Source organism: Stylophora pistillata, chromosome 7 (genome assembly GCF_964205215.1).
Source record: "Stylophora pistillata chromosome 7, jaStyPist1.2, whole genome shotgun sequence".
Classification (NCBI taxonomy): domain Eukaryota; kingdom Metazoa; phylum Cnidaria; class Anthozoa; order Scleractinia; family Pocilloporidae; genus Stylophora; species Stylophora pistillata.
In genome coordinates, this window is record NC_142525.1 from 12,576,963 (window position 1) to 12,637,315 (window position 60,353).

A 60,353-nucleotide genomic window follows, 5' to 3' on the forward strand; every position below is an offset into this window, starting at 1 on the left:
TGCTGGCAGTGGCCTAAGATATGAGGATTTAAATAATTTGTACCAATGATTTGGACGGAAAGGTCTTGTGTGTATTTTGACGAGACGGCCATTGTCCAGTCGCTCATCGCTTCCAAGGGTCACAAACACGACGAGAATAGTCTCCGCAATTTTGAAACACTTCGAAGAGATTTCCAAGGATTCTGCGGCATAGTTAATTAAGGTATGTTCTCAACTGACTTTCAGGTCAAAAGCAGTTTCTACAAAAACGTCAAAGATAATGACCGCCCGTGTTTACACATTCGTCCTCGACAAAACTGCGTGTTCGAAAGTTCGCGCATGCTCAAATAGCGATCTTGGCGAGTTCCTATTCTGATGACGTGTGAGAAAATAGAAAGTCCCCCCTCAGATTTCTCGTATTTCCTTCGGTAAAGTTCCTTAAAATTTGGCAGAGATGTTATACCCTTTTAGCTTTCCTTGCTGTGAATTTATCAGAAAAATTTGTAAGGTAAGTTTTTCGCTCAGCCAAAAAAACAACAAAAATGTTAAAAGCGAAAAAACTACCTTGACAACCCCTATTTTTTTCGATTTTAAAAATTTCGTCTTGTCAGACTCTACCCGATCGGAGAATAATAGAAAATTTTACCGAAGGTAATTGAAGAAAATTGAAATCAAAGTCAAACAGACGTCAAAATATGGCGATATTTGAGTAGTTTTAATTTGGGACTAAAAGCCTTGACTTCAGAGGTGACTGTTGTACAGCAAATTTAGGCCCTTGTTTTTTATGTTTCAGTAGCTTTGATTTGAAAAATAGCAAAAATAACGAGAATATTAACTTTCGATTGATGTCACTGGAGCGCGCTTCGTGATCTTTCATAACCCTATTGAGCCACCTTAAGTTCAAAGCTTGAATCGGATCCTATCCCATTACTAAAGTTACTTCATTTTTCCACAACAAGAGGGAAGCCAGAAATTAACACCATGAAAGATGTACATTTTGATTAATAAAAATTAAATGCTGAAACTTCTTATTCATTATGCAAGGAATATTTCATCATATTTTGCTGTTTTAGACTTTTTTTTCCCTTTAAGCAGAGGCAGAGCTGCTTGAACTTGGGCTTTCTATATCGCACATCTGGAGTTATCTTTAGGAGACTGCCCTATTGCCATTGTTACTGTCGTTACGCAATTTTGTCATTTCCAATCATGAATGAGTCTACTTGTTTTTATTTTTGCCTGCTAGAGTGTAACGAATGTTGTTATGGTACTAGACAATAATCAAAATAATAGGAGTAGGTTCCTACAATGCCAAAGGTTGAAATTGAAGGGCTTTTCAATGATTTTGGCAAGTTTTAGATAAATTGAAGGACCTCTTTTGGAAAGGTTTGCATAAGAAATTTTAAAATTATTTAACATTATTTCTCAGCTTTTCTATTAAAGTACTGCAATTTTTTACTTGAAAATTGCTAAAGAAAAAGCATTGCAAAAATCAAGCTCTAGTCCTAAAATTCAAGTACTTTCAAGACCTTGAATTTGTTATTTTTGAATTCAAGCATCTTCAAAGACTTTCAAGGCTTTTATGAACTATGAGTACGTAATGTACTTGCCTTTAACTGCAAGGAGAAGGGAATTTTTTACCTATTATTGATATAGAGTCAAAGTTTGTTGCAAAATGTTCGCCCAAGGGGAGTTTTCACAAATCAGTTGATTGAAGCAGTATTACTTTTCAATAGTTCATGTTGTTTTTAATAGAAAAATCTCTGAATATTGAATATCGCTGATGGCCACAACAAGAGAAGTAGTACTATTTACAGTTTTAGTATATTCAATTAGAGGGATTTGACTTTCATTAGATACCAAGAATCAATACACATATTTTGACCTTTTTGTGGGTTAAAAATACATGTCATACAAAAAACTGAAAACCTCATTGAAAACCCTGTGCATTCATTATTATTTCTAACAAGATTTTCAAGAAATGATTTGCTATTAACTGAATCAGACATTGTTCCTTCACTGTAATCACTTATAGGATGTAAACTTACTTAATTTAATTCAGATGGTTCTTATTATCTCCCTATTTTTTCCCATGCTACCATAACTATTTTGAATAAGTCAGCCGGTATATTTCGATGATTTTTATTAATATTCAAGATTTATTTATTTAACACATGATAAATATCATTGGTTTGAATTTCTGTGAATTCCCATCCCAGTCATCAACTATGGAAGAGAAACAAATACAAAGAGTTAGGTGTGAATTTTGAGTGAAACTCAATTTAAGATGACAGGCATGGGTAATAGGAGGATGAAACACTCTTCAACTAATAAAGGCCATCTAGATGGATGATTTGACTTCCAAGAGATAAGAAGGAACTCTAGGCCAATAATCATAAATAAGGTAAACCCAGAAATTGCAGTGATTATGACCATGGCAAGGAAGAGAATTAAAAAAGAAGGATAGGACGTTATAAACTAAATTAAGTGCCAGAAATCAACTAAGTTGTAAGAGAAAGGGTTGACAACTTGGCATTTAGTATTCTGGTTATTTTTATTTTTCTGGAGGAAAGGTGGGGCATGTTACTTTAAGATTCCACAATAAGATTTAAATCATTCACACCTACCACCCCTGTTCATTCACAGCTTCATTGTTACAATGTAAACATCCAACACTTGCCATTAGACAATTGTACTGGGGAAAAAAAGAGGAAAAAGTGGGAGTATGTCTTTCTAATGACAGAAAGACATACTCCCACTACAACTAACCCTATTTCAGAAATGTTGGCTGAAATAATTTTTATTATAGCAATACCAAACAACTCAGCAAGTCAACCAGACTCGTTCTCAGCGAGCCAACTAGACTTATTCTCAGCAAGCCAACCAGAATTATTCTCAGCGAGCCAACCAGACTTATTCTCAGCGAATTTATCTCAGGTGTATCCTTCGGAAAGCCCGAATACTTTGTGAGGACTGTATTCATAGGATATATGATCTAAAAGTACATGATCATGTCTTTCTTAAAATGAATTTTTTCGTCGTAAACTATCTTTTATCTCAGGGATCTCATCAAAATAAACGCAAATCAAAATGACAAATCTAACTCGCTATGAAAAAATGTTGTGACATGTTTATGTTTAGGAAACTTTTCTTGATTATTAACAGAGATGAGATTGCTCCAGTAAGGATATTTCTAGAAAGAGAGGTTTGATTTATAAAATGATTGTTTGTGAATTTTTAAGAAACAGATAACGAGGTTAATAATTATGCACTTAGCAGCTGCCATCCTGGGGGTCGACCCTGGGGTCATACGGGGGAAGAGACTTTTGTCGCCAATTTTTGTTCTAGGACGGGGGCATTGAAGTGCATTTGCACTTCCGAGACGAGACACATGGGAAAACACCCACTGGATTTTTACCATTGCCGCCGTCTTGAGCATAAAAGATCCTTATCATGGGGACTGGTTATTACCATTGATATCTACAGATGTAAAAAAACTACCACTACTACTAATACTTTTTCCAGTTAGTCGCCGGCAAAAAGCCACATAGGATGTTTTTAACTTTGAGCCCTGTATAGCCCCGTATAGTAAACACAAGCTGAAGTAAGTTTTTGTTTGTGGCAAAGAACATTCTTTTGGAGCATTACATTGTTTGAGTTTGTAGAGCATACTTCTTTGTCCCCAGGGGAGGGGCATTGGTAGCTTTATGTTGAACAATGTTATTGTTGGTTAGGGGGTTTAGGAAATGCCTTTACACAAATGCCCAGGGGTTCCCCGGGGTCACCCTCTCACCCCCCCCCCCCCGGGACGGCCGCTGGTAAGTGCATAATTACCATGATGAATAAAGCAAAATTTTTTGTTATCAGTTGCATATAATTATAGCTCGTTGATTTCTTTGCCTCTGGAAAATGTTGTCAAATAATACCATCTGGCCCTATTACAGTCGACTAATACATATTGGAAAACTTTATATCATTTATTCTCATCACATTTGCAAAGAAAACTTTTTGACAAGTATTAAAAGAAAAGTAAAGGCTACAAGACATTACATGATAATTTTTGCACTTATTAATAACTTCATCTACACTTTAACTAGGTTTTTCGTTTCCTTCTTGCGAGATTCATTATTTTTCTTCTTTCTTCTCTTTCGGGTCTTCTTTTTCTTCGTTTCTGGTTCTTTGAGGATAGTAAGAAGAAATTGTTGTCGTCAGTTGTTTATAGGTTTTTGCTAATGGTCATGCGGGATTGGCCTGAATTTCCCATTTTGGAATGCTTTGAGCAAATTAGAAACTGGAGAAATTCACCAGCCATGAAACTTAACGAATTTTGTTTGTTCAATCTTACCCTCACTTAAAGTCTTCCTCTCCTCATTGTCATGTCTTTGCTCTCCCAAGTCCTTGTCATCTTTAAAGTTAAAGAGAGAGGCCTTGATTTTTTTTCTTTTCGCAGTTTGCAGTTAAATTTATATTATGCATGAGTCTATAAAAATATAACTTTATAAAGGTGATTTCTTTTTACTTTATTTAAAGTTTGCTATCTTTAGAAGTACAGAAACAAATAGGTTTACGGCTTCACTTTTTCATTTTTAATTTTTTTAAAATTCTGTAAAGAAAATTCTCTACTTACCAGGAATAGTGGAATCAAGGGATTTATCAGTAGCAAACTTGCCATAGAAAGACACCTGAAATCAACCAGAGTTTTGAAAGATAACTAAAATTAATAAGATCAATTTCTAAAAAGAAAAAAAAAACTAAGGAACCAAATGATCTGTTTTGATTTTTCTCACCTCATCATATTTTCCAAATATTTCATTTGCTTCATCTTTTTTCTGTGAAGTAAAATAGACATAAACCATTTTTTTTTTAATTTAGCTGTTACTACATGGCCTTTTCAAGATCCTTTTTGCATGTTACTTACCCTTGTTATCAGGCACAGTTTTTCTGATTGGACGAGATTATCAGTGGGTAGTTTTGTATCAGAAAAAAAAAACAGATTCAAGTTGATGTAATGTAAATTAATCTTGGGAAGTCTCTTGACCCACCCAGTCATACACCTCCTGTAAATAAATTGATGAGAAAGAATGTAAGCATGTTGATGCTTAATTATTAAAGGCCATGCATTATAGCTGTATAGAGTGCAGGCATATCTATTTATCAGAGCAGGTTTATGTATATATATTTATAATTAAGCCTCCGAGGAAGACCAAGATGTTCGAAACTTCGAGCTAAGAAACCAACAAAGCTACATTGGAGTTGGCCTCTTGACCATCACTTTTCTGCTTATATATATTTAACAATTATTCCACGAGCGCGCGTTGGATATGAGATGACAGATAGCCAACGAGGCACATAGCCTCGGAGAACCTTAATCCGGAAACACTCCCCAGCAGGTTCTTGGGTGAGACATTTTTTTCTCATGGCTGATACCTGATATCAAAGTATTGGTATTTTTTATGTCTTTGATATATTGTCAAAAGTCAATCACCCAAGGTATGCAGCATTATACAGCTTACCACAAATTAAATTTCTTATTCAAAGATCTTCCTTAATAATTTGGTTGCAATTGTTCAAGACATTAAATTCTCCTTTTTTTTATTTTGGCGACATAAGTTATGACCACCACATGAAGAAAAAAATCCAAAAACACATGAAAACCAAGAGTAGGGAGGTTTTTCTGAACAATCATTGACCATGAAGTTAATTTGCATTCCTTTTTTGCAGAAATTTGAACTGCAACAATTATACTAGCCACGCAACTCCCTTTCCACCATGGTCATGTTTCACCAGTTATTGCAGCACATGAAACTTATAGAACATGATTTTGCACATCGGGGATTTATATTATTTGTTAGTACTTTGATGAAAGGTATCCAGCAACAATAACTATTTTGGTTTAATTTGTAGTTTAAAGAATTTACTTACTCTTTTCGCTTTCTCTAGTAATGAGGAACCTTCTGCTCTTTCGATCCCTTGGATGCTTGTCCCCGACCTTTCTGCTACTTGACTTTTTAAATGAAATGTTTACAAATTTTGTTAACCTTTTAACAATAGTTGACTATCATGAGTTGAATCAGCTCTAAGAATTTTGTTGATCCAATTTGATACAAGAACAGTTCCAGAATTTTTAGCTAAAATTAATTTTGTGGAAAAAATTCATTAATGAAGGAAATCTTTCTTATGGGTTTCTTTATGCCTTCTTGTGCATTTTATGCTATTGTTTTACAAAGAAATGTGATATTTACTTTAGATTTCATTTTATCATGGTATGGCCCAACTCTATGCATGAAAGATGACGACATCTTTGCCTCGTTTATATGATACATGAAAAGGCAGTATTTGTACATGAAATTTATCCTTTTCTCAATATTTTCACTAATGTGACTAATCTCTGCATCCAAACATTTATAACTAATTGAAAAAATAGATATTCTTCAATGGTTTACTCACCAATCTCTTGTAGAAGTAGATGAGAAATGTTCACATAAGTGACAAATTGTATGTTCCACTTGATCATCACTTACATCTTTCAGGGATTCTCCTGGGTGTAACACAATGTCTGATGCCGATTGTAAAACTATAAGTTTAAAAACTGGGTAACCAGTTCAATATTAATTCAATATGTAAAACCAAACATTGTTAACAGCTATTGGGACAATTTTAGGAAACACATTTCTAAGGCAGCAATTTTTCATAATTTTCAAGTAAAAAACATTGGCATATCTTGATCTTGAACAATTGATAGATTTAAACTAAAAAATATATATATTATGATTCATTTTCGATTCTATGCAAGATAAGTGATTCGGTTTTTTTTGGCAATTATCTAATAACATGCGATAGGAATCTGGCGCTCATTTTCTGGTCTGAATCGATTCAGCCACGTTGAACAATAATTTGCTATAAATTTCAGCTCGAACAGTAAGATTCAGGATAAAATGACGGAAAACTATGCAAAAAAGTTACGAATACGAAATGAAATTGAAAATCAATTCTGTCTTTTTGTTTTTTTACAGGTTCACAAGAAGCCTTCGGGTAATTTCAAGAACGTGTCTCCATGTATATGTCAATAAAAATAAACATTATGTTGCTTGAACTTTCTGAGTTTTATTCACTCTAAGATCTAAATCGTCTGGTCTGAGATATAAAAGCTTGGTTATAAGAGTGACTATATCGCAATGGGAGTTTAGTTTTACTTTTGATTGGTTGGGGGTGACGCAAGTTTCAGGTACTAATTACGGAGCGAGGTTAAGTAGAGCCAATGTCATCGTGGATTACCTTCGACGTTCACTCAAAATAATTCCGTCGTAATTAACTAGTTAACTCCCATGAATGACCAAAACAGAGTTCCTCCTTACAATATTCTTATATTATCAAGCAGACGAGTAATGAGAATAAAGAAAAATATCAGCTAGGGGATCATTAGTTGATCCAATACCAAAATCATAAGAATTGTATGGCAGATAGTTAGGAGAATTGCTAATTAGATCTTGGGAGTAAAAGGGTCAGCCAAAACTTCCTTACACTGGTGATGACTGAATTCTTGAAGGACTAAAATATTGCACCTGTGACTCGCAAAATATAAAAATTACACCTTATAAAAAGTCCTTTGAGGAGAACGCAGTTTTTCAAATGAAGAATGAGAAATTTATATTTAAATGAATCATATCATATGGTTAAGTTAAACACAAGCGGCCGGCTGAGAAAACAAAGTCAAAGCCAAGAAATTGATCTCATTCATGGATATCAATCATCAGTGCCACTAGCATTTAGCTAAGACTAAAGAATAAAGATATAGATAAACAGGACTGGAAAAATTCAGGAATGAAAGCTGCGATAAAACTTTTTTACATACTTTAGTACAAATTCTGAACATTAAACATATCTATCGAAATTATCAGACCGTGTAAAAGGGTAAATATTTCTCTCTTAACATCTAAACTTGAGTGGTAGATATGAGCCTGGGAATATTCTTTATGGCATTCATATACTTGAGGCCACAATTTTTTCCCTGGATTTTATTGTCTCAAAGCGGCTGAAACAATTATTGATGAGAAGTAACTGATATGACGAACTGTTGAAAAAGTTCTATTGATTTTTAAATTAACAGAACTTTTTCATGTTAAGAAACATGAGTCAAACGTAAGCTGAATCTTCCTTCCTCGCATGAGGTACAGGATTTATACTTTTGGAAATACGAGATTCGTGCGTTGCTCTATTTAAGGAGATAGGTTGCCACGAAAATAGGGAAAATAGCAGACTTTCGTGCTTTTCCAAATGCAAGTTGGTAATCATTCTTTAAGAAATAAAGTTTATTCATCTGACGAGTAAATGTTTGCAATCTTGCACCTGTGACAATTATAAAACAAAAACAACTGAAGAAAGTGACAATTTATTGATCTCTTACAAAAAATGTCCACAGCTAGCAAAACCGTCGCAACTCTTATTCGTCAAATCTTTCAGGAGAGACATCGCTTTAAAGATGATTACTCGATTCATCGTTTTCACCGTTCTTCTCTCCAACATTGCTATTGCCGCAGTATTGGGTAAGCAAGTCTCATCACTCGGGCTTTCAGCAGTAGCGAAAAATGCTTCTTCACCAAGTGAATGAGATGCAGCAAGAGTCAGTCATGAGGTCTTAATGACATGTATCATTTTCACTTTCCAGACCAGGAGCCCCCAGTTTTCACATATTGCCCAAAAGATATCAACATAGATGATATCACAAATACAGTAATCAGAGTTAATTGGGATCGTCCATTAGCCAAAGACAACTCTGGAGCACCTTCCAGTATACAGTGCAACAGAGTATCTGGAGAGGAATACTCTGTACCTGGTTCGTATCAAGTATTTTGCGAGGCCAAAGATCAGGCTGGCAATAAAGCGGAATGTACCTTTCAATTAGTTCTAAAAAGTAAGTACACAGGGGTCCTTTTGTTGATAAAGCGCCTCTTTAGACTAAAAGGTATTTTACAGGACATTTTGAGTGAAGATTTTGAAACTTCCCCGGCCGTAGCAGCACAATGGAATGGACTACAGGACAGTTCATGGAAACCATTACGGTGACGAGTCAAAGTATCGTAAACGTTAAGTGATGTATTAGAACTTTTTAAGATGCTTTTTAACAGTCCCTGGCCACATGTTGTATTTTAAGTCCAAGGAGTGATAGCTACTGGGCGTCTCAAATAAAAAAAGACAGTCCCGGAGAAGCATAGTCTAGTTGTTAGACTCCCTGGTGTAACAACCGTAAGTCTTCTCTAAATAAATGGCTGTTTAAATAATAACAAACACTTTGTCAACTACAACAGACAGCGTGGCATCCAAAAGCGATGACCACGCGCATGCGCAAATCGAACCACTGGAACCGTTGGAATGGAATGGACATTACAACTGGGAGAGGCTTATAAGTGAGAGGGCTTTTTTATAGGGGTAGCTTATTAGATTGCACGCAGTCATTTTGTTTTTTCGGGGACTAAAGACGTAAGGAGAGAGAACAAGAAAGTCTTTTAAAAGTTATTATAAATTCATCTACAAAAACATATCTGGAAAGATATACAGAGCATTTAAGGGTTAAAAATATTCCACACAGCGCTTTAAAATAACACGTGTTCATTTTATCTTTCCAATCACATTTGCGATTTCTGCCCCGCTAAAATCAGTGTTTAACTCATGTTTGCCTCCTGAGCCTCTTACGCGTCACACAGCTGATCGTAACAAGTTATTGGATAGTTTTGCTCCCAGCCAAGGAATTACAGTGCTGTAATCCATCTGCTTCTTCTCGGACAGCTGCGGGGTTAGATCAATGAGAAATATCTCGGCTTCTCTGCCGTTTTCGCCATATGGTGAAAACACGAGAGGGCTGAGGTAGCCATGCTCGACGTGCAGTGACGCTTTTTCTCGTTCTCATTGCTCGAGGGAGCCTTGCCAAGTTTCTGGTTCAAGTGGATCTTTCCGTGATTTTTAAAGTGAATGCAAACCGGGAAATGAAGCTTGTAATTTATTTTTTCTACAGAAAAACAATGTCCCTTGTACAAGCCTCCTAAGAATGGTGTTCTGGCCTGTTTGTATTTCGGCTCGGACCCTGCTTGTGCTCCAATGTGCCAAAAAAATTTCGACTTCGCCTTCCGTCCACCTTGGATGTACCTGTGTTCTGGTGGAAAATGGCACAATTTGGGACCTGGGAATTACGGACCTTGGCCTGACTGTTCTGGTATTGTTATGCTTTCGAATAATAGTTTATTTTATAGGTTCTTGTGCTGGTAACAATGAGCAACTTTAGTTTCCTATGCAGCCCTAAGATGAAACATTGATCCTCTGATCAAATGATTTCCTATTTAACTTTAGCAGCTAAACAGATCAGATCCCGGCAGTACGATGACATCCCAAAACATAAAACCAAAAAAAAAAATTGGAACAGGAATTAGAAATTATAGCATGACCTAAAACACTACTACATCTTCATTAACCTCACAGATCAGTCAAGAAAAGTATTGTCTTTCACTTTGAAACAAAAGCTAAATACTTTTTAGATAAAAGTGATGGGAGGTCAGTTTTGTTTTCAACGGATTCATACTGAAATTATTAATAATTCTTAGCCTAGCGATGTTTTTATTCTGTTGAATGGTTCGGTGAATTGTTTTCATACGGCTCTTCTCTTTCATATATTTGAATAAGGTAATTGATAACTGAATGGTTGAATAAATGAATGAGTGAAGAACTTCGATTGCATTTTGCCGCAGGGCCGTCTGACGGGAGTAAAATGCTCTTTCCTGAGCATTACTTTGATGGTGACCAAAAAGATCCTGTCGTTCAAATAAGAATGAACCTCATTTCTTTAATGAAGATGTTTGGCTTTTGCAACTTTGGGTCTGCAAACTGCGTGGCTGATAAAGTTGAAGTGTACTTTTGAACCTCTAAAGGTGAATTTATTGCAGATAGATACCGACTAGGCAAAAAGTATAGATAGCGATAAGCTTTAAAATGCGACTTGATGTACTCGCTGAATAAAGGTTACAAATACATACATTGGTACGTACAGTTTTTTAAGGGTGAACGGGGAGGGGCAGGGTGAGGGAAAACGAGGAACGAAAATAATTTCCTTAAACTGTCCTGTATTCCATTCCACTGCACTGCCACTGTAACTCGCTACAGCTGGGGAAGTTTACAAATCTTTACTCGAAATTTCATTTTATAAAACTATAGTTTAAAACGTTAAAAACGTATAAAACGTATAAAACGTTGTTTGCTCACTCGAGCTTTTGAGCTCAAAAATTCTAACTCTAAACCATTTTTTTAAAAAAACATTGAGTTTTTTTTTTTATTATTCAACTCTACACCAAAAATCTAATGCTGACTGTTTCATTCGACCAAATACCAAAAATCTTGCGAATTACTTAAATCTCTGTTTCGTCAACATTCTCTACACGAATATGATTTACATCCAGCATTTCGGCTGATTGTTTCCTCAGAAATTCAGCGGCTTTAGCTTCTAAACATGCGCGATATCCCTCTCTATGATAAGCAGCAAACAATTCTGGCGTGTAGAATTGATTCGAAGTAGAATGCTGCGGAAAAACCACCCACAATCATCTAAAACCACCTACAACCACCTTCAGAATACTATTGGGTGACAATTTGTGACAATGTAAATGCACATCGGAAATGCGAAATGACTGAAAGAAGGAATGACCTAAAACCACCTACAACCATCTAAAACCACCTACAATCACCCACAACCACCACCTACAACCACCTTCAGAATACTATGGTGTGACAATTTGTGACAATTTAAATGCAAACCGGAAATGTTGTCCAGCCCCATGATGGTGTAATGGTCTTTTTGTTTTGCTGTCTAAAAATGAGTTAAAGGTGTTGGCAGGCCAAATACGTATCATAGTCTCGCGGCGCTGTGATACATGACCTTATTAATGGTTTTGATATAAAAACATCAATAAGTAAAAGGTGTTGACAGGCCAAATACGACTCATAGCCTGTGGCAAGGAAGGGAATTAAAGAAAAAGGAGAGGAAGTTAGGAACTAAATTAAGTGCCAGCAATCAACTAACTTGTAAGAGAAAGGGCTGACAACTTGGCATTTAGTATTCTGGTTATTTATTTTTTTGGGGGGGAGGAAAGGTGGGGCATGTTACTTTAAAATTCCACAATAAGCTTTAAATCATTCACACCTACCACCTCTATTCATTCACAGCTTCATTGTTACAATGTAAAGATCCATCACTTGACATTAGACAGTTGTACTGGGGAGAAAAAGAGGAAAAAACAAGTGGGAGTATGTCTTTCTAATGACAGAAAGACATACTCCTACCACAACTAACCCTATTTCAGAAATTTTGGCTGAAGTACTTTTTTATCATAGCAATACCAAACATCTCAGTGAGTCAACCAGACTCGTTCTCAGCGAGCCAATTAGACTTATTCTCAGCGAGCCAACCAGAATTATTCTCAGCGAGCCAACCAAACTTATTCTCAGCGAGCCAACCAGACTTATTCTCAGCGAGCCAACCAGACTTATTCTCGGCGAACCAACCAGACTTATTCCCAGCAAGCCAACCAGACTTATTCCCAGCGAGCCAACCAGACTTATTCCCAGCGAGCCAACCAGAATTATTCTCAGCGAGCCAACCAGACTTATGCTCAGCGAGTCAACCAGAATTATTCTCAGCGAGTCAATCAGACTTCTTCTCAATGAGCCAGACTTACAAAGTCCAGTATCCTCAGCAAATCAAAGCCCAGTATCCTCAGCGAGTCAAAGACCAGTATCCTCAGCGAGTCAAAGACCAGTATCCTCAGCGAGTCAAAGACCAGTATCCTCAGCGAGTCAAAGACCAGTATCCTCAGCGAGTCAAAGACCAGCATCCTCAGCCAGTCAAAGACCAGTATCCTAAGCGAGTCAAAGACCAGTATCCTCAGCGAGTCAAAGACCAGCATCCTCAGCGAGTCAAAGACCAGTATCCTAAGCGAGTCAAAGACCAGTATCCTCAGCGAGTCAAAGACCAGTATCCTAAGCGAGTCAAAGACCAGTATCCTCAGCGAGTCAAAGACCAGTATCCTCAGCGAGTCAAAGACCAGTATCCTCAGCGAGTCAAAGACCAGTATCCTCAGCGAGTCAAAGACCAGTATCCTCAGCGAGTCAAAGACCAGTATCCTAAGCGAGTCAAAGACCAGTATCCTAAGCGAGTCAAAGACCAGTATCCTAAGCGAGTCAAAGACCAGTATCCTAAGCGAGTCAAAGACCAGTATCCTCAGCGAGTCAAAGACCAGTATCCTCAGCGAGTCAAAGACCAGTATCCTCAGCGAGTCAAAGACCAGTATCCTCAGCGAGTCAAAGACCAGTATCCTCAGCGAGTCAAAGACCAGTATCCTCAGCGAGTCAAAGACAAGTATCCTCAGCGAGTCAAAGACCAGTATCCTCAGCGAGTCAAAGACCAGTATCCTCAGCGAGTCAAAGACCAGTATCCTAAGCGAGTCAAAGACCAGTATCCTAAGCGAGTCAAAGACCAGTATCCTAAGCGAGTCAAAGACCAGTATCCTCAGCGAGTCAAAGACCAGTATCCTCAGCGAGTCAAAGACCAGTATCCTCAGCGAGTCAAAGACCAGTATCCTAAGCGAGTCAAAGACCAGTATCCTAAGCGAGTCAAAGACCAGTATCCTAAGCGAGTCAAAGACCAGTATCCTAAGCGAGTCAAAGACCAGTATCCTCAGCGAGTCAAAGACCAGTATCCTCAGCGAGTCAAAGACCAGTATCCTCAGCGAGTCAAAGACCAGTATCCTCAGCGAGTCAAAGACCAGTATCCTCAGCGAGTCAAAGACCAGTATCCTCAGCGAGTCAAAGACCAGTATCCTCAGCGAGTCAAAGACCAGTATCCTAAGCGAGTCAAAGACCAGTATCCTAAGCGAGTCAAAGACCAGTATCCTAAGCGAGTCAAAGACCAGTATCCTAAGCGAGTCAAAGACCAGTATCCTCAGCGAGTCAAAGACCAGTATCCTAAGCGAGTCAAAATCCAGTATCCTCAGCGAGTCAAAGACCAGTATCCTAAGCGAGTCAAAGACCAATGTCCTCTGCGAGTCAAAGACCAGTATGCTCAGCAAGTCTAAGAGCAGTATCCTAAACAAGCTAAAATGAAAGCATTTGATTTGGGGCCAGTCAAGGTATATGGATCCCCTACAAGTGATAGCTTTAGATTTGCAGCAAATTTAATTCCAATAAACGCTATGAGTCTTAGTATTTAAAGCAAGTTGAACTATAGATACAAAATAAGGGACAATCATAATAACCTTTGGAATAAAGCTCCAGGGGAATTGTCCGAATTTCTGCAAAAGAACAAATATGTTAGCCAAGTCACTGGTACCACTAAATAAGGAAAAAATCTATATGAGAGTGAAAAGAAACCATTGAGTGCTGTATAATTTTTTAAATATCAACCTGAACTTTAATCAAGTGGAAACTATTTCAAGAAGTTGATTCTGTTTGCTTTACTTGCCTTTCATAAAAAAATAGCTGTTGATAATGGGTGCATAAATACTCCTTTTCTGAGTTTTAACCTTGATTTCAATGTTTCCGATCAGCGGAGAGAGTGATCTCAGGATAAACAATGTTCTTCCTATTTTAAAATTTATAAATGAGCTCTTAACAAATTTCCATGGTTGTGATAATTCCACTATCTAATTGACTTGGCAATTACCTGGTTTTTGAAAGTAGTACATTTTTTACTAAGCCAAGTTATCTCCTAACTCTCCTAGGCTGGATATTCAAGCTCTTTTCCTTTATAACTTGGCTATGCAATATGGTTAAATTACCACAGATTGCTAAAATCTCTGTGCCTTTTCTCCTGAGCGAATAAATACAAAATGGAAAGTACAGAAACATATCTGCCTTCTAAGTTGTTTCAATTCTTCATAATGCATGAGATAAATGAATGAAAATCCATCAAAATCATAACCTCCACACATCATGGCTAATGTGGCATTACATTTCTATGTTTCTTTCCTTTTACTTCATCTGGTAATTTGTCTTTCAAGTGGCTCTAACCAAATGATAAAGTTCAGTGGTTGAGATCCTGAACTTGCATCCATTGTTTGGACCTCACAATGAATTACAATAATTTATAAACAATATTTGGCAAATGAAAAGGTCAACTTTTGGTTTCACCGTCGAACAGCATACGTAGATCACTGTACTTAATTCTCACCTTGATAAAAAATAAGGGGCCACCCTTACACTCGTTTTTCAAGTGAATAACCTTTTTCACAGGGACAAAACAAGCCCTACTGACTAAGATTTACCTAATATTATGGAAATAACAAGAAAAGGCCTTGAACCAGTTAGGAGCTTTCTTTTTAAATTGTTTATTGCATAAGAAATGTGGTGAAAAATAATACCGCAAACAATGCATAACGATAGTTGCTTGGTCACGCCAGTTACTTTTTAAAATTAGTTTTAATTTTTAATCCAAGAAAAAGGTAATCTTCGGAACGAACAAACATGACAGAGTTAAAAATCGATCTTTTGATGTACTTGGTTAAAGTAGTTGATTAGCCTCTCCGTGTCCTAGAAAAACTTCGGCGTTTTATCTGGGCCAGACTCCAAATCAAAGTAAATTAAGAACGTATCCTCGTTTGCAAGCGAACTCAGTTCAAGGTCAGATCATGGGTCATCTTTACTTTCGGAACGTAGTGACACATTTCACAGGGAACTTCATAAAGAAAAATTTTCGAAATCCTTATAGGAGCTGCGTTCGACTTTGATCCATCTCAAACCTCCAGTAAACAAGCCTGATTGTAAATAGTTATTGAATAATGAAACGCTGGGGCCAAATTTATTCAAACATGGAATTGTTTCGCGTAACTCCGCTCAAAACCCCTTTGGCTATTGGACAGGAGGGTAATCAAAACCTTTGCTTGGAATGTATGATACTGTAATAAGAATACGTAGCACTAGTTTACTTGTAACATAAGTTGAACTGTGAACTTATAAAATTCAGCTGAATTTAGTCACGTACTTACCCGACTCTCGACTATTGCCTTGTAAACAACGTAGCAACCGGTATCATTTCAAAAGCATAGATGGGTCATCATGTAACAAAAATTGATTGTTTATGCGATGTATTCCACTACATACCCGTTAAGCAACTTCTAAAAGGACTGCCATTCTCGACACACGCGTACCATTGTGGCTGTAGCTGCTGGTTTCTTCTCAAAGCCATAACTAAGTGTCACATCAAGTTGGAACACGCTGTGCTTGATAAAAATTAAAAAAACATTGAAGGGAGAAAAAGATAAGGCTGAAGGCGTGCACGAAGCCGGTAAATCTAAGATGCAAAATTACGACCTTGATGGCAAAGTAAAAATTTGAATGACATTGCGGTTGATTCGTTTTAAGACAAAGGCTCTATTCTCTTACTTTTAACCTCAAGGACCTTTTCCGGCGTGGGATAGTTCAATCTCGAGCCTAGGGGCATCTTGGCGTTTGTCAGCGGTATGACCTCAGGGAGAATGGGTCACCATAAGCGCCCAGTCTCAAATAAGCGCCCACCCTGAAAGCCCAAAAATTAAGGTTACCTCGAGTACCTCCTACCTTCGCGGATATCCTTCGGGAGAAAATTCGTACGCGCGCTAGTTTAAAGAAAACCCTAACAAACTATGCATCAAAACAAAGGTTAATAAATGCAATTTACGATAAAAATATAATTTCAAAGACTAGAAAAAACTAACGATAAAAACCGACGTTTCGGTGTCATCATGACGCCATTGTCAAGGGGAAATAAAAATGAAGTTTGTGGCAAGGTGTAGCACTAAATTAGCATAAATATGTTACGAGCTAATTAAACAAATACTTTTGCGCGAGTTGAATCGCTTTGCACGTTCAGAGTGGGTTTTAAGTCTCTGATGAAAAGCATTTCGTTCACCAAACAATCGAACTTGTTACTACACTTTTTTAGAATGCTAAAACGTTTCAGTGGGTCTTTCGGGACTTCGCTGTGCCGTTCGTGGTAGTGTTTATATATTGAAGATGCCTTTCGTTTATGTCCATCCACGCGTGTGTGTAAGTGTCCGCTTGTATAGCCCACATAACCCGCATCACACAGGTCACATTGAAATTGATAAACGACGCGTTGTTGGTTGACAATCTGTGGCTTGATTTCTCGTACTGTAAGATCTTGGCCAACTTTGCGGCTAACAAATACTGGCTGGACAGTTGTCTGCACCTTCATGCTAAGATTCTTGAGCTCTTTCTTAACATAATTTGCTGATTCCTGATCTTTGAAAGGTATGACCATACGAACAATGGATATTGGTTCTTTGGGCGTCTGCCCACACAGAAATTATATATTTATGCTAATTTAGTGCTACACCTTGCCACAAACTTCATTTTTATTTCTCCCTGACAATGGCGTCATGATGACACCGAAACGTCGGTTTTTATCGTTAGTTTTTGCTAGTCTTTGCATTTCTAAATCTTTATTGATAAAAATATAATTTCGGCGTTTTTTTCATTTAGGAAGTGTCAGGAGCCGGAAAAGCGTGAACCGACCGAGTGTTCTTCTATTGAATTTATCGGGTATCGGATCCCGCGGCACGAGAAGAATGGCTGCCTAGTCTCATTCACAAGGCATCAATCAACAAAAGTGTGTCAGGCTTTTCCGATATTCTGATTGGTTGTCTGAATATTCACATCTAAAGTTAGAGTAGCGAAAAATATGCGAAGCGTTTTGCGTAAATTGACACCAGGCAAAAAATAGTTAAAAAGATCAAAATTTCCTGACACACTTTTGTTCGGCATCATCCCGGGAATGTTTTGGCGAAATTTCACGAAAATCGGTCAAATCTATATACCCTATAAACTCGTTCAAAGTGGATGTATTCCTCTCAAAATCAAATGCGAGATTTTAGCTCCCATGATCCCAAAGGTTTGTAAACAGCTTGCGCCACACCAGGAGATTATCTCGCCTCCTGAAACCGCAAACCAATGAGAAAGACGAGACCTGGCGTCAATGACAATGGATCAAGATTTTCCTGGGAAAAGTATCGTGGAGCAGTCTTTTTTTTTTTTTATCTCACCCTGTTGATCGTTTAGTAATGGACAAAGTCGGCGAAGAGAAAACCCGCGGCAGAAAGGGTAAATCTGTCGCATTCTTCTTTTTCTCCATCGGTTTCGTCAGATTCCAACGAAGAATCTTGTTTACAACCTTCTGTGGTGTTGACTTTATTTTTTCAGCTCTTTGCCCCAAGGATAACCGAATGCTGTCGATCTTCAGTGGATGCTAAGCTTGTGGACGGCTCCTGGCCAAACCAAGAACCTTTGTCGCTTTGTTTTGTTTGTTTTGTTTTGTTCTTTTGACAAAATGCTGCCATTTCTCTCTTCTTTGGACCTTTTTTTTCTTTTTCTTTACCCAAGGACTCTTCTCTAATTTTGAGTTTTGTGTTATATCCACGAGAATAGACTTTCCACGAGCAGATTACTTCCACGTGTGAAATTTGTCAAGGGCGCGATGTAATATTCCCCCGAATATTCGAATATTCCCCCGGGGGGTTCGCCCATTTACGAGATTATGACACCTTCCTGATTTATTAACTTTTATTCGAAAACTGACGTTTTTTTAAATAAGTCGGACGCTTTTTGAGATTTTTAATTTTTTTCTTTTGCAAACGCTAGTTAAAAAGTGTAACTTCAATCTAGTCCAAAAGAAAAATAAACGATTTTTTCGGCCTCTGAAGGTAGGAAGTAACCTTAAATAAGCGCGCTTAATAATGATAAATAATAATGATAATAATAATAATAATAACAATAATAATAATGGTCTTTATTGATTCAAAACAGAAAAGTACATTCCTAATGTTACAAGCAATTTGAGTTAAAAGAGTTACAAGGTTAATAATTCCACAAAATTAAATTTACCACCTGATTACAGTTAAAAATTGTCATATAGGTTATGTCTAAAAATGAAACGACCAACGAATGTATTTTTAAAACGTTTACTTTTGATGCTTGTTCTGGTGCCAGACCTAGTCCGTAAATTGTAGCTGCAGGCCTTTACAAGCGGAATAAAAAGCGACAGGGTGATTGGCGGCCTTAGAAACCTTTTTAAAAATACTACTGCTTCTGTAAAATTGATCGTAAATTGTGATTTCTTGTAATAAAATTCCTTTTCCAACAACGATCGAAAAAAGCATTGCACTGGGGTGAGGTCGGAGTCTGATGCTCCATATGGGCATACGCGAAATTGGGAAGTACTAAGGAATCGAAAAGAAAGTCTATTTCTACCTGCTTATACCCCTCTTTACGTAGACATCTAAGGACATAGAGGCATTTAACATGTGTATTGAACCTACAGTCACTCTGAAAGGTGACACCTAGAATGCTCACATAAGTACAACTAGGGATCCGAATACAGGAGGGTACAATTCATGATTGCCTTTCAAGGACTGTAAGCTCCTTACATTTGCTAGGGTTACAGAACATAATAATATAATAATAATATAGATCAATTTCTATAGCGCATTTCCATGTAAATGCTCTAATGCGCTTTACAACACTGTGCGGGGGACTTTTCCAGACTGCCGGCGGCAGTTTACAATTAATAAAGGAGAAATTTTTACAGATGCCCCCTCCCCCCCTTCCCAGTAAACAGGCCAGACCACATCACAGTAATCTCGTGATGTGGGTTCTTTAACGACCCTTGCCGAAATTAACTAATTGATAGGTGCAGGAGACGGGACCTCCGGCTTTACGTCCTATCCGAGAAGACGAAGCAATGTGAGTGAAGCGTCTTGCTTAAGGACACAACGTCAAGCCCCAGCCAGGACTTGAACCCGGGCCATCTGACCTAGAGTCCAGCGCACTGATCACTGGACTACTCACGCCTCACATTCTTTTCTATCTTCCATTCTTTTCTATCCATTCTAAGAAATGTTTGACCAATGTCTCAGACATGTCTTTAACTTTGTAAACAGTAGCAATAATATTTGAAACAGCAGCATACTAGAATAACACTGGCAGGGTATCTAAATAGATCTCTAGATCATTTATAAAAATATGGAATAGATAGGGTCCGCTTACGCTACCTTGAGTAGTACCTTGATTCAAGAATTTCCAATCAAAAGAAATATTATTGTAGCAAATTCTTTGGTTTCTACCTTTCAAAACACATGGGTATAGTTTAATTATATATGAATTTAATTGGAGATTTCTCAACTTTCTTCCGAGCAAGAATCAGAATACGGCAAATGAATTTTTTTTATTGGTTGATTGAAAAAGTGATGGACTCAACACAGAAAGTGTGTTTTTCTGAAGGGATCGATCTATTTTTTAACAGTTTTTTTTTTTGCCTTAATTAAAGTTTTCCATTGTAAACTCCCAAACTGCCACTCGATGCGTGGAAAACATCCAACCAAAGCCACTGCATAAAGCAATGACGGGAAGATGTTTTTCATGAAACGATGGATTGCTGTTGTTCCTGCCAAAGACGTACAAGTAGATATAAGTCATTTCATTAACTTGTTTGGAATAAAAAGTAGAAAAGAAGAAATTGTAGAGCCGGTGCAATGGAGCGGATTTGTAAATGTAGAAAAGTAAGATGTCAGAATAGTATGAAATAACAAATTAAAAAAAAAAGAAAAAAGTTTGTAATCAGCATCAAAGGAGAAATCGAGATTTTTTTCTTGATATGTAAAGAAAATCGCGAAAAAAGGTTGTATGTTTGAAAACACAGAAATGAGGTGCGTCGCCATTCAAAGCCTTTCTCAGGCCACACTTTCACCATCTGCTTACACTTAAAAGTAAACCGTTCTGAAAATCCATCACACCCATGTCTAGGGTAATCCGAGAAGAAACTTCAGATGTTAATACAGAGGGTTTCCTTTCATATTTATATATATGAATCTTAAGCTGGCCTGTACTTCTGTGATGCACTTCACCCAAATATTAGTAGATGTCATGGCCTCCGAAACCTACCGAGCTATGTGATAGTGCAGTCAAACTTTCAGAAGAACTAGATGCGTTTCTATACTCTAAACTGGCAACACACACATCTCAGCGGAATATTCTGATCGCGTCCAGCGCCTTGTTACCTCTTTTGGCCAGGACATTATTTAAGGAGTTACAGCAGGATTACAAAAACCACCCAAGCAAATACTGTTACCGTATGCCGAACAATGTTCAACTTATCCAGATGCCACACCGATTGGGGCATGAGATCGCTCCTTTGCCTGAAACTATCAAGCCACATATCAAAGCAACACTCCCGTGGGGTATTATAGATAGATTGGAGGAGAGCCTTTCTGGTGCGGGAACCAAAAAGCCAATGGCTAGAATGGATTTAACATTTCTGTCCTTAATGAGGTTCAACTGTCTCACTGGCTGTCAACAGCTATCTCCCGAGTATCGATGTGCCTGCTACTGACATGGCTACCGTTCACAAGGTTCTAGTGCAGTCTCTCAAGGTAAAGAACACGCTCAACTTGAAGAGCATCGTCTTCGTCATTGACTTAACATTGTATGCAGAGGCAAGCGAGGGACAATGGAAACAAAGCGCAAAATTGAAAGATATGGTTATGAAAATGGAAGTATTCCACACAGCATGCACCATGTTGTCCATCACTGGCAAACGCTTGCAGGATGCTGGCTTGCGGGAACTGTGTGTAGAGTGTGATGTGATAGCAGGAGGTTCTATTGCAGAATTTCTAAAGGGACTTACTCGTGTATGAAACCCGATACTGATAAATCCCTTGATTCCACTTTTCCTGGTAAGTGGAAAATTTTCTTTACAGAATTTTAAAAAAATTAAAAATGAAAAAATTAAGCTGTAAACCTATTTGTTTCTGTACTTCTAAAGATAGCAAACTTTAAATAAAGTAACAAGAAATCACCTTTATAAAGTTATATTTTTATAGACTCATGCATAATACAAATTTAACTGCCAACTGCAAGAAGAAAAAAAATCAAGACCTTTTTCTTTAACTTTAAAGATGACAAGGACATGGGAGGGCAAAGACATGACATTGAGGAGAGGAAGACTTTAAGTGAGGGTAAGATTTAACAAACAAAATTCATTAAGTTTCATGGCTGATGAATTTCTCCAGTTTTCTAATTTGCTCAAAGCATTACAAAATGGGAAATTCAGGCCAATCCCGCATGACCATTAGCAAAAACCTATAAACAACTGACGACAATAATTTCTTCTTACCATCCTCACAGAACCAGAAAGGATGAACTGAAAAAAAAGAGCCGAAAGAGAAGAAAGAAGAAAAATAATGAATCTCAGCAAGAAGGAAACGAGAAACCTAGTTAAAGTGTAGAGGAAGTTATTAATAAGTGCAAAAATTATCATGTAATGTCTTGTATATTGAAATAGCCTTAACTTTTCTTTTAATACCTGTCAAAAAGTTTTCTTTGCAAATGTGATGAGAATAAATGATATAAAGTTTTCCAATATGTATTAGTCGACTTTAATCGGGCCAGATGGTATTATTTGACAACATTTTCCAGAGACAAAGAGATCAACAAGCTATAATTATATGCAACTGATAACGAAAATTTTTGTTTTAGTCATCATGGTCATTATGCAGTTATCAGCGGCCGTCCCAGGGGGGGAGAGGGTGACCCCGGGGAACCCCTGGACATTTGCAAAGGAATTTCCTAAACCCGGCCCTAACCAACAATAACATTGTTCAACATAAAGCTACCAATGCCCTTCCCCTGGGGACAAAGAAATATGCTCTACTAACTCAAACAATGTAATGCTCCAAAAGAATGTTATTTGCCACAAACAAAACCTTACTTCAGCTTGTGTTTACTATTCACGGCTATACAGGGCTCAAAGTTAAAAACATCCTATGTGGCTTTTTGCCGGCGACTAACTGGAAAAAGTAGTAGTAGTAGTAGTGATTTTACATCTGTAGGTATCAATGGTAATAACAAGTCACCACGGTAAGGATCTTTTATTCTCAGGATGGCGGCAATGGTAAAAATCCAGTGGATGTTTTTCCATGTGTCTCGTCTCGGAAGTGCAAATGCACTTCAATGCAAAATTGGCGACAAAAGTCTATTCCCCCGTATGACCCCAGGGTCGACCCCCAGGATGGCAGCTGCTAAGTGCATAATTATTAACCTCGTTATCTGTTTCTTATAAATTTACAAACAATCATTTTATAAATCAAAGCTCTCTTTCTAAAAATATCCTTACCGAAGCAATCTCGTCTCTGTAATAATGTAGACAATTTTCCTAAACATAAACATGTCAGAATATTTTTTCATAGCGAATTAGATTTGTCATTTTGATGTGCGTTTATTTTGATGAGATCCCTGAGATAAAAGATAGTTTACGACGAAAAAATTCATTTTAAGAAAGAAATGATCATGTACTTTTAGATCATATATTCTATGAATACAGTCCTCATAAATTACTCGGGCTTTCCGAAGGATACGCCGGAGATAAATTCGGCTTTTTTTTTTCAATTTGAACCTTTGGCATCTGTAGGAACCTACTCCTATATAGTAATATATTTTTCTGATTATTGTGTAGTACCATAAAAACATTCATTACACTCTAGCAGGCAAAAATAAAAACAAGTAGACTTATTCATGATTGGAAATGAAAAAATTGCGTAACGACAGTAACAATGGCAATACGGGGCAGTCTCCTAAAGATAACTCCAGATGTGCGATATAGAAAGCCCAAGTTCAAGCAGCTATGCGTCTACTTAAAGGGAAAAAAAAAGTCTAAAACAGCAAAATATGATGAAATATTCCTTGCATAATGAATATGAAGTTTCAGCATTTAATTTTTATTTATCAAAATGTACCTCTTTCATGGTTTTAATTTCTGGCTTCCCTCTTATTGTGGAAAAATGAAGTAACTTTAGTAATGGGACAGGATCCGATTCCAGCTTTGAACTGAATTCTTATCAATAAAGATTTAGAAATGCAAAGACTAGCAAAAACTAACGATAAAAACCGACGTTTCGGTGTCATCATGACGCCATTGTCAAGGAGAAATAAAAATAAAGTTTGTGGCAAGGTGTAACACTAAATTAGCATAAATATGTTACGAGCTAATTAAACAAATGCTTTTGCGCGAATTGAATCGCTTTGCACGTTCAGAGTGGGTTTTAAGTCTCTGATGAAAAGCATTTCGTTCACCAAACAATCGAACTTGTTACTACACTTTTCCAGAATGCTAAAACTTTACATAAAGTGGACCAGCAAAATCTATCCCAACCCTCGAAAATGGTGGTGCTTTTTTAACTCGAAAGTCTGGAAGCATAGCAGTCGGTGGAGCGCTAAAGGGTTGTCTTCGGAAGTTTGCCGCTAGAAGAGGTATGCCAGTCCTGATTGTTTCGGACAATGCCAAAACATTCCAGGCCACGGAGAAAGCGTTAAGAAAATTGTTCGATCATCCCGAAATAAGAGCCGACTTAGAACGGGCACCCTGGTGGGGAGGATTTTGCGAACGAATGGTAGCCAGTGTAAAGGGATGTATGAGAAAGATACTGGGGAACGCACGGCTGACATTCGATGAACTGTCGACTCTCCTAACGGAAATAGAATGTACACTCAATTCCAGACCACTGACGTACGAATACAACGAGGTTGGAGAGGAAGTCTTGACGCCATCCCACTTGATTTACGGAAGAAGTCTAAAAACGCTACCGGACGAAGTTGATCAACCTGATGACGCCATGAATCTTAATAGCCCTTCTGCCAGGTTTACGTACCTTACCACCAGACTTACTCATTTTTGGAACAGGTGGCGGAAGGAATATCTGGCGAGCTTGCGCGAATTCCATAAGTGTAACTCTAAGGGTAAAGAGAGGGTGGTCACAGTGGGGGAAGCAGTTGTAGTGTACGAGGATGACAAAAATCGAGGGGAGTGGAAAATGGGCGTTATAGAGAGTCTGGTGATAGGGAAAGACGGCATAGTTAGAGGAGCTACAGTCAGAGTTATTACTAAGGGGAAACCGGTTCACCTTTCCAGGCCAGTGCAAAGGCTCTATCCACTGGAGTTTCGGAGCGAAGGGGGGGGGGGGGAACACAGACACCTTGTAATCGAGAACGGAATACAGAAATTCCCGCAAGAAATATCCCACCTAGAAATGCAGCACTTGACTCAAGGTGCAAATCAAAAATTATGCTTGACTCGTAGATGAGTCAAGGGGGGGAATGTGTCGGGGAATAAGTTAGTTGCTCATTAAGAATAAGTCAAATATTAATTGTAAAAGGAATTAGTTAAATGATTACGTGATAGATTGCATCAATTCTCAGTAAATTGAACTTAGTGCACAGTTTATCAGCTGATGTACTTTGCATGCGCTAATTGAACCAAATAAGGAAGGGATCATGTGAATTAGGCTTGATATATCGTACGATAGTTATATTACTGTAAGCTGTGCATGTGATAGATTATAGTACTGTATTGTGTAAGACAGCAAAAAACCGAAATACACGTACACTGCAATCAGATCGATAGTAGAACCCTTGAGAGGTAGAAGAATAAACTCCGTGTTAAAATAGAACGTAGAAAGTGTGATAGATACAGTCCTCAGTTAAACCAGCGAGCGGCACAGCGAAGTCCCGAAAGACCTACTGAAACGTTTTAGCATTCTGAAAAAGTGTAGTAACAAGTTCGATTGTTTGGTGAACGAAATGCTTTTCATCAGAGACTTAAAACCCACTCTGAACGTGTAAAGCGATTCAATTCGCGCAAAATTATTTGTTTAATTAGCTCGTAACATATTTATGCTAATTTAGTATTACACCTTGCCACAAACTTTATTTTTATTTCTCCTTGACAATGGCGTCATGATGACACCGAAACGTCGGTTTTTATCGTTAGTTTTTGCTAGTCTTTGAACTGAATTCGACACAAATATTCAATGCTACTTTATGTGCTGAAATTTATTCTAGAAGCTCTATAAAAATATCGGTTAAGGCCTTCCCTGCACTTTATAATCCCAAGAAAAAGAAAATAGAGATTACCTTAACATATTGCAGCAAAATCCCAGCTTATCTTCAACCTAAAACTTTACCCTAGAAAAAAAAACTATACATCCGCGCATGCGCCAAGAGCAAAGTTTGGCACACGAGCCTTTTTTCGCAAAACGACTCTCGTTTCGTCCAACGAGTCTCGTTTCTAAAAATGAGTCTCGTTTCAACAAACGAGTCTCGTTTCTATAAACGAGTCTCGTTTCTATTCACAAACAAACGAGTCTCGCTTTAAATCGTTTATCGAGTGACTTATAAATCGTGACGATTTAAAATCGACTGGTTTCCCAGAAACTGTGAGTGATCCCCCGACGGTCGGGTATCCCATTAGCCCTTGCGCCTTATTATCGAAGAGAAGGTGTCATTGCATCGAATTCGAGTGCACGCGCTAGAAAGTGGACTGAATTTTAAACGGCTGTTTGTCCTTACTCAGGAGCACGGAAGGTGATTTGAACGGTTTTATGAATACTTGTAACAGTTAAGTTGACTTCAGTACTTTAGTACTTGAACTTGCTCTTCTCAATAATAATAATAATAAACCGCAACCATAAGGGGAAGAACCCCATTTCAAAAATCGAGCATAACAATAGAGTCTACACAGATAAAACTGATATTGCAGATCACTTTAACAAACATTTTGTTAATGTAGGTCCAAATCTAGCCCACAAGATTGGACACTGAGAAGGAAATCCTACCCAGTACATTAAATCAACCCCGGTAGACAGCTTTGTTCTATCTTGTGTTACTGAAACCCAAGTCTGCTCATTATTTCAATGCTTAAAAGACCACAAGTCATCCCTAGATATCCCTAACAAATTAAACAAAATAGCTGCTCAGCCATTGTCAATACCTCTAACATATATTTACAACCAGTCTATAGAAACTTGTTTTGTTCTTGATATATTAAAAGTCTCTCAGGTGTCTCCAGTGTATAAAAATGGAAATGCTACAAACCCCAGCAACTATCGCCCTACAGCAACACTTTCACCATTTACTAAAATACCTGAAAGACTAGTCTACAATCAACTATGTTCCTTCATAGAAAAACATCAAATCCTATATAAATATCAATTTGGATTCAGGAAAGGATACACCACTGAACAGACTATTCTTGAAATTACAGACAATTTAAAGCTAGCAATCGATAAAAAAAAATCACATGTGGTCTATCTCTTGATTTGTCAAAAGCCTTTGACACAGTAAATCACAGCATTCTGCTGTCTAAGCTCTCTTTATATGGCGTTCGAGGAGTCTCACACAAATGGTTTGAAAGTTACTTTCAAAATCGTAACCGATATGTCAAAACTGATTCCACTAGATCTGCCAATGAAAATATAACATGTGGCATACCTCAAGGCTCAACTCTTGGTCCACTCTTATTTCTACTCTATGTTAATGATTTACCAAATTGCATTGATAAACTCTCAGTGCGGATCTTTGCTGATGATACTAACTTGTTTTTTACTAGTGATAACCCACATCATCTAGGATCTGTTATGAATCATAAACTTAAACAAATTTATAAATACTGTGCACTAAATAAGTTGTCTATTAATTTTTCCAAAACTAATTACATGGTAATTTCATCTTCTAGATACCACCCCACGATGAATATTGAAAATATTGAATTAAGGAATTATATAAAATACGTGGGAGTCTATATCGATAAGCACCTAAATTGGCAACCGCAAATACAAAATATAAACTATAAAATAGCAAGAAACATTAGAACTCTTACTATGTTGAGACATTATGTCGAATTTAATATGTTAAAGCAATTATTCTATGCTTTGATATATACCTATTTAAGCTATGGTATAACTACCTGGGGCTGTGCCACCAATACTAACTTAAAATGCCTCTGTATTAAGCAGAACAAATGTTTACGTAGCATCTTCTTTGCAAATGCTAGAGAGAATACCAATCCCTATTATAAACTATTTGGAATTCTAAAGTTGGAAGCTATTTATAAATTCAGAAAATGCTGTCTTACGTATAAGATTAATATTAAAAGTGATAGCATTCCAGATATCTTCCTCGATATCCTGACCCCAGCATCTGAAAAACATAGTTATAATACAAGATTTGCTACTAATAATAACTTGACCAAGAGTATCCACCAACATGGGAAAATCACCTTTTATATTCTCTGCTTCAAGGATATGGGAAACTGTACCCACTTATCTTAAATATATGCCGTACAATAATTTCAAAAGATAATGGAAACATCAACTTTTACTCAACCAAACCTGATCATATTACTTTGCTGCTGATCTACTCTTAAGGAAAAATGTAAACTTCAAAAACCTCAACTTTTGTTCAACAAAACCTAATCAGTTTATTTACTTTACTGCTGATATACTTTTATTATAGGCTGCTATCTATTTATCTTTATAACATAACCAAAGTAAAGCGCGCGCTCTGATTGGTCAATTTAGCGTCCCCCATTTGCCCATGGGTGTACGCTGCTGACGTGAGCAAATGCAAATACTATTTCTCCGCGCGCGCTTGTTTTTTCTGGTCACGTAAAATTTGTTAAATAAAAGGGATCTCCTCACCTACAATGCATCAATGTTATGTTATAAAACAAATGGTAAACACCATAGCGTACACTATTGAGTTATGGATGCACTTGGGAGGTTTGCTAAGCACTGAAGAAGCTAGAGTCGCTTTCGGCTATCGCCTCGCGCGACTCTTAGGCTTCTTTCGTGCTTAGCAACCTCCCGCGTGCATCCATAACTCAGTATTGTACGCTGTGGTGTTTACCATTTGTTAAATTTATAAACCATTACGGTGTCCAACTAGAAAGCCTTTGCTACTTTGGACACCGTGCACCTCTCAAACTTATCTTTAAAGGCAAATATTACTATTATTCTTCCCTCTTTCTCTTACTTTTCAATGTATATTAACTTCTATTAATAGTGTGAAATAAATAAAGTTCAAAGTTCAAAGTTCTCTAAATGGAAAAAAAACGCCTTTGTTGTGAGTGGTATGCTCTACTGAGTGGCTTTGTTTATGCTCTTTACTTTAGCGCTTGATCGATATTTGACTGTTGTGCTATTATTGGTGGGTACTTAAGCATATTATTCCGCCTGGTGGTGCCTGAGTAATGGCACTTTTCAATGTTAGCGAAGGTCCCCTTAAGTCCCCAAATTTTGTAGGAATATGTGGTCGTTAAAAAATAGCTTAAATTGGCGCAAAAATTTTAACGTCGTTCCTCGACTGGTGTATCACCCGGCCCGCTTTTGATCGATCAATAGCCTTCCCTACCTGTATTAAATGCCCCTTTTAGTGCAACTGTTTAAAAGTTTGCTCCTGAATTAAGGTTGGTATCTCGTGATGGAGTGTTTTCTTTATTTCTTTTGGTAACTCGAGTCGCTTGCCACTTCTTCAGAAGACTGGCGTTTCACGGCGATTTTTCCTTTTGTCAGGTAGCAACTGCAATATTACAATTTGAGACTTGTAAGTCTAGCCATGGCATTTCTGGGATGTTGTTATCTCCTTCATATTCGTCATATGGTCGAAATGATCCGAAGCGGCAAGAGACCGATTTTCGACGCAATCGAAGTCGAAGATTGTAATCACTGAACGTCTTCATCTTCGCTTTCAACCTCTAGCTGTTTGGATAAATTGAAAGAATATCACATTGACAAGCCTGGAAGTCTCGGACAACAAGCCAAATTGGAAAGTGTGATGTAAGTCTGACTATCCAAATCCAAGCAGTTGACATAAATTAGTGGCGAACGCGAGAGCACTTCGCTGTTGATCTCAGCTACCTCCATCTCGACTGAGGGATTAGGTGGGGTGACGCTATATCAAAGGCATTCGTCGAGGGTAAGAGTAAACAGTAATTTTGGTCAGCGGGCAAATTATAAAACCCGCGAATATTGCGTAATCCCGCGAAAGGATGAAATTTAAAAACCAAAGACAATTTTTCACTCAGATACTAAAATGCGTAATGATGGCGACGACTCAGTAAATAGATGAGAATAATATATGTATACTGTGCTTTCATAAATTGTATGAAAGCATTCTTCGCAATAATAAACCCTACTTATCTAGTTGGTGGAAATGGGGCCTGAAAAAATTTTAGGTCCTTGCGAGAGTTGAACCTATGACCTCTGCGATACGGGTGCAGTGCTTTACAAACTGAGCTAACAAGCCAACTGGGAGCTGGTCATTATGTTGGTTCGTATTAAACCCTCCAATAAATTTGAATAAATGACAATCATATATGTGTACTGCGGTTTCATAAAATATACAAAAGCGTTCCTCGCAGTAATAAACCCTATTTATCTAGTAGCGACTAAGTACTGTAGAGATGACTTATTGACTTGCCCTGTTCTGCCAACAGAAGAGCGAACATGATAGGCATGGAATGTCTACTTTTAGTGCTTATAACAAGTGTAAAATTATTAAGTCGTAAGTGAAAAAAGCTGTTCCTTCAATTTAAAACGGCAGTCACTTTGAGAATAAAGGAACCCGTTATTTGCCTGTTATTATATTTTTAGTGAGGTCGCTGACGCCAAAACGGGCTGTCTTTCTCTATCCTGGCCTTGCATCGAGCTGGTGCACTTTAAACAGAAGGATGGGTACAAGTGCAGAATTCTCATTTGTCTCACGTAAGTAGCTAACTCGCTCTGCATCCACACGCTACATATAGTTTTTAAGTTTAATACAGAAGTCACTATTCTCATTAAATCAGGAGGTGTTAAGGTACGAAATATTTACCCTCACAATGTAACTAGGAAGAAAGTGCAGTCGATTAATATACATTAGCAACCAATTATTTCTGCCTTAAAAGGCATTTAACGGAATATTGCATATTCTTCACTCATTTTTCCCAATGATTGATTGTTATTTTCGATCGTTTCTTTCAGTTTGCTAGATGTTTGTGCGAAGAGTCCTCCGTAGATGCAGCTTTCAACATAGTAACCGAACGTGCACTAATAACGTCTACGGTGTTTGGCTGTTGAGAAATATCAACGTCTGCATAGTGTGCTATGACGACGATGGAGAAGATTGGCAGGGATGCGACAGTTGTGGCCAGTACTTCCTCGCACGTTGAATCAAAGTGGATTTCTCAGACTGTCTCTACCTGCTTTGCCTGCCCTTGTTATTTTCACAACATCGTTGCGGATTAGTGACGTAAGTTGATGGTTGAGAATATTCTTCCCAGTGTGGGACTGGGTTAAGACTAAGTTAGGCTGTGTACAATTCTTGAAATTCCCGTTATTTCACGAGTTATTTGACGCTAAAGTGTTGAAAAGTTTTTCGCATTACGTAAATGAAAAACTGACTCAACGCAGCAAGGAGAATCTCCCTCAAAATTTACTTTTAAGAGTCGAAGTTACCGTCCAAAATTCAAACGTTGCTGTTAGGTTTATTAGCGCATTGATAACCTTGTAAATAGCTCAAACATACTGAAAAAATTTTCATTCGTTTTTGTTTATCTTCATCCTTTGCTCAGTACGATCTTAGGGGCTGACCATTTAACTCTTGAGAGGGGGGGTGGGTGATTTTTGAAAAAAAATTTCTTGCAAACGCTTGTTGGAAGAAAAATATTGCATGCAGCCCTAATGTAACAGAAGAAAAAGAGCATTTTCATAGGAAAAAAAATATCCTGCACAGCAGATTGCTAGAAAAAATATTTCTTGATGACCAAAAATCACCTACCCTCCCCCCCCTCCCATCAAAAGTTAAATGGTCGGCCCCTTACACATTTCGGGTTTGAACTTTTCGTGGGGAACACGTGCTGCAGCTTACACGCCATATTTTAAATTTAATTGCTGTACTATAGACTTGTGTTTTTTTGGACCCTCGACGAATGCCTTCGATATAGCGTCCCCCTGTTACCCCGATTACGTGACTACAGCGAATTGATAACATAGTTGGAAGCGTGGAATTGTGGGATACCTGACTAAACCTCCTTTGGTAACGTCTTAACTTTGCAATTTGTATTCCTTGTGTGCTTGATATGACGTGTTGGTGTTCTTTGCGACAAAAAATTTTAAAACACTGATCGAGCCGACTATTTATAGCTTATGTTCAGAGTTTTCTGCCATCGATCCTGTTCATCAATTATGTGTTTGACAGACTGTATGCACATTTGTTTCGCTTGAATCACAGGTGGCCCAAGCTCTGTCACAGGCTCTTTCACAGTGAATAATTAAAGAGTTTGTATAGTGATTTAGTTGGACTTGATTTTGAGCTCCGTAAATTTAAAGTTGTGTAAAATAATCAAAGAAATAAAGTCTTACCTTCATAGAGAGTAGTCGGTGTTGTTCTCCTCGCGATTTGAGGCCGTTTTGATGTGTTTTGGCTTGACGCCCTAAGTCACCGTGCACAAAATACAGGAAGGTCGGAAACTTCTGTTGACACATGCTCACCAAAATCGATGGAAAACAACACTTAAATACTTTCCCTCGGGTCAAAAATTGGCAGCACGAAAGCCAAATAGTCTTCCTTTAAGTTCACTGAAAAAAATCCCACAAAAAAAGGTTTGTCGAGCAACCAATCCAGCGAGAATTTCAAATTAACGGCCGCTCTGAATTCTTCAAATGCAAGGAAGGAACTTCTTGTGCAGCTGAGAGACCGTTAATGCGCGGTCAACCTGGACACTAGTCAAATCTCTCTCAACGGGTCCACCCCATAATCTTCTAACACCAACCCTTCACACATACTAAGGTACCCGGTATTTCTGTTACTATCAAGTATAACAAGAAAACAGTGAAGTTAAGATGGACAGTAACGACGATCTAGTCAAGTCGATGAGTTTGCCCGGGGTAGCTGAGTCGTTGGGATGAACATTCGACTGAAAGTTGATGGAAATATTCACTGGAGAGTAGTTGAACGATACATTGGTGAACGGCCCAGCTAGAACTCTTGCTGTTTGACCATCACTGCTGTTATTCATTGCTGTTGTGTTATTGTCAACTACTAATGGATTTGCAAGGCTGTTGACATAAATTTCTCGCAAAGCTTCGGTGCGTGTACCGTCGCTAGCGTTGGCAGCTGTGACAGTCGTAGTGGTACAACTGAAAACCCAACCAACCTGCTTGACATCCTTAGTTGCTTTTCTAATTAACAAATGGTAAACACCAGAGCGTACACTTTTGAGTTATGGATGCACGCGGGAGGTTGCTAAGCACGAAAGAAGCGTAAGAGTCGCGCGAGGCGATAGCCGAGAGCGACTCGAGCTTCTTGAGTGCTTAGCAAACCTCCCAAGTGCATCCATAACTCCATAGTGTATGCTGTGGTGTTTACCATTTGTTTTATAACATAACATTGATACATTGTAGCTAAAGAGTTCCCTTTTATTTAACAAATTTTACGTGACCAGAAAAAACAAGCGCGCGCGCAAAAATAGTCTTTGCATTTGCTCACGTCAGCAGCGTACACCCATGGGCAAATGTGGGTCGCTAAATTGACCAATTAGAGTGCGCGATTTACTTTGGTTATGTTATAAAAGATTATGGCTGTAGGTGGATATTGAACCAGGGTTGGCGTGACCTGTTAGCTCAGAGACTGTTTTTTCTGGGCTGTTTTTACAGGATTTTCTCGTTTTCGCGTTGTCGTGAGCGAAAGAGGTTTTTAATGCCTCTCCAAGAATTTATAGTTCAGTTCAAAATAAGGAAGAACCTCAGGCTCACTTTGAAATTCATTTTTTTTTTTTGTAGCTCTTTAAAAGGTGACAATGGTTTTGAAAACATTTGAAATTGACTTAGAAGCCAAACTTTGTAACAATTTGACGATAGTTGTGATGCTTACGTAAATGCGAAAGAATTTCGCTTAGCCTCGTTTTCAACTCGCAGTTCCACGTTGAATGCCTCGCTTCCTTAACCAATTAGAATGCGAGATTGTATTTAATGATGCGATTCTGTGTTTAACCATGTTTGAAGCATGCTCAAACAGTGTGAATGATATTCGAGATGAGGCCACAAAGAGGAAAAGGAGGTGAGGGTTGAGAGTTGTCATATAGAGTCTTTGCTACTCAGATTAACCCAACCCCCCTCCTCCCTTCCACTGGAATCTCATTCCTGCCAATGCTGCTTAACGCCGTGACGGTTGCCTGGTAGCTAAGCTGGCGTGATGCTACATGTGATACGCTGCGCGAAATTGAGGGTGATCTTTCGTCATCATATCCGTTTGTAAGCCTATAATAACATGGCTCCGTTGAAGACTGTTCTAGTCTTTGGAAAAGTTGGATTGGTTCAATGTCTTCTGTTGATTCTTTATTGTCAGCCTGTAGGTAAGCTGAGGTATTTTAATACTTTGTTTATCGCCAAACGTAATTTTCGTATCTGTAAATGTTTCGTTGCAGAGGCAATTGCGTGGATCTCTTTGAAACGCGAACCCGATACGGGAAATTAAAATTTCCCTTTCCTCACTCCGTTTCAAGAAATGGTCTATTGCTCCGACTCAACTTCTCACATTAAGTATTAGACAATATTCCTTTTGTTCTTTGTAGCGCCGAAAGACTTTGGCCGAAGCGACGCGAAAGAGTTCGTGACTAATCAGATTTTTTGTTGATATCGATAATTATAAAGGGCTGAAAGAAAGGTTCTCTAGATGAGACATCAATGTTAAACCTCACCACATTAAGTTGCCTTCTTCATCTTGTTCCCTTCCGTGCCTCACTAGGCTATTCCTTTCTAGCACAAGCTTCAAGGGAGATGACCTATTTTGTAAGAGAATACGGAGATGTCTATGTCAAATTGAAATCAATCAATCAACTTTATTTAACGAGGATAATACGAAAGAGAAGCGATGGCACTCTACAATTTTTGTTTTTTGTTTTTGATTTTGTTTTCGTTTCGTTAAGTTTAGTGTTTTTTCTTTTTTTTTTTCTTTTTTAATTTTCACTATATGTATAAATAAAAGATGCGTCTGTATGACCGGCAGCCGGACAGTTTTTTTCAAAATACCCCGTGTCCGGCAGTCAATTTTTTTTAATTCTCAAGTAATAATTGAAAATCCTCTTTTATATGGCTGAAAACTTCACTATTTCCACCGTAGTGCGATTTTTTGTGAGCTCGGCAACCGGTAACTCTGAAGCTCGCCGCGAGCCTCCTAGTCTCCTTCGCAGCCGCTCGGGCCGGAGTCACGCAACGCTCCCCGTCCCCACGCGCCGGACAGGAAATTGAAATACTCCGTGTCCGGCAGTCGAATATTTTCCCGAATACTAATTCATTCAGTCCACTCAATATATTCGAGCTATACTATCCTAGGCGATGCTTCTGTTGTTTACATGGCTAAAGAATACGATTACCATTGAAATATCAGTGTTTTGAAACTGCCGTGAATTGTAGTGTTTTTCACGAGCTTCCGGAGTCGAAATCGTAAATACTCCCTGTCCGGCAGTGAAATATTTCCCGAATATTAAGTCGATCTACTTAGTTTATTCGAGCTAAAACATCCTTGGCGATGCTGTTCTTGTTTGCATGGCTAAAGAGTACGATGACCACCGAAATACCTGTGTTTTCTGCTCCAAATGGCATTCACGAGATCCGGACACGAAATCGAATCGTAAATACTCCGTGTCCGGCATTAGATTTAGTTACAATTCACGGAAGTTTCAAAACACTGATATTTCGGTTGTAATCGTACTCTTTGCCATGTAAACAGCAATAACATCGCCTAGGATGGTATAACTCGAATATATTAAGTGGAATGACTTAATATTCGGGAAAATATTCGACTGCCGGACAAGGAGTATTTTCAATGTCAAGGAGTAATTCTTATCCGGAAGATCGCGGCGAGCTTCAAAGTTATAAATACCGGCATATCGGTGGCCGAGCTCACAAAAACTCACACTACGGTGGAAATAGTGAGGTTTTCAGCCATATAAAGAAGGATTTGTTATTATTAACTAGAATTAAAAAAAAAATAATAATTGGCGGGACGACAAGGAGTATTTTGAAAAAACTGTTCGGCTGCCGAACATATAGACACAGCCACAAATAAATCAACGCAACACACAGTCTTGAAAAATATTTGCTCAACAACAATAACAAAAACAAATCAAAGTGCTCTGTGAGCAAACTCGTGAATTGTCGACAGCATCTGAGATGACTTAAATTATTTTTTGGGTTATGTATAATGTTATTTGCATGGTTTAGGGAATTTTGTAGTTGACTGTCATATTTAGAGTACGAACGGTAGTTCAGAATTCGCGTTGACTCTGTTGGCTGAAGAGATATGATAAATTATTTCTCTAGTCAATAACTATTCAACGTAGTGACCTGCCAGTCCAAACGAGGGGGGTATTGCCTTCTCAATTCCTGAATCATCCAATACTTAGGCAATTGCCAAGGTATACTGATTTACAGTAAGTCAATTAGCCATTTTAAACTCAACAATATTTACTTCTCACTAAGAACGTGTTTTACATGTATTTGTTATGTGAACACCGACAAAAGTGACAGGAAAACTATAAGCGAGCTGAAACAGTGCAAGCATAAACTACAACAGAAGAGGAAAATGCTAAACGTGCATAAGTTTATAATTGTCGTGAGTAATTCATTACTGAACAATTATTTCCCAGTAAGCACGTGTCTTACAGGATTTATGTAAACAACGACAAAAGCAGACTTATTTGAAATGTACTTGAAACAGTGCAAGAATAAAATACATCAAAAATTACAAGAAAAATCTACGGCAGCCCAGAAGGCTCAACGCAAACAAAAAATATACTGCAGCAAATAGAAAATATACTGCAGCAGATAAAAAATATACCTCAACAAATAAAAAATATACTGCAGCAAATAAAAAATATACTGCAGCAAATAAAAAATATACTGCAGCAAATAAAAAAAAAAAAAAAAAAAAGTTCCGCAATATATAAGAAATGCAACGCAAAAAAAAAAAAAAAAATACTACAGCAAATAAAATATTCAACGCAAACAAAAAAAAAAAAAAGAAAAAAAAACACAGACAAAAAAAATTGGAACGCAATGCCAAGGAACATTGGGTAACAGTTCTTAGTTTCCCGCCAAAACAGCATGAACTGGAACTCGCTTTTGGTTATGGACGAAAGCGATCTGCGTAGGATTATAGAAGATTACTTTCATCAAGGGTATGGAAATAGAGTTATTGTCGATTTTTTAAAAGATTAGCATGGTGCTGTCATAAGTTTAGCAACTTTGAAAGGACGGCTAAGAGGATACGGCCTTCGAAGAAGAGGGTCATCTGTTGACGATCAACAGCTGAGGATCTTAATTCAAAGTGTAAGTTCAGGACCCGGGGAACTTCAGGGATATAGATCAGTATGGCATTCATTGCGAATAGAACATCATGTTCATGTTTCAAGACAACGTGTTGCCAACATTTTGAGAGAGTTGAATCCGCAAGGAGTTCAACAAAGAAGACGACGGCGTCTGAAAAGACGAAGATAGTTATTCGAACATATTATATTTTATTTGTTGAGGTATTATTTCTTTTCTTCTTTTAAAAGTCAGAAAGGGCCGTGGTTACGAAACCAAAGCAAAAAAGCGCCAAACCTGAAAATTTGAGTTTAGAAAAGAAAATATATTGTCAAGAATGAAAAATTTCTGGAGTTTGCCTAAACTTCAAAGTTGCCGACAGTCTGTTTTCTCCAATCATTTTCCCTTCAATCGCCATTTTGCCCTCTGTGAATCTCAGGGGTTCTTATTCGTTTGCAACATCCTCTGAGAAGGCGTGACATGGATTTACCACTCGAAAACTCGCTATATGATTTTTGAGAGATGTCCCCTCCACAAATGAGTTAATAGGATGTATATTCCGTTTAACGTGACTTGCATATCAATCGAACAATGTGCTGAAATCTCTAACTCTCAGAACTTTTATTGGACTGTTGCACCATGTACCGTAATTAATTTTATAGCCATGCGAAAGCGAAACTGCCACGCAAACACTGGACTTTAGTTCTTATTGAAAATAAAGCCCTTCACTTTAACCACAAATATGCAATTCACAAGCGCTATCGCAATTTTAATGTTTGTACGTGAAATCATGTTTGGTACAATCGTACAAAGCAATATTCTCTCAGGTGTCTCGTTAACACAGACCTCGAAAACGCAGACCGCAGACCACACACCTCGAAAGCTCACACCTCGAAAAACTTGTATACAGTGCGTAATCACCAGATTTATCTCTCTTCCTTTTGTTATTGATGTTATCAGACGAGATCTCGGAATTTCCGTTCTGCGAAAGCGAAACTGCCACCTACAAACACTGGACTTTAATTTATATTTAAAATACTGCGTTTACGATCCTCCACTGTTGAATTATTCGTGTACCTTTTTAGTCGACTTGTGTGTGCACTATCAGTTCACGTTTTCCTTTGCGATTGTGTTTACAGTATGTTATTACTTGTCAGTGATCTTATCATACGAGATCACAGAATTTCGCAATACACCGAAGTACCTAGTTAAGAATGTTTCTGTCGAAGAACTATCAGCCGATAGTTGCGGCTAAAGTCAAGGGCCGAGGAATGGAGTTCTGTGATCTCTTCTGATAACATCAATGTCAGTGACAAAAGAAAGATAGATAAATCTGGTAATTACACAGAGGAAAACTGATGGTTCACAAGTCGACTCAAAAGGCATACGCATAATAACCTATGCCTGACTGGTAACTCAGCAGTGGAGGATCGTAAACGCGATAGTTTCAATAAGAATTAAAGTCCAGTATTAACGTGGCAGTTTCGCTTTCGCATGGCTAGAAAATTAAAGAAACGCCGCGACCCAGCGCAAAATTTTGATGTAGGAGAAGTCAGTCGAAAACCCGAAGTAAAGTCGAAAGTTAGTCGAAAACGATCGAGTAAAAGCTCCATTAACCAGTAGTGTTTACAATTACAACCACCTACCACCCCTTCATGAGTAATAACACTCTTTCCCCATCCCTCCCTCAGTACTTGTCGACTGCACCCACCTCTCCCTGAGTAATAAAGGTGTACCCCCTTATAAAATCGTCGAAAAAGTCATCCGCCGCCAGCGCCGGACTGCTGTGCGGGAGGTCGAGAGTTCAATACCGGCCGGACCAACACTCAGGGTCTTAAAATTAATTGAGAAGAATATGCTTCCTTTCTTTAACATCAAGAAATGGTTAGATATTCTAGTCTTCTCGGATAGGGACGAATAAATGGAGGTCCCGTCTCCAACAGGGTTGGGGTAGGAGACGTTAATTTCCCACGCACGAGATTACTGTGTGGTGGATGTCCTCCCTGGGGTGGGTTGGGTGGGTAGGTGAAATCGTTACGGACTAAACACGGCTGCCAGAGGCGCCTGTCTGATTTCAACCTCAAAAATTGTAACTAAACACGTATGTTGTTTAGAGAAATAGAGACCTTTACCTTTACCTTTATCCAAAAAATGGTCCAAAAAATGGTTCAGAAAATAGTCCAGAAAATCGTACAAAGAATCGTCCAAAAAATCGTCCAGTCCAGTCTATATTTTACCCTATGCCCTAAATAGATGGCATCGTTCACAATTTTCAAAGTGTAATGTTTGCTGACGCTTTCGGGTTTTTTAAATGTTTATTTATGTTGTGGTTCTGCTTTCTGTTAGTGTTTCATTGTTGCCATAAATAGAGGAAAGCTTCAATGTAAACCACAACTTTTCTGTGCTCAGCACTGTAAATGCTTATGGAGCCTAACATGATTTTTTTTTACGTGTTACCAAGAAGAAAATTGATTACGTAACGCGCTTTATTTTCTCGCGAGTACCATGAACTCGCCCAAGGGAAGATTGAAGTCGGAAATGGTTCGTTGGCTTTTAAGAGCTTGACAACAATGTGTTGATAACGGCTTAAGATTATTGTTTGAGGTTTCCTACGTAATTTGAAATGTAAACTTTGCAATTATTTCTTAGCATCATTGTGGTCGGAAAAAAATTAAAACAATTTAGTTCTCTGACATCTTTAACGTCGACCACATTGTCGTTCGGAAAGATTATTTTGGCGCTTTGTCACAAAAGCGGAATGAAAGACATTTCGCCACCAGCAATGTTTTAATGTGTCTGCCTTTATTGTTTAGTTTGAAAAGATCCAAAGCTGTTCTTAATCACATTGATAAGAACTTCATAAAGGCACAAGGAACTGAATTGCTCTTTGTACTCAGAACCAAAGTAGACAAAGAAGTTTTCTATGTAAAAATTGTCCCTTCTTTCGAATTTTCAGAGCCGCAGTGAGTTTTTTATGAATTTTTGTTGGCTCCTTCGACAGCCTAAGGGCGAAAGACCATACAGAATACTGAGTGCTCTTAATTTCCACCTTAAAATGTCTTTATTTCAATTCATAGATTTATTAATTTATGCAAAGTCACACTCTAAGTGTGCCTAAACACAGGAAAACGGCTATTTTAATTTTACGTTCATAAAAGACACTTTGTCGTTATCCAAGTGTTCTAGAGTTGACTGGTTGCACTCAAGCGCAATCGAGACACCTTACAGACTGAGATAATCGCACGCGATAAACGTCGAATAACTTGCTTCCGTGACTCTTGCCGAAGCTCTTTAGTTTCAGACAAGTTGAATACAATGTCTTCACTTCTATTTGGATCCAACTTGAAAGGAAAAAAAACGTAAAGCAACAAAATCGCCAACCGAATCATTCTTCTGTCCAATAAAATTATTGTTGTCGCAAAGGAGAAGCCGATTGATTTTGTTTTGTTCTTAAAAGTGCAAAATGAGTCCTTGCTGATAGAAAGTGCTTTTCTTATCAACCTTTGTCCACCTTCCAACATTTTTTCAATAACGGCCTTATATTTCCCTTCATTCTTACGATTCTTTCTTTCATGTGGAGACTTAAAATTTAGAATTTTTTTTTATTATTGAAAATGATTAAGATTGCCGGACAGACAAAGCACCCCAAATTAGGGAAGGTCTTGTGGTAAGAAGTCAAATTGGACATGGCTCTCAAAATGGAAAATTAAATTATGGGCGTGCAGTGATGTTACGTAACATCATGAAAATGTCTGGTGTACTTTGCTAAACAAAAAGAAGGCAACTCATAGGTTAATAAATTAACTACCTCTTTATTAGACTCATAGAAAACAAAATAAGGCATTCTATAAATATCGTCAACGAATGTTTTAGCATGAACAACGAGATGAGACTCAATTACTTGCTAAACTTAATGATTGAATGTTGTTCAGTATAAATCCATTCTTGAAACTGAAATTCCTTATGTGAATTTCTTGAGTGAACGATCCGTTATATTTTTCGGAATGCTCTCACTGCTAATGTCAATTAAATCGCATTTGGCTGTTCATGCCGCTGAAACAGTTAAAACGAGTGTTTAGAGGGAAAAGAAAGGATGACTTTAGCACCGAGATATTCAGAGGCAATTCTTACTGTATCTGTCAGCTTGGCTAGCATAGCGCTGGGATGTCCTCTAGTTACTTTGTACCCTTAAACCTGCGGGAGTGACCAAGACAGAATTTCTCCTTGCAATGTCAATACAGTATCAAGCTAACAAGTGATGAATGAATTAATGAATGAAAAACTTTCTATGTGTCTATGTTTTTAGCTATAAGCTAATGGGGGACACAAAAAAATTTAAAAGTAAAATACATTTACATATGTAGATAATAGTTATTTACATTAGATAACTAAAAAGATTATAAAGTTATTTAGTTAAGTTTTAAATTTCAACAAGAGTTGAAAGGTCGACTTTTCTTATGTTCTTCTTGAACAAATTTAGAGTTTCTGACGTTCTTAGGTGTCTTGGTAACTTCGACCAAATGAGAGTTCCATATATTTAATAGAATTCCTACCAAATCTTAGAGTTTCGAATCTTGGCAGTTCGAAGTCACTGTTCCGTAAGTTATACTGAGTGTTCTTGATATTAAATAGGTCAGAAATATTCTCGAGTACGAGACTGTGCTTAACTTTAAACATCAGAGTGGAAATGTCTTGCATGCGCCGATTGTACAACATCGGTAGTTTGGCGCGATGAGAATAGAGAAAAATATCAATTAGGGCATTTTGAAGTAATTGATCCCATACCAAATTCTCCGAACTGACATTACAAGAATGATAACTGTATTACAGACAGTAAGAACGATTCTGAACTAATGAGACTGGGACTAAAAGGTTTGATTAGTAGGGTAACCCTCTAAGCAGGGTAACCGTTACCCTTCACTGTACAATGATTTACCAATGTCTTCAAAATGTGGTAGCTACTACAGTACTATGGACAAAACCAGTCCCACGTTGGAGCCAAAGGGATCCAAATGACATCAGGACAGTTGTTATTAACGTGTTGGAGGGCAGCACCAAGGTTCACCTGAGCTGGAATTACGCCCTGTCAGATGGCTCAGATCTAAGGACTACAACTTTTTCCATTAACGATGGTACTGGTTGGAATGATATTGGAGTTATATACCATTCTGACAATAGCACTGTGATATATGACAGAAATAATTACAAGACAAGATTTAATATCAGCGAAGGTGATGTGGCCACCCTGATACTAAAAAAAAGTGACTCAAAATGAACTAGCGATTTTCCAATGCAGGCTCTCCACGCTAAGAAACCCTTGGATCTACAGGATTCACGTGAATTTTACAAGTAAGTATCAGTTAGGCAATTTTGTGTAAAACTCCCGTCTTTTCCGTCACTTCATCGTTCTCGTTACTTCTGTTTACTTTCCTTTTTATTTCCTTCGTTTCATAAAAGGCAAGTTTATTTCTCATAAGTTTTATGATAGCCATCCAGAACTATGGTCTTTTGATAAAAATTGATGAAGTGGAACCTCGATTTAACGAACCTCTATATAACGAAGTCCTCGGTATAACGAACGATACTTCAGTTTCAGCCCGGCTAAAGTTACAGTAAAATGTATGCCACAGAACCTCGATATAACGAACCTAATATAACGAACCAATTTTCCCAGTCCCTGGCACTTCGTTAAATCGAGGCTCCATTGTATCCCCCTGTGTTATCTGGACTTCACCTCTGTGCCCAACTAGTCCAAGTTAATAAAGGGTGAAAGTTTCAAAAGAAACTGTGATGCTGCGTCGGTGGGGGTAACAAGGTAATTTGGTATATCAACTTAGCTGAAATTGTAAATTGGCTACCGTAACGAGTTAAAAAACTGACGTAAACTTTTTTTTATTGGGAGAAAATCTATTCATATTTTAGAGTGTGCGACGCGTCAGCCGCTGCGCCATTTTTAACCTCCGCTTGAAAGACGAAGAATTTTTCGCTGAATGTTGATAGATAAACTAAGACAACAATTGGTTCCTTTTTTTTTATTTCTCATTTCGTCAGAGCGACATCTCAACTGGGTGGAGCGGCCTTTATCTGTTGTTGTTGTTGAACGACACAACATCACCCTTCAGTGGACCTATATGAAAACACTTGGCATAGCCTCAACATTTCGAGAGGCAAAACTCATTGATCTTAGTCGCGGGGAAACAACCATTTTAGAGAAAGCGGTGACCACTTTGCCACATGTAAATGAAGCGTACAGACCTCGGTTTCACGTCGATTATATACAAGATACTAAAGCGTCCATAACCATTGTTGGTCTACAAAGATCAGACGGAGGAAGATATAGATTTGATGTTAAAACTCACAGGAAGGACATCGACCAACTTAACACGCTCTCCAGTATCATGGAACTCTCAGTTCAGTGTAAGTAGTGCCACAAACAGAAGCTGTGTCTGGTAAAAGGTAGCGTATGTCTCTAAAGCAAAGGTGTTTTTCTCAGTATAATTCCTTTGGGAAAAGTAAGTAAATATCACTACCATAGGCTGTATGCGATTATTAAGAGCTTTATAACCAAGGCATTTTATATTCTGATAGCTATCAGAACATTTCATACGTTGCAACCTCGCTGGGACGAATGATTTATTGATTTCTATTGTTCTCTTCATCAAATTTAGAGCACAACTTTTTTTAAAGAAACTTACCAAATTTGTTTTCGCCATCGTCACTGTTGTCGTGGAGAGGGTTCCAAAAATTTTTTCTTTATTTCAAACAACAAGCTGTTTTAGTATTTTTACCTTCAACGCTATTTGTATGTGTTAAATATTTCTCTTCTGCTATCCATTCTTCTAGGTTTTTTTTTTAATTTTCTTTTTTTTTTCCCTGTTAATAACAACCATTTGTTCTGTACACAATTTGGGTGATGTTTTAACCAGGATTATGAGATTTTTGAGTGATGGGGGCTGTGTTCTTATTTTCTATGTTGAATTGGGATGGATGCAAATGGTAAAGCAATGCGAGTGAACTTGACTATACCGAGGCCTTACTCGACCCGAAATACTGTTTATTTTTAGATGCGGCGAACATGACGAATGTGAGCGACCACCAAATTGTGCGAGAAGGATCTGTCCTTCAATTGTTCTGTCAAGCATCTGGCAATCCAGCCCCAAACATAACGTGGACCAAAGTGCCTGAAAATAGTGACCATTATGGTAAGGCGCTACTTCATGGATCCACTTGGAAATTTACAAGCATTAACAGAACAGCTTCTGGAAGCTACAACTGTACAGCCGACAATGGAATTGGATGTCCAATTTGGCGCGTAACAGAAGTCAATGTTACCTGTAAGTATTCAGTAACTTTTCGCTCAAATGATCGCTATAATATTCACAATGAAGGTCTCTTTCTTTCCCAACGCCTGCAGAAGAGAGACGTCCCATGGTTTATTATATATAATTAACGCTTGAGAGGATGGCTCATATATTTTACGACGCAGATCAAAACCATTCTCAATTCTATTTTTTAACTTCTAATTTTTGTTAGTGTTTTGTCTGAACTTACAGGCATTAGTCGATCGCGTGTCTGGATAGCCTGGGTCGAGGGAATCCTGAAATAGGAATGGTGGCGGTGACTACCTAAACAAAAATGGGGGACGCTAAATTGACCAATCAGAGCGCGCGCTTTGGTTATGTTATAACAAAAATTATCTTCAAAGTCAAGTGGCAACATTTCTTTTCGGTTTTAATTTATGGGTAAGGTATATCATAGAATATTGATAGTCTTGTATTGCTGTGATGTACTCTCCCCAGCTGTTGTAATTTTATAGATCCAGCCAAGGTCATCAAGCTTGCCAGTGAACATGAAGTTGCAGGAAAGAAAAGTGTAAATCTTCAATGCGAAGCCGAAGGAAATCCTCAGCCAGCTTACACGTGGTCCCCATGTGATCCACAGAACCAAGCATGCCACGAGAGCACACTAACTATTTCCAATGTTCTCTATGATGCCGTATACTCCTGCAATGTGGCAAATGGTTTGGGTAGTGATACAAGAAGGACCAACGTTGGTAAGTTGATACGGTTAAGTTCAGAGATGAGAAATTCTTCCTATAACACTTTTTTAATGACCTGATTCTGGGAAGTTCAAGACTAATATTTACAGCCCTTTATTGTTGTTATCGAAACCAATCCTAGCGTGGAATAAAGCAATCCCTTGTTGATAAAAAAAAAAAAAAAAAAAAAAAAAAAAATTAACTAGTTCAATGACGCCAAGTATGTCAAAGTAAGATTAAAACTTTAGGCAGGATTATTTTTGCATTTTTCTAGAAGTCATTATGATAGTTATGCCATTCTGGTAAGGCTTAGTGACACTGGAACAGCTGAACATGGCTTTTAGCTCGGTGGCTTACTTTTTCCTCATACATCTACCAGTGTTGCCTCTTCTGCTACATCACCATTTGAAATTAAAGTTGCTGTCTTTATTCATTAAACAGTCATAGTGGATACTGTGATAAATGCGTCACTTTTCATCAATGAACAATGTCATGGAGAAGCTTTGTCTGTATCTGTGTTACTGGAGAACCTTAAAGCGAAGGTAATCAAGCACAATTAACTTATAAAAACCGTCGGTAACGAATAATATTGTCACTCAAGCTTCCGTAGGAACGATCGAGTCTCAAAATGCAAGCCCTTCTTTTTCTCATGTGTTCGCCAACACTACGTCATGGTCTCAAGCGTTCCAAGAGGAGACGGGGGAAATTGGGAATAAGAATCCTGATAACTTGCTTACAGACGGTAGTTTGTCTTTTCAAGCGCCAGATTCAGCGCGTCCACTCTAGCAAAATGGTACTAGTATATCGGTGCATGGGTGGGGTTTTCATGGTATCATTTTGCCATTGCTTCTTGTAGATCGACGAAATATTTGAAAATGAAGAAGGATACACAAGCACGGAGTTGGCAAATTTCAGGTATGAAGGCTATATGAAAATTTAATAAGTTTTCCGAATTAGAAAGCGAGATGTCGCTCAGTAAAAACAATTTATCGCTCAGAGCAAACTGTTTTACGATCAGGGATTGACCGTATTTTCCAACTGCAAGAACAGTAGCTTCGCTTTGTATCGGTCTTATTATTGTATCGTTCAAATAACGTCGAGAACTCGCAATTCTACTTTAGCCAGCTAAGCGTCGGTCATCATTGATCTCATCAGTTGAAAAGTAGTTTGAAACTCTTTTTTCTTTTATTTTCCAAGGTGTCGGAGTGCGATTGTTGATTTAGCCTTGAAGTTTAATTCCTCTACCAAACAAGATAAAGTACTTACAATGCTGCGAGACTCTGCCAACAGTGGAGCGCTAAAAGAGTTTTGTGTGAGAGCCTCAGAGGTAGTGGCTTGGCGACCTAACAGTTCAACTTATAGCATCAAATGTATTCAAAGTAAGTGGCAATTCCTGAATAGTCTGTTTTACGAGACATGATGTCAGCAAGTTTCTGTAGATAGGAGGGCTTTTAAAACGTACAGTGTAAGCTGTGCTATACGTCTTCAGAAATTCGGACTATTGAGCCATTCGTATGGTAATTCACGTGATGGTACAATTGTCCTCCATACGCCATGATAAAAATCATGACAACATGGTTCGATCAATGCACTTAACATCATATTTAGATATTTTTTCATGTCTCCATATCACTATGATGTTAAGTCCTGAATTAATCTCGTTCCTGAAATCATAACTATGATTTAGTGCAATAATAAATCATAGATTTGAGCCTCGTGGGACGATTGCATCATTTCTATAGTCGTAACCAGGTTTTTTGGTGATATGAATCATAGTTACGATACTCATGGGATTGTTGAATCCCTTCTAGCATCATAACTATCATTTCCAGTGGTAATCATAAGTCATAGACATAATTCTTACAGGGCTTTTGAGCCACCTCTAGAATCATAACTATGATTTAAAGTGGAGATTATAAATTAGAGCCATGATTCTTACGGGACGTTCGAATCGTTTTTGATTTACGATGATATGAAACATAGCTATGATTCTTATAAGATTGCTGACGGGTATGTCTAGAATCATGACTATGATTCCCATTGACAGCATTAAATCGAGGACTCGATTCTAATGGGACTGTTGAATCATCACGAACATCATAACTGTAATTTGAAAATCGACCATTTATTCGGGATCAATGTGACTGTACCGAGAATTTTATTCAATCACCTCTTAAATTTCAAGATATTGCAGTTTGCATGTCCTCGTCAGTGCTTAACGCTTCACGTCTCGGAAACTCCCCACGTTCTTCGCTAAAATTCAACTCGATAGATCAGACGGGTCAAATCAGACAGATCGGTGCTATCAGACGAATAACAGGATAAACAGCAATGGCAAAGCAATCCCAAAACAGCAGAAATCGTCAAAAAACAAGACGAATATACAAGGAATGATTAAGTTTTATTGATCTAACGAGTAAAATGTTAATATTTCGGAATATGTAGTGTTTCAACTCGACCATATATTATTTCCCATACTATTCCAAGATTACAAGATTTATCTCTCTTCCTTTTGTTATCAAACGAGATCTCGGAATGCGTCGCGAAACTGAAACTAATTTCATTGACAGTGAGATAACAGATAAAAATAGACGTAAAGTAGTATAAATTGAATAAACAAAATAAAATAACTAGAAGAAAGAACACTTAAATTAATGAATGACCGGGTTGTATAAAATTTATGTCTTATTATATTTAATATTTTAAATGGTTATTTTTAGTATTAAGTACTAACCACACCCACGACTTTTACCCACACACACACCCACGACCCACGACTTGTACCCACGACCCACGACCCACGACAATTAGTCAAACTCGTGACCATTGAGTCATAGAGGCTGGTTTCGTGTTTATGTTATCGGATTTCACCCGTGAAAGTCATGTCTTTGTGGAGTTGAAATATAACACAAACATACTAGGGGATAATCTGTTTTATTTAACGGAATAAGGAAACCGAGAATAAACCAAAGCGGTAGGAGCTAGGAGCCGTCGATGATTCGAAATGACGACAATTTCGTCAAAATGCCATCTGTGTATGTATACATTAATTTAGGCGAAGATAAGGGTATAAAAGTCATGGATTCTTAAATTGTACAACCAAGATATGACACAATCCGCTGTCTGTATGGATCAATACAGAAAAAAAAGAGGGAAAACAAATGATTTCACACATTGGCGTGTCGAGTCTTCCGTGACTGGCGTTGTGTTACACGTGATTGTTGTCATGCTTTTAGCTTGAACACGACATGGTTTCCATGATCTGTCAGTTTTCTTCTCGCCTAACGGGCGAATTGTTATCGTGCGCAGGATGATATGTTCTCTAAAGAAAGGCTGATAGTTTCGAAAGAAACTGTTTGGGGCTGCGTCGGTGGGAGTAACGAAATAATTTGGATATATCAACAAAGTTGAAATGGTAAATTGGCCACCGTAACGATTACAAAAGCTGACGTTTCGAGCGTTAGCCCTTCGTCGGAGCGTTAGCCCTTCGCTCCGACGAAGGGCTAACGCTCGAAACGTCAGCTTTTGTAATCGTTACGGTGGCCAATTTACCATTTCAAATTTGTTGATATATCCAAATTATAAAGGTTCTCTAAATAGATGGCATCATTCATTATTTTCAAAGGCAGAGTGTAATGTTTGCTGACGCTTTCATGTTTTTTAAATGTTTATTTATGTTGTCGTTCTGCTTTCAATTAGTGTTGAATTGTTGCCATAGATAGAGGAAAGCTTCAATGTAAACCACAAGCTCTCTGTGCTCAGCACTGTAAGTACTTATTGAGCCTAACATGATTTTTTTTTACGTGTTACGAAGAAGAATACTGATTACTTAACGCGCTTCATTTTCTCGCGAGTACCATGCACTCGCCCAAGGGAAGATTGAAGTCGGAAATGGTTCATTGGCTTTTAATAAAAACTTCCTTTTGTCACTAAATTGTTATTTTGATGTTACCAACTGTGCAAGCTGTTAAGTAGTTATGGTACTAGTAAGACTAGAAAGTTTTGTGTAAATCGCAGTAAAGGATAAGGACTTAGTGGGGGAGGGTAGTTGTCAAAGCCTTGCAGGGCTTAATTTGGGATTAGAACACAAAGTGCAGGTAAGGGGGGTGGTCAGTTTCTAAATTATCAGGTTAGTGCAAAATGTTTTGGGCTCAACAAGACCAGTGCCGTGTGGCTAGCCCCCCCAGGGTTCTGGAGTGCAATGAGAATGCTGGTCACGCGACTTATGGATGCTCAAACCCTTACCCTAATACAAATCTAAATGAAGATACTGGAAAAAAGGTCAATGGAACTACCATGATTTCTGCAATCTCAGCCCTAACCATAGGTTTTAGTCGAGACTCGTCATAGCGGTTTCCTGAGGGTGTCAAATACCTTAGTCACGTGATGTCCAATATTCCCCTTAACCCTAGCCTTTGAATACAAAATAGCCCATATTTATTCAGTTGTAATTTGGCGATACAAACTTAGCCTCACTTCGTTGGTCCTTATATGGAGCATCCGTTACAATATTTGCGGCTTAGAGACACCATGGGCTCAGACCTTGGGGTCCCATGACCTAGAGCAACAGTTCATGTTTGGAAGCGCTTAAATCGATTCGGTTTCTCGCTTTTCTGGCCGTTTATAAGTGTTTTTCGAGCCATTTACTCTCTACAAAAGCCCTCAAGACGGCAACATTAAGCTGGATTGTGGGTAGAGGCAGGCCTCTGAAGGAAAACAGAGGTGAGAGATGGTTTCATGTTGAGTGGACCGCCAACAATGCTTTACTGCCAGCTTGGCGAGTTCACAAGTGAAGTTGTCTCTTGGGCCTATCTGTGGATGGCTTTCAGAACCTACCAAGGCTACTTGGCCAAGTTTTGACCGGTAAAAATTTCAATCGATGCGATATTTTGCTGGTAGGACTGGATGGCCCGGCACTTATAATAATTCTTTGAAATGGCAATGATAGTAGTTGCCTTTTCGAGTTATGGCGGAATTACCCAGAATTATTTTCGGGCATGAACAAGGCAACGATTGTGTTCGCGACACTGGCTTTCATCAAATGGAGAAACAAGGGCTGGCAGATAAAGTGAGAAGGAATTTTCTTGCCAAACTCCAAGATCTGGCCCTGAGGTGTGATTTGAAGGCAAAATTTTGATTTTTTTAGCAATTTTTTTATCTTAAAAGATCGACATGTTTTTGGTGTTGCTCTTGGAGCAAACTGCTGGACTTTGGGATTTGTTGCCATACGAACGGTTCACTGCAATGAAAATCAGGAATCATTGTGGGCGTTTTAGGTTGCGATAGGTGTCACATCAACGAGCCGTTGCAATTCACACACTTACATAATATTGTGTCTTAAGTTCGACAAGAAACAAGTATCAAGAGTAGTAACGGTATTATCTGGACATATGTGTTCACTTCGTATGCAAAGGGTTAAGAGCTTGACAACAATGTGTTGATAACGGCTTAAGATTATTGTTTGAGGTTTCCTACGTTAGCATCATTGTGGTCGGAAAAAAATTAAATACAATTTAGTTCTCAGACATCTTAACGTTGACCACATTGTCTTCCGGAACGATTATTTTGGCGCTCTATCACAAAAGCGGAATGGAAACGACATTTCTCAAAAGACATGGCTCAGATCTAAGGACAACAACTTTTTCCATTAACAATGGTACCGGTTGGAATGATATTGGAGTTATATACCATTCTGACACTAGCACTGCGATAGATGGCAAAAATAATTACAAGACAAGATTTAATATCAGAGAAGGTGATGTGGCCACCCTGATATTACAAAAAAGTGACTGAAAGTGAACGAGCGATTTTCCAGTGCAAGCTCTCCACGCTAAGAAACTCGGACCTACAAAATTCACGTGAATTATACAAGTAAGTATCAATAGGCAATTTTGTGGAACGCCTATTATTGTATCCGACACATGTGTAAAACTCCAGTCTTGTCCGTCACTTTCTCGTTCTCGTTACTTTTGTTTACTTTCCATTTTATTGCCTTCGTTTCATAAAAGGCAAGTTTACTACTTTTATAAGTTTTATAATAGCCATCCTCAGCTATGGCCATTTGACAAAAATTGATGTAGCGGAACCTGGATTTAACGAACCTCTATATAACGAAGTCCACGGTATAACGAACGATACTTCAGTTTCAGCCCGGCTAAAGAAATAGTAAAATGTATGCCTCGGAACCTCGATATAACGAACCCAATATAACGAACCAATTTCCCCAGTCCCTGGTATTTCATTAAATCGAGACTACACTGTATCCACTTGCGTTATCTGGACTTCACCTCTGTGCTCAACTAGTCCCAAGTTAATAAAGGGTGAAAGTTTCTAAAGAAACTGTGTTGCTGCGCCGGTGGGGTAACAGGGTAATTTGGTATATCAACTAAGCTAAAGTTGTGAATTGGCCACCGTAGAGAGTTGAAACGCTGATGTTTCGAGCGTTAGCCGTTCGTCAGAGCGAATGGAGGAATTGCGGGTTGTGTGTGGGTTTATATGCAGAAAGTGGAGCTACGCTATTGGTGGAAGCATGGCGACCAGAAAAACACAACTAAATTATTAGAATGAAAAACGTTCGTTGATACCTATAGGATTAAGAGTGCCGATTTTAAAGGTAAACTTTTGTTTAAGAGTTTTGCAGCTTTCTGAGCTACCTAAATGCAAGGAAAGACCGCAGATTGCCATATGTTGCTTAGAATGATTAGGTATATTAAAGTTTCTAGCGACTGGTTTTGATGCATCCTTGTCATTCCCTTCTACGTCGTGAAAGTGTTCTCGGAATCGTTAACCTAGTCGTCTTCCTTTTTCGCCGATGCATATCTTTTTACAATAAGTGCAAGTTATGCAATAGATGACGTTGGCGGAGGTGCACGTGAAGTGATCAGTGATCTTGATGGATCGTTTGGATCGTCCCGACAAATGTTCATTATCTCAATTCCTGTAGAGTCAGTGAGTTTCGATTAGAAGTGTAGGTGACTTTAAAAGCAGAGCCATTTACAATCACCGATTTAAGGTGTACGGGTCAGACGAATTAATTCAGAATTGACAATTTTGGGTTACTTTTTGGTCAGAGCGCCATCTGAACTGGGTGGAGTGACCGTTGTCGGTTGTTGGTGTTAAACAACACAACGTCACCTTTCAGTGGACTTATATAAAAACACTTGGCGTAGCTTCAACATTTCGAGAGGCAAAACTCATTGATCTTAGTCGCGGGGAAACAACCATTTTAGAGAAAGCGGTAACCACTGCGCCACATGTAAATGAAGTGTACAGACCTGGGTTTCACGTGGATTATATACAAGATACTAAAGCGTCCATAACCATTGTTGGTCTACAAAGATCAGACAGGGGAAGATATAGATTTCATGTTAAAACCCACAGGAAGGACATCGACCATTTTCACACGCTCTCCAGTATCAAGGAACTCTCAGTGCAGTGTAAGTAATGTCACAAACAAAAGCTGTGTCTGTTCTTGTAAAAGGCAGCTTATATCTCTTAAAACCATTTTCTTTTTGTTTGTTTCTTAGTATAATGCTCATCACAACCACTGTATGTACGTTACAACTTCAGAGGGACAGATTGTCAGCATTTTGATTATCGTTATCATTTTTTCGTCACCATCATCGTAATCGTTATCGACATCATTATCGTTATTGTTGTCGTTTCGTCGTCATTTTCACTATTCTCAACATTCTTTCGCTGTTTTAGACAAAAGCCATTTAGGTTGTTTCGCCTTCAATTCTCTTTTGCATTATTTTTTTTTTGGTTAATTCTTTGTCTTTCCCCTACAAAAAGATGAGAACTTTAACATTCAAGGTGATACTTGACGCCTTTGCACTATGACTTAAGGATCATTGCATTTATAGGTAGCTTTTGCCAGACACATAACTCTCTCTTGTGGTGTTCTTTCATTTCTTTCGTTAAATTAGCGCGGTTGCAACTTGTAAAACAATGCGTGGATTTGACTTTCACAAGAGTTTACTCGTTCTCTCTATACTTTTCCCACTCAGTTAAATGTGTGTTATTTTCAGATGCGGCGAACTCGACCAATGTTAGCGACCACCAAACTTTGCAAGAAGGATACTACCTTTAACTGTTCTGTCAAGCCTCTGGCAATCCAACCCCAAATATAACATGGACCAAAGTGCTTGAAAACAGTAACGATAGTAGAGTGCTGCATCAGGAACCAATTGGAATTTAGTAAAAATTAACAGAACTTTTTCGGGAATATACAACTGTACAGCTGACAATGGAATTGGAAATCTCATGTGGCGTCTAATAAAAGTCAATGTTACCTGTAAGTGTATCATACCTTGTCACCGCTATAAATGGCACCAAGAATTTTAATTTCCGCTGTATTTTTCCATCTCCCAAAACGACTGGTAAAGAAAAGTATCCCTAGGTTCACGCTCCAGAAGTATGAGTGATATATATATGTTTCAGAGTGTATTTCAAAAACCTGATTTGAGTTTAACCTCAAACTGTATTTCAGAATTTTGTTTAAACCTGAAGAAATTAGGTTGTTATGTTGAAAAGTCAATCGGGTGAAAGAAGTTTTGTAAAGAACTCTTGTTAGCGTCTAGGAACGAGGTTTTGACATGGATAGAAAAGATCATTAGCGTAACTGAAAAAGTTGCGTAACATTCTAAAGCTACGAGCAATGTTTAAGACAAGTGGTTTAAGACAGGTGGCCAGGTTTGCTGTAATCTTGTTTCCTACAAAAGTTCGCTAACGTTGGCAATTCTTCCCATCAGGAGACGCCGGCTGCAATATGTTATTTTTTACTCTTCTCTGTTTTTTTTTATTACTTAGATCCTGCTAAAGTTGTTAAGCTTTTTAGTGAACATCAAGTTGCAGTACAGGGAGGTGTATCTCTTCACTGCGAAGCCGATGGAAATCCTCGGCCTGCTTACACGTGGTCTCCATGTGATCCACACACCCAAGCATGCCACCAGAGCACACTAAATATTTCCAACGTTTTCAATGAGGCTGTATACTCCTGCAATGTAGCAAATATTTTGGGTAATGATACAAAAAAGACCAAAGTTGGTAGGTTGAATTTAATGATGCTAACTTAGGGGTTTTTCATAGTTTCTTTCGTGACAATTTAAGAACAACTTGATTCGTTTCCATTAGTATAACTATGACCACTGTACGCAACTTGCTCTTACACGAACTTAAACCTGTTCTTCACATGCAAATAATAACCAACAGGTAAGGAAACTTGAATTATTCCAGACCAAGCATTACCAAAGTATGATGAAATATGTAAGAGTTCACTGAATCACTGTTAGTCATATCTTCCTTTGTGGAAACCTATAAGTCATCATGCTAACCATACCGTACTGTCGAAGCTCAGGAAGGCTGCTTAATCTTTCCCGATTTTATCTGCGAGAAAAACCTCGTGAGACTTCCGTTGTCGCCCCAGTGATGTCTCCAGTGAAATAGCGCCTTTTTTAGACTAATTTTGCTGCTTTGGTTTTCTTAAACAGTCATAGCGGGCACTGTGATAAATTTGACACTCTTCATCATTGAACAGTGTCCTCAAGAAACTTTATCTGAGTCCGCGTTGTGAAAGAACCTTAAACAAAAGGTAATTACTATACCAGGTACGCATGAGACGCAACCATACGCGTGAATAAATATATCTTTTAAGACGTTTTTTTGTTCAGTATCGCAGAGTATTTTTACGAGTTCTGCCGTATTTTGACGAACCCGTAGGGCGAGTCAAAATACAAATATGATTCAAATTGTCCGCCATTTGTTTTTTTTTTCGTAACTACAGTCCAATTCTTCGCTTGCGCGATACGAGAAAACCTGTTTAACCGGTACTCTACAATAGACAAGTACAAATACCGCGTGATATTTGTACTGGTCTCTGGCGTTATTTGTACTCGTCTAGGTATAGTTGGATAGTAAATTCATTTAATCGTCAGAACTGTGCTTCTTAAGTGTCGATACACACATGGGATCCGCACTGCATAATTTTGCTTTCGATTTCGTGTCTTGTAGATTAAAGACGTATTAAAAAATGAAGGACACACAAGCACAGAATTAACAAGTTACAGGTATGGACGCTAAACGTATTATTAGCTGGGTAAACTGTTCTGCATGTTTCTTGAAGAAAGGTGTTGATGGGGACTTAATGTGAGTACAATGACTGGAACTCCATATCCTACTCTCTAGAATAGGTGTGCCATTTATTTAAGTCCCCTCCGTGCTGGACATATTACAAAGAAGATACGAGCGACTGGGCCTAAGACCTATCGTCATTACTCTGAAAAATTAGAACGTCTCAGGACTTACGGCTGGTCTCGCAGGTAGACAAACTGTTTGAAATGTTTGTTTTTGCAGTAACTAACCCGCCTAGGTGTGGTAGTATGATTGTTGATTTAGCTTTGATGTTCAATTCCTCTGTGAAAGAAGAGAGGGTACTTTCAATACTACAAGATTCGGCAGAGAATGGAGAACTGAAAGACTTGGGGGTGAAAGCCTCCGAAATAGTAGGTCGGCGACCTGGAAGGCCAACTGAAGCACCTAAAAGCTCAACATAAAGCATTAAAAGTACTGAGAGTTGTACATGTAAGTACCAATGAAAAGCAAGTATATGACCAGGACTAGCCCTGGACAACAGATACTGCTGTAAGTTTACGTTATTCCTGACTTTTCACATATATGTGGTATGTGGAAATGTTTTAATCAGTTTTTAGAATGGATAACGTACAATTACAAATAAATCGATGCTATTGTTGTTCTGAGGAGGAGCATCGATTTTTTAGGCAATGCAAGCTCCTGACAATTGGCCAGATTATTCTGAAGTATGGCCAAGAATATCGATAAAAAGACTGCACGATGTACGATTTTTTTCTGCTAGTTATTTTTATGGCAAAATAGAAACCAAGAAAAACAGCCATTTAAAGCCTTGACTAGTTGACTTCTTTAAGCATTTCGATTTGCTTGACTTATGAAGACAAATTCGTTGGCCAGTTAATCAAAGCTTGTGTATGTATTAAATCGATAAAGGACACTTAAGTAAGGGTCATTTCATTTTTTCCTGCCTCCTTTCCTCAGTATCTGCTATACCTTCCGAATACCCTGCTCAGACGGAAGGTGACGATGGTCTTTAGGACTGGATGATTGCTGTTATTGCCTCTGTTTCCGGTCTTGTCCTCCTTTTTATCGTTATTTTCTTACTTTGTTGGATCAACAAGACTCATAAAAAGAAGAATAGCTCCGGAGGTAAAAAAATGTCAAGTTTGTAATATCCTCTTTTATATACAACTGACACACCGTGAACTTCTTGCCGAATGTCTTCAGTTGTTCTTTTATGGATGTTAAACGATGTAACATAGCTAAATCTGATGATAGTGACGGGTCTCATGTCATGTCATGTCAACAATACTGATGTATTTATTTTTGCTCTCTATTAAGATGGAAACGTTGACATGTCGACGACTTCAAGGTAAATTTTTCTTTTTTTTTCTATTACGATACTTTTCATACGAAACAGCGCTTTTAAATCTACTCAGGTTTTTTACAGATGAAGTGAAATTGGTTGCAGTATCTGATCGATGAGTTTGATCGATTCTTAAGACGTGCACCAAATCGCGGTAACTACATCGCTCTTGTCACAAACAACTGCTGCTGTAACTGTCGCTTCTTATTTGAGTAAAAAATGATTACGTTTGTGTAACTCTTAATTAGTGATCAAACATCAAACAGATCGCTAAGAGATGGAAAGTATGTCCGGGCCGCAGGGCTAGAGTGAAATTTGCGGCATTAGATGGGTGTTTTTCCCAATTTTCGAAGGCAAATTTCATTAGGTTAGGAGGATTACACCGATAAAAATGCGCTTTAGGTTATGTTAGTATCATGGTGATTTACTTTCTACAAATTGACGTTGGCAGAATGCAATGTTCGATGTCAACCATTGTAGGTATTTGAAACTGTAGGTATTTGAAACTGTAGAAAGCCTTTTGGTCAAATCAAACATTCTCCAGGTTTTGTGATGGGACCTTTTTTTCCTGTTTAGTTATGTAAAGAGTGGCCCCCATCATTCCGATAAGCCTTACTACAGCAGGGAATCTATTGAAGATGATCCATTTATTGCTGCGTCCACTCATTCCCTGAATTCAGTCGATAGAAGAGACAGGAAGAGAGATTCTAGCGTCAACTATGGATACCAACCAGACGGTAGAGAACTTAGACTTTTAGCAAACACTCTTGCTCCATATGATGCCTTATTCAGCTCATCATAGACAATTTTCATGATAATGTTTTCTTAGGAGCATGACTCAAATTGCAGTCATGTTTTATTTCGTTTTCTGAGGTGTGGAGTGAGTTGGGCTGGAGATGAGATGTTAGCTCACTGAAGTTATCCCCTCATTCTGCCCTTCCCCACCTCCAATGCTTCGTCAGGTTTCCTTGACTATTCACAGGTTGTTCAGTGGTGCTCATGTACAGAACTTCATGGAGAGGGGTACTGCGTGAAAAACATGTCGGGGCTTAGAATTCAATACAGGTACCCAGACTATACTTTGAACCCGAACCAGTTGATCCGGTTGCCAACATTCTATGTTTTTCTTTTTTCACTCCTTTCTCGCATGCCTAATGTGAACAAAAAAATTGGTCCGCCTAATGAAGTCTCTTCACCAACACTCTGGTAAACACACAAATCCGGTTGGTGTTGATGATAACGATGATGATGATGTAGTCTTTAAATATTGATTACACAACAACATATACCTGCAAGAAACGTGAAAGGTGTACAAAAATTTATCACTTAAGAGAAAACTAGTTATAATCTAAATGAAACCAAAAAGACATCTGTTGAAAAAAGTTCGCTTAAAACATTCCCTACGAATGTATGTTCTTTTCATCTTTCTCAGATTCTTATCAACCACAAGGTGAAATGCTGCTAAAATCAGGCACTCGTCTCCCTAAGAATGACCGTCTTACTCAAAGTACCTGAGAGCTTGATGTGACCTCCACATATTTAGCTCAGGGACCACAGCGAGATTGCAGTACACTTCCCTCTCACCACAGACCACCCTCTTATGAGGAAGCCTCGAAACAGAAAGATAGAATGATGATGACAGAACCAAGGCCAAGTAGATCCACAGGCGGCAGGCAGAGGCAACGGCAAAGGCCCTCGGAAGAGAGATGTCTATCGCTATTTATTACATTCATGTACATTTTATAAGTACAACCATTCATGCAACTCTCCCTTCCAGGACCACTTTATTTTATTGCGACGTAATAAGCGGCGTTGTTCCTCCATGCTGTGCTGTGTAGTGCTTTGTTATACTTTGCTATGTTGTGTCGTGCTCAGATCAGTTGTGTTCTGCTGTGTCGCGCTTTCTTGTGCTGTGCTTGGTTGGGCTGTGGTAGGATTTACCAGTGTAAGCCAACTTTTTTACACCGAGACTCCCGTTAATCCTTGATCGCCCCTTCCCACTTGCCTTCTCTCTTTTTCCTTCACGGACTTTAGAACAACATCTAGCATTTCTGGGAATCTTTAATGCCTATGTCGAGTTCTGATTATTATATTTTTATACAGGGCGGGAGAAGCCAGTGTAGCACCAAGTGAAATGAGGTCCAATCAAGACGAACATAGAGATACCATTAAGAAAGGGCCGCTTAATCTAACGGCAATTTATGCCTTGCCAGACAAGAAAAAGAAATTAAATTAACGAAGTCCTGAATCCATCGGAGCGGCTCTTGGTATGATAAATTGAAAACAAACAAGTAATAAGATTAAATTGAAAATTAAATATCGTAGTAGTGCTGCTAGTATGGCTTTCCATTCAAAGGTGTAAGGTCTTCTCATATTCATTAAAAATTTTCCTCCCCTTGATTTTATTTCCTTTTACACCCTTTTTTTTCTTGGGTAACCTTACTAAAAAAATTCCATAAGGAACTTAAGTTGTTCTCATGTTGATTGCGAAATCGGATTCATGATCTTTTCCACAATATTTTATTTCTTGGCTAGACTCATCCCAAGCAAATCCTACGAAGGAAGAACCTACTAAAGGACCAATTCTACAAAACCCTGTAAATTTGGACCTGGGTGACTCCACCTGTGTATGTTCGAATGAGGAGCCAAGGAACCTAATTATCCCCATCGAAATGTTACCTAACAACCGCCCAACGCCCAAAAGTGACGACACAGGTGGGCAAATAAATGTTGGATCAATTGATGTCGATCGAAGAACTGAAAAAAACTGAGAGGGTCGCGAGCGAAACTCTTTCATCTGGAAAGATCTTGTGATTACCTCTGGTGTCATCACTTAAAGAGATCTTTTCCATATCCCATTGTTTCTCCCCTAGAGTCTCTTGCAGTCGTGTTGAGGGCTCATGACCAAGAACGTTCAAATCGTGCAAGTATCATGGGTACTTATGACTCAAGAATGGTGCAATTACATTTAGCACCACTCCTGCATTTACATCCATTTCTGACAGTATAACAACAAAGACTTTGCATTATAACTCACTGAATGTTATTTTCTTGTTTGAACCTTCACAAATGAAAACTTTACTTACAGCTAGTGTTTTGTACACACAGAAAATGGAAAATCAGAGCCTTTGTCACCGCTTCATTTAACTTTGGAAAAACTACAACGTCCACGGAATAGTTCAAGCGGTGCTGAACGTTATCAGCCGGAGCGGAGTAAACTGGTAAAGTTCATGGAAAGAGATTTTTTCTTTATTCCAGACGTGAATTTGCAACTGCTCTCTTCAAAATATTCGTACAATCTGAACAACTGAGTGACGTCTTCTTCATGAACTGTTATAATGCGTTACACATAATCACCCTGGCGTTTTCCTTAAAAAAATTGAATTTTGATTAACCGGTTTCCTGTAAATGTGCATATTGAAGAACCCTTATCAAACTTGCAAGAAGGTCTAACGCATTAAGGTCTACACCAAAAAACGAGATGTTGATTCTCCAACAAAGAACGACAAAGCTCGGATATATGATGTTTGGATATAAATATACGAGCTAAACAAGAGGAAAGAAAGTCTAATTATTTTTTTTCGCCCACTACATAAAAACCGTGCATTCGGCTGATCAATTTCTTTAGTGCATGGACGAGAGGGGACACGATTACATTTGTACAAATTCAGCTCATGAAACATGG

General features: G+C 38.2%; 3 protein-coding genes and 1 long non-coding RNA gene across 4 annotated transcripts in view; 2 read left to right on the top strand and 2 right to left on the bottom strand.

Annotated features, from left to right (window-relative positions):
• Nucleotides 1-2,609: 2,609 nt before the first annotated feature.
• Nucleotides 2,610-8,001, bottom strand: LOC148726669 (uncharacterized). Its single transcript, XM_088728011.1, has 6 exons — nt 6,424-8,001; nt 5,899-5,980; nt 4,895-5,033; nt 4,764-4,805; nt 4,604-4,658; nt 2,610-4,381 (listed from the first exon to the last, which is right to left on the bottom strand). Exons 3-6 carry the CDS (start codon nt 5,024-5,026, stop codon nt 4,278-4,280), a joined length of 333 nt encoding a protein of 110 aa, XP_088584137.1. The 5' UTR covers nt 5,027-5,033; nt 5,899-5,980; nt 6,424-8,001; the 3' UTR covers nt 2,610-4,277.
• A 360-nt stretch (nt 8,002-8,361) lies between these two features.
• On the top strand, nt 8,362-10,994 carry LOC111341904 (sushi repeat-containing protein SRPX2). The gene is made up of 4 exons (XM_088727947.1): nt 8,362-8,519; nt 8,642-8,887; nt 9,986-10,183; nt 10,713-10,994. The coding sequence occupies exons 1-4, from the start codon at nt 8,456-8,458 to the stop codon at nt 10,880-10,882; spliced, it is 678 nt and encodes a 225-aa protein (XP_088584073.1). The 5' UTR covers nt 8,362-8,455; the 3' UTR covers nt 10,883-10,994.
• Nucleotides 10,995-12,098: 1,104 nt separating this feature from the next.
• On the bottom strand, nt 12,099-16,153 carry LOC148726670 (uncharacterized). Its single transcript, XR_015989773.1, has 3 exons — nt 15,996-16,153; nt 14,268-14,303; nt 12,099-12,229 (listed from the first exon to the last, which is right to left on the bottom strand). It is a non-coding gene; the product is annotated as an uncharacterized LOC148726670 (long non-coding RNA).
• Nucleotides 16,154-34,070: 17,917 nt separating this feature from the next.
• LOC111341046 (uncharacterized) overlaps nt 34,071-60,353 on the top strand; it is a 27,377-nt gene continuing 1,094 nt past the window's right edge. Inside the window, 17 exon segments of the mRNA XM_088728029.1 lie at nt 34,071-34,222; nt 42,134-42,429; nt 42,431-42,524; nt 43,227-43,592; nt 53,244-53,390; nt 53,393-53,509; nt 54,025-54,261; nt 54,705-54,805; nt 55,225-55,280; nt 55,583-55,794; nt 56,284-56,451; nt 56,644-56,674; nt 57,245-57,405; nt 58,101-58,401; nt 58,772-58,935; nt 59,204-59,383; nt 59,777-59,889. Coding sequence (XP_088584155.1) covers nt 34,138-34,222; nt 42,134-42,429; nt 42,431-42,524; nt 43,227-43,592; nt 53,244-53,390; nt 53,393-53,509; nt 54,025-54,261; nt 54,705-54,805; nt 55,225-55,280; nt 55,583-55,794; nt 56,284-56,451; nt 56,644-56,674; nt 57,245-57,405; nt 58,101-58,401; nt 58,772-58,935; nt 59,204-59,383; nt 59,777-59,889 — 2,829 coding nt within the window. The 5' untranslated portion in view covers nt 34,071-34,137.

What these genes read in the sequence shown, in the direction of transcription:
- LOC148726669 (XM_088728011.1), bottom strand. Translation starts at nt 5,026, where the DNA reads ATGACTGGGTGGGTCAAGAGACTTCCCAAGATTAATTTACATTACATC. An exon ending in AACTGTGCCTGATAACAAGG is followed by an intron (nt 4,806 to 4,894) that starts GTAAGTAACATG and finishes TTTACTTCACAG; the next exon opens with AAAAAAGATGAAGCAAATGA. An exon ending in TATTTGGAAAATATGATGAG is followed by an intron (nt 4,659 to 4,763) that starts GTGAGAAAAATC and finishes GGTTGATTTCAG; the next exon opens with GTGTCTTTCTATGGCAAGTT.
- LOC111341904 (XM_088727947.1), top strand. Translation starts at nt 8,456, where the DNA reads ATGATTACTCGATTCATCGTTTTCACCGTTCTTCTCTCCAACATTGCT. An exon ending in CTTTCAATTAGTTCTAAAAA is followed by an intron (nt 8,888 to 9,985) that starts GTAAGTACACAG and finishes TTTTTTCTACAG; the next exon opens with AAAAACAATGTCCCTTGTAC. An exon ending in ACCTTGGCCTGACTGTTCTG is followed by an intron (nt 10,184 to 10,712) that starts GTATTGTTATGC and finishes ATTTTGCCGCAG; the next exon opens with GGCCGTCTGACGGGAGTAAA.